Below are 72,089 nucleotides of genomic sequence, written 5' to 3' on the forward strand. Positions count from 1 at the left end.
GAAGAGAATAATGAGGCGTCAGGAAGAATAATCATTCTTCAGTACTGCAAACTTCAGCAAGTGCGGTGCCTTGTTGTGTTGTACTCAGAGCTTTTGGATTGTGTGGCCCTTTTCCTGGACATAGAAAATTCCCAAAAGGGCATAATTGAAGTACAGCCTGTACAATACTGAATTGTGTATGAGGTGTGGGTTCCCACATAGTATGTGATTAGCATCCCTATGGGTAGAGTCCTGATTTCTGAAACCAAACTTTCGCTATTTTAAATATATATGTCATTAAAGTTGCTTTTTTGAAACAGTAACATTTGCCTTTGCTTGGGAGTCACTTTAGGTGCCTGTGCAAGATAACAGATGAACTTCTGCAACAGGACAGTGAGAGGACTGTGCAGCAGGCAAAGGCCCCCCTGTGGTGACATCATGGGATGAGGGTCAGCATAGGTGTAATCTGTCATGCTCTCACTGCCTATCGCTGGAAGGGAAGCACTTCAAGGCAGTTATAGTAGGATGGTAGCCAGGAAAGGGTTCACTTTAAAAAATATATAATTTAACTTTCCTCTGTTTCTTTGGACTTCCTTCCCTCTTTCACATTGTTTGATTAATAACCAGGTCAGTGTACATTTAATTTATCTACACTTGCCTTATTCTCACTTTTTGGGCTTCCCTTTCACTTGAGCATTTTTTCGGCTTGGTAACCAGGCCAGTGCACCTTTCTTCTATATTTGACTCTCCCTCTGTGCATTTCGTGGTAATAATCAAGTGTGCATTTATTTCTTTCATTATAACCCTGCCTTATCTTTACTCACTGGGCTTGCCTCCCCCTGTGTGTTCTGTATGGGTGGCAACCCGGAGAGTGTTATTCTCCTTTATTATAACCATTCTGTATTGTGACCCCTGGTCATTCCTCCCTCATCCCTGTGATTTATGTTTGGGTCAGAATCAGGACATCATTCATGTATTTTATTACATAGTAATCAGGCTTAGTCTGACTCCACAGGCTGTACCCTATGCTCTGCAATATCAATGCAGATAATAGGGCCGACGGCCCATGTTAAGGTCTATAGGGAGGCAGGTAAAGATGTCAAGAGTGTCCTGTTCATGGACAAGACTAGCAGAACCCTAGCACAATTCCAAAAGATGGCTTCCATTAGGAAAGGACGCCTTTCAAGCCAGCCCACCCCACCCCACAGCATCTGTCCAAAATATTGTCTGGGTCACCGTCTCCAAGGAGGGGACAAGACCCATGATTTATATTGAGGGGATATTTGATGCAGTCTTCCTTAAAGGACACACTATAATGCAGGGACTGTTGCCATGTGCAGTGTGCCATTAACTAACACCCCCAAATTACGCATTATGCAGGATAATAAATCCCCAAACTCCTTTACAATCACCTTTAAAGGTGAAGAGAGGTTCACTAGTGTTCAAACTGTCCAGTATCTTCTGACCTAAGTCTTATCAATGGATCTCGGGCACAATGTACGAGGTACCACAAGTATGCACACAAGTTACGAGGTACCACAAGTATGCGCACAAGTCCCCTAATGAAGCAGAACTCTTGTGGGGCACATGAACGGTTTAGTGGCAGGTCCTCACATGAGATATCTGTACAAAGATGATAAACCACACTGAGAAGGTGCTTCCCATGATCCAGCAGCACGGTAGGTCTGTGACCAACATGTTAATGGGGCATATGCTCCACCCTCTCATTGCTCCTACCATTATGTTATGGTACATTATGTTACACAGCTTTTATACTTAAATGTGTTCCCCCTTTACCTCCTTCACCCCGGCCATCTTGGAATGGATAACTGATTGTATTTCTGCTATTCCTGACTGGATGACTGTCCACTGCCTCATGCTGAACCTTTCAAAAACAGAAGACATTTTTCAGGCAGCTTCCAATGCCACCTTCTAGCTCCTTCCTACCTCACCTTCTTGCTCCCTTGCCGAAGACTGGCAATCGCAGGGTCCTCATTGATAGCAAGAATCCATCACTACCATCCCTCTGCTGGTCATAATACCCTCCTCAAAATTCAGAAAAAATGTGTCCTTTCTTGCTAAACATTCTACAAAAACAGTAATCTCCACTCACATGCTCTTCAAACTTGACTACTGCTCAAGCCTACTCCCTGGCATTCCTCTCTACCCCTTTTTCCCTCTAGACAAAGTCTTCAAATTTGCTACCCGCACTCCCTACAAGTTACCCAGATCCTCCCAACTTCTACCTACCGACAACATGCTGGTGTGGTCGCCATGCACAACAGCCCCCTTTCCATGTTCCTTCTCCTAATCTAGATACATGGTCATGCTTCTTAGTACCTGTCAGGTTGAGGTTTAGTTTGCTCACTATCTTGTTCCCTCTGATCCTCCTCTGCACTCACCCTCACTGTCCCATACCCTCTGTGTGCCTCCTCTAGCTTCTGCTCTGTCGCTCTTGTCGTCCCACTCCACTGGAACCCACTGCCCATAACAATCAAAGCCAGCCCAACATTGGATATTTTCAATGCTTGGCTTAAATTCCACGTACTAAAATGGGAGCTACCCCTACCCTCTACCCATCCTCTCTGCATGGCCCTGCCACTCCCTCCAGTGACGTTTAACAATGTAATTTTGTATATTTGTATAGTTTATATCTGGTGCAAGACTTGTACTCATCTTTGTGCTAGAATACAGACACCCTTCTTGGGAACGCTTCCGCCACTGATAAATGTGTTATTGTAAGTCATTTCTGATCGAAATTGACATCCCAATTGTTCAAATAAATAGGAATGCAATACAAATATTGTGCCATTCAGCAAATAAATACAATTAATCAGTACATAGTATAACGTTTGTCAAAAGGTTTATTGTGAGAGCAAGAACACAAGTGTGGCTCATTATAGTAAAGGTAGTGAGAGCAAGAGAGAGAATGAGAGTACAGAGGGTGATGAAGTGCCACAAGACCAAACACATTGCAGTGTTGACCAATGCATGCATCAGAACACATTTAGAAAGACAGAGAAAGTCAGACAGATGGTGGTGATAAAAATCACACTGTGAGAGTGAGACAGTGGGTTCATAGTACAGTATAAATACCAATACCATGCCATAACATAACATGACATGGAATGAAATGGCATAACATGACATGACAAAATGAACACAGAATATATGCTGAACACATTGACTGGCCAGTGCTGTACTTTCCAGATCCAATGTTAAATGCTGGGCACCCTGTTCTTCTATGCCACCTTCTTCTGCTGAGGGAACAGCTTTTCAGGGAGCTTGGGCATCAGGTCCCATTTTTGCTTTGTGGGTTATAGAGACTGTTCAAACTGTGAGTGATTAAAGGAAGGTTTCTTTGGAAAGGTGAGGGTAATGTTGAAACTTGCTTTTCCCATGCTTGTGCAATTGTACGCACCGTTCCACCATGGTAGAGTAGAGTATTAGCTGGGCTTTTAAATGCTACACGGTCCATTGTCCTGAACGCAGACACATTCATATGCTAAGTACAGCCATCTTATAACAATGGGGTGAAGTCACCTGTGAGGACATGGGGAATAGGGCTTGGATCTAAGAGAGTAATGCCTGTGTGTGTCATAATTTTATTCCGCTGATCTGTGTTCTGAATCAATGTAGGGTCAACAGTTGTATGCTTTCATTACAGAGAAGCTTCAAATGCCTTTCATATTTTGTGCTAGAACAGGTTTTGTATATAGGCAGTACTTTTGTGATGGGTCCCAAACTGTGTCATTTTACCATGCTATGGGCATGCAGTGTAACTTTCCCTTGGCCTCTAAACTCATACAGTAAACTAAAATCATAAAATCATATCGTATGCTTGTTGTATGTATGCAGTCTTTGAAATTGAGGGGAGCTGGGAGCTATATAGCTCCTGCTTGTAGCCTAGAAGAGCCTGATTAGCTGGACATCAACAGCTACCAGGAGCTAGATTTGGTGGCCCAGCCCAACTGATGCCAAACAAACACACCTATTTTAATTTAAATCTGTGTGTTTGGGACAATTTATAAATGTACATTTGCACATACTTATACAACATTTGAAGCATAAAGGGTCATAAATAATCAACAAAATGTTACGTTTGCATCACATGTGAAAGTTAGATTTGCAGAATGCTATGCACTAGCTTCTGGTCACTGGTGAAATCTGGATAATCAGGAGCTGCTTTTAGCTCTCGCCTATGCAATCTTAATTTCGAGCCCTGTGTATATGCCCAGGGATGTTTAAGATAGATTCAGTTCTATATTTGCTGTTTCCCGAATCCCTGGACAGAAGGGATGAGTGCACACAGTAGCTTCCTGTTTTGATCTGTTGCTATAGATGGGAGGCATTTGTGGGGGGCATTTAAAAGCCCTAGACAGAAACCCCTCTGACCTGAACAGCAGCATTTAAACACTGCCACCAAAACGGCCTTGTTTTGCTCTTATTTCACATGAGTGGCAAGAATGTCTACACTGCAACCAAAAACGGCCGTGCTTTGCTCTTATTTCACATGAGTGGCAAGAAGTTCTGCACTGCCACCAAAAACAGCCTTGTTTTACTTTCATTTCACCTGAATTACAAGAAGTTATACACTGCAACCAAAAACGGCCTTGCCTCACTTTTATGTCACATGAGGAGCAAGAATTTCAACACTACAATCAAAAACGGCTTTTGCCCTCCATTGCTCATGAATAGCAGCCCTTTAAACACTGCAAACATATAATGGCTTGGCTTTTTCTGTGTGTGTATGTCAAATTAAAGAACAATGTGAAAGGGGGCCTACCCATCATTGTCAATGGACCAACAGCAAATGTAAATTCACCCAAGAAGGAGAAATCAAAGAATCCTGTGACCTGCAAGAAAGGTTTTAAACATTAAAAGCAAGACATGGCCTGTACATGAGTGAAAAGAAAAACGGCTTTAAAAAGCCACAGTGGGAAAAGATAGCACTGCTCACACAGCAAATGTCAGGGAAATATGATGTGGGGGGTTGACCAATTCAAATGCATATTATGTTCTAACCCACAAAACTCCAGTCACCTTTGAAAAGACACTTACTGCAGGAAAAAAACAGTTCTGGCGTGAAGGCAGGAACTCATGATGACAAAGCCCCACTTCCTGCTGAATATCACACATATCCTATAACCATACTGCAATAAAATGTAATGCTGCTGAGGGCATCATAATTCCCTACTCTGCCAGACATGAAGGCAGGAGCCCAGAGATTTCAAAGAAGACATAGTGTGGCTAGAGTTTGACCAGGAGGTGTGAGCCCTTCCTGCACCCACTTGAAAGAGAAAACTGCCAATTTCAAAGGGAGTCATGAAAATCTCTGGTCACTGGCTGAGACCAGAGGAATAGATGGCTGTTCGGAATGAAGCAGCTCTCCCACAGGTGGAACAAGAAACTCCCAATTTACATTAAAAGACTGATTTCATTTTAGGCATTTTTTGCAGCAATCAGGATGAGGATTAATTCAGTTGTATGCCATTGTTTCATGTAATTTCCAGGTGGTTTTAAAGATAGGATTGTATTTTCCTAGGAGTTTGGGGACTGAAATGGCCAGGTAACAAATATGACAGTTGGTGAAAAGATGGAAAATGAAATTAGGAACATGCTTCATCATTTGCAGATTCATAACATTTTACATTTTATGAAACAGACAAATATGTGTCAAATGGCCATGTTACATTGTCCGGAGTTGGCGATTGGCTCACCTAATTCCTTATGACCAGCTAAAACCAAATATATGATTCACATTAATTAATTAATTAATTAATTACATTTATAAAGCGCTCACACAGCCCGCAGGCATCGAGGCGCTGTTACAGGAATAGTTTTTTTGTCTTAGTTACGTATTTATAACGCGCTTAAACACCCAGAGGTTTCTCAGCGCGGACCCGGGGATCGAACCTGTGTTGCTTCATGTCGTTTTGCTTCCAAGACGTGCACGCTGCCGCTGAGCTATCCTCCCGGGACATGGCAGGGGCTAGTATAATTATGAAGTTATGAGCCATTATTCATGTTTGCCAAAAAGTGGTAATGAGAACAAAGAATTGTAATAAATGCAAACAGACAGATGGTGCTCTCTTCCCTTGAACAAATCATGCCAGAGGGCAGAGAGAGGAATGGTAAACTGTGCTATCCGAGCAGCAGGGATAAGTACAGGGTACTCCCTGTAGATTGAAAGTTAGTGATGTCATTTTTGCTATATAAGGGGGGCTGTAGTAGGTCAGGGAAAGGCAGGCACAAACCCAGAGACAGGAGAAGGAGGACAGAGAGAAGGGTGCTGAACCTTACCATCTTTAAGAGTGCAGTAACCAAACCCCTTGCCCTAGCTGTCCAGATTGTCCTGAGATCCAGCTGGCTTTCCTGAATCCTAAACTAAGGCTTGCTTTATAAGTAGTATATAACCTCAGCCCTAAATTGTATAAACCCCTTCATTTTGAAGTACTACATATAATCCAATACCCCATTGAAAACCTCAAATTGCCAGTGTAACCCAGTCATCTTCCCCTAGAAGAATCTCTTATTTGCTTGTGTATGTTAGCATATCTCCTTTTTAAAACCTATCAGTGTCTGTGTAAATCCATAGTATATTTTTGAGCAAATCAATTAATTCCCCCATTGACACTCACGGTACAAGATTGTTGAAATTCGAAATCAACCACCTTGTATCTGGATTTTGTATTTAATTGTTATAGTCATTAAAGTGTTGCCTCTAAATAATTTGTCTCTTTGTAACCAAAAAAACGAATTTGTCCATGTACCATGTGCATTACCAAACGAATTCCTATTGGCATCTGTCCTATTAAACCCAAACCGTTCTTCCATTGTGAGCAATCCCTTTTGCCTAGAAGTCTACCTGTTATGTGCCTCTGTCCTTGTCATTGAAAACTGATTTTCCTATTGTAAGCGAAACCCCTTCGCTGAGCTGCCTGTCATTGTAAACCTCAGTATAAACTAATTTCCATTTGCCACTGTATTTTCCCTTTGCATTTGCTTTTCTCCCAAAACCGATTTTCCCACTTCATTTCTGTTGTTGCCCTGGTGTGCTGATTAGTATTCTCTAAACTTTCCCTATATCCTAAAGTGTAAGCAATTCAAATTTCCTTTCATTCTGTTCCCTTCCCTTCTTGGAGTGGTGGGCTTTACCCCAAATTCTTCTCTCTATTCCACTCCTTGCCACTGCCTTCCAGTCAAAGGAATCAAGTCTAATTGATGTAAGGGGCTGAGTGTCTCAGGGGGGAGTGCTAAACCGTTGGTAAAATCAATTGGTGGAAAACTGTTCTTTTTCTGTGTTGCCATTAAAGACCTGTGCGAACTGTAATAGGATATCTTAACCTAATTATTCTGTGGGGGTTATTGCATTTGTGTTGCCACAACTTTGGTAGCTGTTGTGAAATTGTTTGATTTTCCTTTTTCCCAAATAATAAATTAATAAATATCTTATTGATGCACACCGGCCTGGTTCCTAGTCTATTGTGACACGGGGTGGCTGTTGGAGGTTGGGTGCGAGACAGGTTGGAGGCCTACTCAAAAAGAATCCGTAGTATATTAAACATAAAAAAGCGTGTTATTGTACGCCCCATTCATTGGAGTCCCTGGCTGGAGTGTGCCATGTAATAAAACCATGAAACATTGCGTTGTGGCCTTATGAACTGATGAAGGACAGACTCTCCTTCCGGTACATCTCCTGTAGCTTTGAAGATACAGAGTTACATCTGGCATGGTGAATGTGGTGGGGGATTGCACCAAACCTCTATTACAGACATGAATGTTATTTTGTTTACTATTATACTCTTTACTTGCTGAGGGGACCAGTAATCACTGTTTTGGAGCTGTTTGGAGTCCTTCCTTTGTTCTTCTCACACACAGATGCATCAAAGGTGATTAGCTAAGTGTACAGGACATTTTTGACATGTGTGGGATAGAATGTGTTGTTACAACCCTTTCACATGGTCATTGTATTCAAAGTAATAAAGGGTATCTGGAAATAATCTATGGTCCTCCAGGTTAAGATACAGTGCACAATAGAGATATGGACCAATAGATCGAGGATGACCAGAAGGTTTGTTATTTTTGTTTTTTATTCTTCAAAAAACTGATTTTATTTAATTACACCGTTTAAAATACACAATGATGTTAGTACAAATATAGACAATCTAACATCCATATGCATTCATACATTCATTCCTACGATCTCTCTGTCTAAGTTAATACATGGTATTTACATTGATATACCTGTCTAACGAAAACTACTAACACAAAGTTCTTACACCCTTTCTTAGATACAAGTGTGTCTATCTATATATGCCATAGATGGTATACAAAAAGTGAACACGTGTTTCGGTCAGTAATATCGGGGTTTACAACTGTAACCCTTGTGTTGATCCAACCTTAATCAGCACAAAAGCTCTTCGCCAGATATGCCTTACTTCAAAACTGGATGGAGTGAGAGACATCATCTATAAAAACACATAATAGTAAAACCTATTACCTTCATGTTGCATACTAGTCATCCCTGCTTATTTTACAAAACACAGTTTATGTGTGTAAGTAACTTGCAATGTTTGTTGCATTGTTGTGCTTACCCCCAGTATATCATTATTGGAGGAAGTATAGACTTTCTGGGCATAGTCCCTTGCAAACTCTGCCAATTCACGGATTGTTAAGCCAGAGCCTGAAACCAAAAGGAAACCATTGGGTTAAAAACATACCAACTGGTTCCAAATTCATGCACCCTAGCCTTGATCTCAATTTTTTATTAAGGGAAGCCGAGGTGGAATACTTATAATTTGTCCACCAACAGCTGCCAATGGCTCAGATGCCTTCTTTAGTTGCTCCACAGTACCAAGTTGATGTGCATGAGAAGACAAATTGATGATGGGTATAGTCTCATTGTTTACTGATTCGAGTGCGACTGACTGGTAGTCTTCACATGTGCTGACCACTACTGAAATAGAGCTTTTGCAAAAGGAATTTCTATGTCCCGGTGACAAAGGTAGACCCCTTCACCACTGAAATGGAATTGCACCACTTTTTTAGAAATATTCACATGAACATTTTTTTTTAAATCTACCCGCCTGGCTAACGCACAGATAAAGCTTCATAACAGTGATGGGATCACTAAAATCACAGGGATAAAAGTGAATCTACCTTTAACCCCACACCTCATACCTGCCCGTCAGAAATCATAACATTTGAAAATATAGTCACTAGACAAGTTCTCAGTGTATGAAAAAGAAAAACTATCGACCAGACAATTTGAGTACAGCAGAGAGGTTTTGCCTCAAGGAACTATGTGAGATACGTGAGGTCATGATCAAACCGACTAATAAGGGGGATGGCACTGTCATCATGGAACCATCTAAATATGACAATGAATACATACGTCTGCTAGCAGATGTGATGTTGTATAAAAAACTAGACCAAGACCCCACCAGCACCTTACAGGATGTGATTAAGAGCCTGAGTACTCATGCAGTAAATTAAGAATGGATTAGCTTGAAAGAAGGATGCTTTTGTTAAATCCTAAAAAAGCAGCCTTCTGTATCATTCCCAAGATCCATAAAAACAAGGAACCCCCCCCCCCCGGCATGCCCCGGGAGACCCATTGTTTCCGCCATAGATTCACTACTGGAACCACTCTCAGTATATACTGAATTTTTTCTCAAACCATTTCTTCTCCAAATGTCATTGAATGTCATAGATACTTCAGACATGATTAGGATAACACAAAACGTCACCATAGACTCTGACGATATCCTGGTGACTACTGATGTTGTATCCTTATATACTTCCATACCTCAAATGGTTGTTTTAGCCGTATTGGGTGACTTTCTTGATCAACGCAGTAATCCACATATACCTCCAACAGGATCTTTTCTCGAGAGTGCATGCTTAGCGATGACAGAAAATGTCTTTCTGTTTAAACAACAACTGTACAAGCAACAAAAAGGAGTAAGCATGGGGCGACATTCGCCCCAGATGTCGCCAATTTATACATGGCTAAATTTGAAGAAATGTTTATTGCAGGGACCCATAACACTATGGAACAACATCTTGAATATAGCAATCATTTGAGAATATGGGGAAGATACATCATTATCTGAAGGGGGTCAACTGAGTTCCTGTTGAACTTTCATCAATGTTCGAACACCTATAATGGCAACATTAAGTTCACTATGGAATGGAGTCAAACCAAAGTGGGTTTCTTGGACCTCATGATCAAGAAATCTGAGGACAGATTGAACACCATGTTATATAGGAAACCCACAGATAGAAACTATCTTTTACATTACTCTAGTTTTCAACTGGCAGGACTTAGACAAAATCTGCCACACGGCCAATTTTGAAGAATTTGCCGTAACTGCTCAGAAAAACAGGAATTTGATGTACATGCAGCTAAACTCAAGGCCAGGCTGACTTAACAAGGATATCCGAAAATAACTGATCAAGGACAATCTAAAAAGGGTGGCCAACACCCAAAGGCATATATGTATATGTCTTGTCCCCCGATGACAGATTAATATGTGTGACCACATTCAACCCAATTAGTAACAAAATAAAACAAATCATGAACACAAATTGGAGTCTAGTGAAAAATTTAGGAAGTCTGTCGAAAAAGCCCATGTTTGCCTTCAAGAGAAGTGGTAACTTAAGACAGAAACTAGTACACACATATCAAGACACAATGAGAGAACAAACGGTTCTTAACCAATGGGGCCTGCCCCCAGTGACAGGACATGATAAGTGCGGCAATTTTGCCGTTTGCCCCCTAACAGAGACAAGGCATGAATTCAACTATGGAAGTACAAAATGGAAGCTCATAAACCACACTAATTGTCTTACTAAAACATGATTTATATCATCACGTGCCCGTGTGATCTAGTCTATGTAGGTAAACCATCAGACAAGTAAGACAAAGGATATCTGAACACAAATCCTGTATCCGCAATAAAGTAGCTGACAAACCCCTAGTGGAGTATTTTGGATGGTCGAACCATAAAGATACTGATTTAAAATGGTTTATGCTACAGGCCATCAGACCACAGGCACGTGGGGGGATATGTCCACGACCCTTCACAGGATTGAGCAGCATTGGATCTACAAACTCGATACAGTACGACACAGATTAAATGTTTCAGTAGAATGGATTCAAAAAATGGGCTCCTGGTTATGGACCTATTCTACCCAGGAGGGTTACTTTAAGACAAAAATTACAATTGAATAGGTACAAAGAAGAGTGCTCTAATGAAAACACACTGTTTCATCCCTTATTACCCTCTGCATTAAAGGAGAAAAAGAAACAAACTCACTTTTTTTGTTGTTTGGAGAAAATAATAGTTTGTTTATCTATGCAATTGAAAAAATCAACATAGAGTGAACAGTTCTCCAAACAACATAACATCACAAGGCATGGCCGTACATATGCTGGGACATAATTGGTCCACCTAAACGGCCGAAACACCTTGGTGTAGACGCACCCCGAACAACAGTGCATTGTCACTGTCCACTACCAATTGTCAATTCACGAACCCCTTTTTTTTCTGTTGTTGCTTACTTTGTCTAATTGTGTTGTTTTATACTGAAGTATATGAATCACCATAACAAACTATGTATTTTGATTGAGTTTGTGTTACTTACACAACTGTTGTGTCAAACTATGTGACCCCATGTGTTTGTAAATATATCCTATAAGCCTGTACGGTTGGTTTCATTAAACCGTGTGATGTTATGTTGTTTGGAGAACTGTTCACTCTATGTTGATTTTTTCAATTGCATAGATAAACAAACTATTATTTTCTCCAAACAACAAAAAAAGTGAGTTTCTTTCTTTTTCTCCTTTAATGCAGAGGGTAATAAGGGATGAAACAGTGTGTTTTCATTAGAGCACTCTTCTCAGTAGAATGGAGCAATTTGATTAGCAAATGAGAACAGAGGTATGCTACAAGGTGAGTCGACAGTTTTATAACCAACAACTATGATAAAAGGGAAACAACAAGATACATCATCCAAGATACTAGCAAAATCCACCAGAGAACCATATAGGGCATTAGAGAGAGGACCCTGTCCATGTTCTTCTATTTAACCAAAGTGGGCTAGAGCTTAATAATTATGCCTGAAGTCAATAGAATCACAAGATATGCATGTAGTATACTGGGTATTATAAGAGCACTTCCTGTTTGATAAAAGAAACAAATAGAAGAAAAACGGGATTTAATCAATTGTTCAACTGTTACAAAAAATGGATGGACCATGTTTACCATTACATAACGATCTCAGAGATATGAAATGGACAATAAAATAAAAGACATAAAAGGATGTCGATTGGTAATTACCTAACACATCTAGGATAGCTGTTCGCTATAATTGTACCTTTATTTTAGAAAAAGAAAATTGAAATAAACAAATTGTGCAGCTATGAAACAACCGCGCTGTAAGTGAAAAAAACGATGGACTACATTTCCCACCACACAATGGCTCTATGGATACGATACGAAATTTAAACATAGAAGATACTAAAATATGGGCGTGAGCAATTACCCAAACACTAGACCAATATGCAATTCAATTCTGCACCTGTCCGTATTTTTAAACAGGGGACATTTGAATATTAGAAACAAAGGAGACGACAAATACTGAGTCCTCTTTCTATCTCTATCACTAATACTTTTGAAAAACATCAGGTGGACGGTCCACAGGCTCAGACAGAGATGCCAGCGGTGCAGCAAAACATGGATGCAAACCACTGAAAGTGAGTGATTCGAGCATCTGCAATATAACAATATGAGACACAGCATGGCTGCTTTATCACAATATAGTAGGCTTCATTCCCAGTTTAAATAACTTACTTATTTGAACAATTGAATGTAAGCGAGTCGGGTCTTAACAGATGTACCGGCAAGCAGGCATTATTCAAAACAAGTCCACGTGCATTTACGTAATGAGGCGAACAAATATTTGAAATTTGTACTAGTGCCACACTTGCAAGATGACAAATGTGAAACGTAGTTTTCCGTTGAAATCATTCATCGCTCGCAGGCAAGCAACATTTGGTGTTTTACGCGGAATGTTTGCTTTTGTTTTGTTTTTTCAGTCAGGAATCTAGATTAGTAAAGAAAATAATGGGCAACATTGTGGGAACTCCCACGAGGGATAGATTTAAAAGACATGCGAAAATATCAATAGGAACCTGCAGTGTTGGGTCAGGGTTTCCAAACCAACCCGTTTAGCTCTTTCCTGCTATTTTGAATAAATGTATATCAAGCCTGATAACGCGCTAATTAGAAACTTTGTTTCCAGGGGCCAGCGTTGATAGCACCGCGCATGCAATTGAGTTTGAATTTTACAGACTCAAAGATGGACTCTGAGCGCCGCAGAATATATATCTTTGTCTCGCTAATTAACAACATTGAAGAAAGGTGGGAGCCCAGATAGCATTGACTATAAGTCTGTAAAAGGAGTCTAGCATATGCAGGAGAAATGGATGACATTGTTGGCTGGAAAGGGACAGAATTAATATTTTAATACTTAACTCTTTATAATATCAACTTGTTGTTAAATCTACAGTGAGCGGGAATGAAGAAATCGATAAAGAGGACATTTTGATTACCTCGCACAGTCGAAATACCATCACATCAACTTGGTACTGTGGAGCAACTAAAGAAGACATCTGAGCCATTACCAGCTGTGGGTGGATGAAATAGTCACTATTCCACCTTGGCTTCCCTTAATAAAAAATTGAGATCAAGGCTAGGGTGCATGAATTTGTAACCAGTGGGTATGTTTTTAACCCAATGGTTTCCTTTTGGTTTCAGGCTCTGGCTTAACAATCCGTGAATTGGCAGAGTTTGCAAGGGACTATGCCCAGAAAGTCTAAACTTCCTCCAATAATGATATACTGGGGGTAAGCACAACAATGCAACAAACATTGAAAGTTACTTACACACATAAACTGTGTTTTGTAAAATAAGCGGGGATGACTAGTATGCAACATGAAGGTAATAGGTGTCACTATTATGTGTTTTTATAGATGATGTCTCTCACTCCATCCAGTTTTGAAGCAAGGCATATCTGGCAAAGAGCTTCTGTCCTGATGAAGGTTTGATCAACACAAGGGCTACAGTTGTAAAGCCTGATATTACTGACCGAAACACGTGTTGACTTTTTGTATACCATCTATGGCACATACAGACAGACACACTTGTATCTAAGAAAAGGTGTAAGAACTTTGTGTTAGTAGTTTTCGTTAGACAGGTATATCAATGAAAATACCATGTATTGACTTAGACAGAGAGCTTGTGGGGATGACTGTATGAATGCGTGTGAGCTGTGTAATAAATGAGTGTGAGATTGTCTATACTTGTTCTAAAATCATTGTGTATTTTAAACTGTGTAATAAAATAAAATCATTTTTGTTAAGAAAAAAGTTTTCTGGTCATCCTCGCTATATTGGTCCATATCTCTATTCTGCACATGGTCATTTTAGTCATGATGTGCCAATAACTTCATATCTTGTAGAGACTGTGCCATACATAGCTGAGGAATCCCAACATGGAAGCCCCAGGTCGTAGACAAGGAATACATGCACCCGGTGCACCTACAGTAGTGACTGAAAAGGGGATTGCAACCAGTGACTCACTTATTGTTTTGAACTACAACCCCCATGATCCAATATCATTGACTATTCTGTAGTTGAAAACATCTGGAAAGCCACATTTTGCAGATCCTTGATTTAATGTAACAATGTTTGATGAAGTTCCTAATTTCGTCTGTGTTTTGATGGTCCAGGTATGCTCTTCCAGTATGCAAGTGCAGCAGCTTGATCATCTCAAGACTATTCAGCGGCAATAAATCTTCCAACCAGAGAGACTTTGCTCATCTTGTCTTTCGGAGCAAAGCCCACTATGCACCCATGAGCACAACAGGAGATAATAACTATTTCAGAGGTCATCAACTTTTAATGTTGTGTTATATGTACATGAAAATAGAGACCCTCAAGAGCAACGGATCCAAGAAAAACACTGTTCGTTTTAAATGCATTACATTTTTTAATATTAAATTGTATGAACATGGAAATAAGTGCCAGATTGGAAACAAATGCAGTAATCTAAAATTGATGAACCGGGCCTACTCACTGTTTTTCTGACTGAAGCCGCCAACTGCTTTGGTTCACCTCCACCCATAACTTTAATGCCTGATCATCTGTGACCACAGCCGCTGGCTGAGAGAAGCAGCCAAATGTCCATTAGAGAGTTGAGTGCAAACTATTGGTTATGATGGGCAAATGCACAGCTGCAAAATCATTGTATTCATGTAACATCAAAGTGAAGGCATAGTAGCTGGTGCCAAAGAGGAAGGGCAAAGTCTATAGTGCCTTGTCCATAATTGTTCCACTAACTAAGGGGCTGCTAAAAGGGCATTACTAAAGTTGATACGGGGGTGGGTGGGGGGGAACAGTTTAAATTCAGTTGTGAATGTGCCGCTTTGCTGGACGTGAAGTCAGTATCAGAAGGGTGAGAGGGCTTAAGTGTGGGGTACATACGGAGCTGAAAGGCGGGTGCGACATGGAATAACAAGCTAAAAGGGACATAACTTGCTTTCTGCTGCCTCAGCCATGCTTCAATTAAGTAATAACGCACAACAACAGTGCTGAATGTGTTACCAGTGGAAGATTTAGAGGATGCTTACTGTAACATGAAACAATGGAAAAAATGTGCTATTATTATTCCCAGATTCCAAGTACAGTACAAGTGCGGTCTACAATACTGGTTATTGTTCTTTGAAAGATCAGCCAACACTCAATGAACATTTTCCCCAGTATGAGACTCCTTTTCTTGACATGTGTGTGTTATACCAATAGTAGAAACAGGACTGTATCTGTGGGAGTCTGTACACTATCTCAAAACAACTTGAAAAATAATCACAATAATGGCAATACGGACCATAAACATAAAGTGATACAAACAATAAAGAGAATAAAGTAATCAAATTGTAAATCAATTATAAATGAACACACATGTGAAAAATAGTGTTTACTGAATGCAATAGCAGTAACAACGGTGGGCAGTTTGAATCCTGGGACCCACTTGATTTAGGGTATCACCAAGTTGCTGATGTGTTTTCCAGTTGTTGATTTATGACTGATCTCTGAGTATTTTCAATGATTTCTAAACTTTAAACAAATTGAAAAGAGACCCAGAGCTCGTTATCAAAACGGGAGATAATGGAAGTAACTTAGTCATCATGAACAGGACTCACATCGGAGAAGGTAAAACACATTCATCCAAAAAAGAATGTCACCAGCTTCTCCGCAAACACCTAAGTCAACAACAAAATCAACCTATGAACAGTGAGATGGGCAACTAGTACAACAAGAGTCTAAAACCAAAAAGAAGAATGAGAATATCTTTGTTTTAAACACCCACGAATACCCTGTATATTTTTTCTCCTAAAGGTACACAACACATATGATACCTTTCCACCTCAAAGGGCAGAAATTAGTGGGTGGGAGAATCACAGAACCTCTATCAGAATGTGATAATATAATTCTGAATCAGATGCTATCAAAACTTTAGTAAGAATCTAGATTTAAAAAAGAAACATGGCCATTACACAGAAATAAATGTACTATGTATTCCATGTTGATATACTAACATTGTACATTTCAAGAAAAGATGAGCTTGGATTTAGAGCATTTAATTACTATGTAGACAAACAATTGGTTACATTATTTGCCAGAATGAAGTTCATAATATGATTGTTTTAAATCACATTTTCAAGCAATATCTTTACTTGTGATGCAAATTAATTCCCACAAATAAAGGAGCATCAATAGGAGCAGAATGCCCCCCAAATATTGCCAACATGTTGTTGTGGCAAAGCAACCACATGCTCTCCAGGTGCATTGGTGAACGTCTTTAATACCAGTCAGCAAAGCCAGCATACACAGGACGGAAGGCAAACCAACAACAGTATGAAACTCGGCCCTCCGGGCACAGAGCTTTCATACATGAGAGAGTGCATGTATTACAATGGAAAGGGAGGTTCAGACGTGGCATGAGATCATCACTCCACAACGTTTCGGGTGGTGGCTCACATTCTCAGCCTGCAAGTTATAGGCATAATCTACAAAGGCACAATCAGCACAATACATTTTAAGATACATTACAATTCTTTCTGTGCAAGCTTGTACTGCAATTTGCACATCGTTTGGGCTATTATAGTTCACTTCTATCTGCTAAAGCTGCCTCATCGAGAAAGCTGTCTCGCTAAAACATGCTTAGGTATGCCAGAAGGGAAACACATCAGAGGTGAGAAGGTTGGAAGCAAGCATTGTTATGTAATAGACAGAAAAACCTTTGTGGTTGAGGCATCCACATTAGAACATAGGGCAAAGCACTGCAATGGCAATACAGCACGGTTACACATGACACTTAGTATAGACCCATCCTAACTATAAGGCAACTGGGTATCATAGGAGTTCATCAACATTTCAATTCTCAGATTCCCCCACCGTTCATGTCTTACCTTTACTGGAAAGCAAATGCAAAAGTTAAGTTATACAGTGGCATTGGTACATTGATAATATGTTGGTTATCAGTAAAGGAACGTCAATGGATAGTAATCAATTCAACACTGACTTAAATAATATGTCCAAATTCAGTTTAACTTTTGCATTTCACCATAGCAGGATCCCTTATTTATGTATGTTCATAATAACCAAGTACACAGTGACATTCTCATGAATCCATGGACATACACGTGATACTACAAGGAATACATGCACAAAACAAGTCAGTACTAAAGATCATCACAAAAGGAAGATTTCTACATGCACAGCGGATGTGTAGATTTGTAGTCTAGCTTGACATTATAAAAAAGCAGCATATACGAGCATAGACACCTGAAATATCTTCTCACACCACTTTTGTAGTTTTATATGTTTAAGTATAGGATAAATAACCCACCGGTCACATCATAAACAGCTTCATAACTGATGCTTTCCTGTGTATCATTCCTACAACCAATACATTCTAGCATTCTAGTATCCTGGCTTCCCAGCACATTCTACATTTCATACCTATTGCCCATCTGTACATATGAATAACAATGTAAAAGAGAACACCGTTGAATTACTAATGACTTACACAATAAAATACTACAACACAATGTTAGACCTGTGCACCCCAATGACACAAGTGACCAAAGCAAATAATCTAGTAGGTCATTAATCAGGAAAGAGATTACTAAGGACAGAAAGAGAATCTAAGACAACTTTAGATAAAATAACAAATTTCTCATTTAAAAAAGTCTGCCAATAAAAACATGTTTTAAATGTTCTAATTACATTCCGATGGTGGCACCGGCTCATCCTTAAATTGGATTCCAAAATCTGTAATCACTCCTAAAAGTGTACCCCAAAATGAAATACACAGTGGTTTTATGAAGCCACTCCCAGCTTTCGTAAGCAAATGGAACATAAACCAAGGAATTGGCTAGATACACCACAAGGTTTACTTGCATGTGGGAATTGTAAGACCTGCTAGTATGCCACAGAGACAGGTAAGGAAATAGAGTTGGCAAGTAAATAATTATTACACATTGCCACATTCTTAATCTATGACAGTGACAGTAACATTGCAACATATGCTATATGTCGCATATGTACAAATATGATATATTTGTTTATTTAGGATTTATATAGCGCAGATCCACTGACCCTAAGGCTTAAGGGCACTGACAAATACACAAAACAAATAAAAACAGCCATAAAAAAAAAGGCCACAGGAGCTGAAAGAGGTGCAAGAAGAAGTGCGAGAAAACAGACGCTCAGACCGAGATGTATTAGTTCATATAGGCAGTACATGGATGAAGGAAAAAGAACACAAATAAGAGACACCTCTGGAGGATAAATAATAGGGACTCAATAGATCCCTTGAGTGAATATTGTCATATGGAAGACACAGGTGGACATACACCCAAATTGCTCGGAATAGAATCTACCAACCTTTAATTTGGTCTTGAAACAGAACCTTAACACTGAGGCAAAGAGAATCCACATGGGCAAAAATATGAGAAGTTCACAAATAGGATTAATTGCATTTACTAAATAAACAAATGAGTCCTTGACATTGTACATGGTAATTATAAGATAAAACATGAATGTAGAACGAACAATGGTAGTTATGTGATTGAATGCGTAGACATTAATGATACATGTCCGAAGATGATTTATAAATACATCTTTTTCCTGTAAAGTTATAATCAAATTGTGGAGCAAGTGGCTGGATAATATAAGAATTTGGGGGGATAATTGTTCTAGCTTATCTTCCAGCTTCCGCCCATGTGTCATACTGTTCACCCTTGAATTTACAGAAGTTAAAGAAGCGCCATGTTAATGCTCATGAACGTGATGATGTCATGTTTTTCCGGTGAGGTCCTCATATTCCATGGCAGCCACGGTAACGCCATTGCCTACGCGGAGTGCTTTCATCTCATAATGCGTTCTCATGTATATAAAGCAGCTTCAATTTGCATTTATAATTGCTACTGTGACAAGTCCACACAGACCAAGAAGAATCCTAACCCACGACTACATACTCAACCTGAGAAGATATTTACTCAACCCGAGAAGATGCATACTCAACCCGAGAAGATACACACTCAACCCGAGAAGATACATACTCAACCCAAGAAGATGCATACTCAACCCGAGAAGATACATACTCAACCCGAGAAGATACACACTCAACCCGAGAAGATACATACTCAACCCGAGAAGATACACACTCAACCCGAGAAGATATACACTCAACCCGAGAAGATACATACTCAACCCGAGAAGGTACACACTCAAACCGAGTGGCTGCATTCTCAACCCGAGAAGATGCATACTCAACACGAGAAGATGCATACTCAACCCGAGAATATACATACTCAACTGGAGAAGAAACATACTCAACTCGAGAAGATGAAGTAATTGGGGCTCAAGCTTCGGTATCCAAAAATCACAGCTGATGGATACAATCTATCAGCAAGAAAAAGACAGACAGCATTTATAATTCGAGGCACCATTATTTGAGCAAAGGTGAAAGGTTTCAGATCTATTTGCAAGAACAAGTGACATGTTGCTTGATTGATGGCATAGAATAATATCCTTTGAGGAATAATCGAGGAGTATTACAAGTTCTTCAGTTATCATTGATCACGTGAAGTCAAGTTCCATAGGAAGGTCACTTTTAGCAGTGCAAGTTCCCTCTGGAATACAGGGAGGCCTGTGACTTCTCCATAGAGCAAGGCTTGGAGCCTCCCGTGTCCTACAGAGACAGAAGGTGGAAGGAGGCCACTAGGTGACTGCTTCCCCACACGAGCGGCTGATCGATGATCCTGGTCACTTACGGACAAGGCATTCTGCCACAATTTCTTTTCAACCACCAGCACAGTGGTTGCTGGCTGTGTGCCTCTGGTGGTGCTCAAAAACGTTAGTGACACACTGCACAAAGTTAATAAGGCAATTAGTTGAGTCCCTGCTAAGACAGGCTGAGATAAGTGTGAAACCTGCAAGCTAGAGGTTGTTTTGCTGCCAGGGCGAGCTGTTTCATGGTTCTAGGGTTTGTAGCGCACTATCAGGCTCATTTTTATTATCCAAGTACGATGGCGACCGATCTGCAAATGTGCACACCTTTCAGTGATTCAGGTCAGTGCACAGGTAGAGATGAATGATGGAGAGGTTGAGGGCATCGGAACCCAAGATCAGAAAAAAACCTGGGGATCTCCGCTGCACGTTCATGGCAGACAGGCAATGTCGGTTGACTGTGGCAAACATGGCGGCCGCCATTTCTCTGTTGATGTCAGTGGACTGCGTGCTATCAGCAGGCGAAGGCATTCTGCAGTGACGCCAGGATAAGAGATGCATATACCCCAGCTGCATGAGGGGTCCCTTCAGGCTGTGGGAATGTCACACGGGAGCCCCAGTGCAAGTTTCCTGGCCCGCTGGATCCAGTATTATGCAGGCGCTCCTCAGAAAGCCGCCACCTCTTCAAATGGGCGAGCATGGAGGAAAAATGGGATCGACTCTGGACTCTTTTGTTCGCTGAAATTTATAGGCAGGTTAATAACTATTTATTTACATTTTTAAAGCACTCACACAGCCCGGGGGCATTGTGGCACTGTGTTACGGAGGGAAATTGGACACGGGGCCCTTTAAGTGAAAATGAAAGCAGGAGGGAAGAGGGGAGGGGCTGGAGGACAGGAGGCGGGAAGGGAAGGGAATTCAGTTACTGTAGAATAAAGGTTGTGAGCAGACGTATAGAGTGTCTGTGGTTTATTCAGGGCCCACCCCGGCCCATAACAACTGGCGACGAGCACAGATGGACCCTGCGCCTGAGCGAGCGGCTGGAGTCACGGAGGGACCCAGCGCCGACAGGAGCGCAGTGGAAGAATGCCGGTGAGGAGGATCCGGCAATACGAGCAGACAGCAGTGAAAGGGAGAGTGGACGTGCACAGAGCTGCAGAGTCGCGGAGGGACCCAGCAGCGCCACGCTAAAGCTGAAGGGGAGATCCAGTAGACGAAGGCGAACAGCAGAGCAAGAGGGAAACCCAGCGCCGCCCGCGACATGCCAGCACCGGAGTGAAGGCCAGTACGCCGGCCCCGGAGGAAAGGACAGAGTACACGCGCCAACGCCGGAGGAAAGGAGGAGCCCCCAGTGAGTCGCCGAGCAACGCCGCCCAGGAGAAGCGGAAGTGCCACGTGCACACACAGGTACAGAATGAAGGAAAGGGAAAAGAATCGCCCACACATCATACGCCCCAAGGGAGAGGGATAAAGGCACGCCAAAGACTAATATAAGCCACTTGAAAGCGAGGAATCATAGGCACAAACCAGTGCCAGGCCACTTGAAAGCGAGGAGTCAGAGGCACAAACCAGTGCCAGGCCACTTGAAAGTGTGGGGTCATATGCACACACCAGTGCCAATCCACTTGAAAGCGAGGAACCACACGCACACACTACAACAAAACACAAAATACTTGGAAGTGAACAGTCATAAGCACACACCAGTGCCAAACCACTTGAAAGTGAGGAATCACACGCGCACACCAGTGACATCCCAAACGCAAGCGAAGCATCATAAGAACAAGTTGAAACCACCTAAAAGCAACATGAAAACGAGCATCAGTGATCATGTCACAGTCTGGAGCGCAGCAGTAGACACCACAGCACCCGCCATTCCGGGTGTGACGCCCACCAACCCAGTCTCCTTCCTACGCTGCTCGAACTCGTTCTCACTAGAACCTCAAGAGAACCAGGGACAAAGATGGCAAGAATGGATGGGCGAGTTCAAAGAATTCATGAGGGCAGTAGGCAACCAAGACACCCTGAACAAGCTAGATATATTAACAAATCTAGTCGGGAAAGACATAAAGAGCGTCATCAAGACCATTCCAGCAGCCGAAAGGACAACATACCAAAAACTCATCGAAGCCATCAACAGTTGCCTAGTTGTCATCCCAAATAGAGACTATGGGCGCAACATTTTCAATCAGTGCACCCAACTACCACAGGAGACAATCGGCCAATTCATATTGTGCCTACAAAGGAAAATCACATATTGCGACTTTGCCAACTTTAATGACGACGAAGCTATCCACTTGAGAGTCATCGAAGGATGCCTGTCGTCGATATTCTGCAAACACCTGTTGAAGAAACCATTACTATTGAAAGAGATAGCTGAACTGGCCAGGGTGTACGAAAGGGTGGACATTCAAGCTGCCCACATTGAGAACCCGAAGAAGATAGACTCGATCACAGCCGTTACCACCAGCCAAGCAAGCCGCCAACATAGCAATACGTACAGATAAGACCAGTGGAATAATGCGAGATGCACACCACCAGAAAGACAATGCTACCGGTGCGGTTTTGAGTTTCCACACAAGGGCCAATGCCCTGCAATAGGCCAAATGTGTATGAGGTGTGGCCAAGAGAACCACTTTCAGAGCATGTGCCGGGAAAAGACACCCCAGCTACCCGCATGCCGCCACCCAGCCAACAAACAACCGCAAGGAGATTCGAGGCGCCCAGACCCTTCAACCCACGACCATAACCCGAACGGGAATGCACCAAACCTGCCACCAACCCCAGACCCGCAATCAACCCCGGATTCATCAGAGCAGTAGAAAACCTGCAAGTAGACCACGGGGAAGAAACTTACACCAACCAAGAACGTATATACCACATGCAATCCAATCCCAAAGAAGAACGCCAGTGGGAAAGTGTCACTAGAGACCCATACGAGAACTCGCCTGTTGAAGAACACCCAACTGAACAAGCACAATACGCTGAATATGATCGATAAAGCAGAGAGTACGTTCACCTCATCTCGGAAGCCTCAGGCGACAGCACGGCACCCCGGATGACAGTACACCTAGGGGGAATTGACACGCCATTCCTGGTAGACACCGGCGCAACCGTTAATGTCATGAGCCACCTGACGTACGAACAACTAGCAGACAAGTTCCCACTGCAGCCATTACATGCCCACATATTCCAGTGGGGCGCGACACAACCGCTGACCTCCAAAGGACAATTTGCATGTAACCTCACCCACAGGGGCAAGAAAACCCTGACGATGATACATGGCATCCACAGTCCAGCAACTGGAAGATGCCTGCTTAGCCACAAAACTGCAGTCGCACTGCGCCTCATCGACCTTCACTACGATGAATCAGAAGCAATTTAAGGTACACCGCCCACACCCCAACTCGTACAGGCCATCCACCACAAGGCTCTGGACATTGCAAGTCTAAAATCCATTTACCCAGCCTTGTTTGAAGGGGTGGGCATGCTAAAGAACATCGTCATCAAGCTACACATTGACCCAACTGTACGGCCAGTACTGCAACACCACAGGCGGGTTGGATTCCATCTGCAAGCGAAAGTCACCCATGAGCTGCAGACACTATTAAACAATGATATCATCGAGAGAGCGACAGGGCCCACACCATGGGTGTCCCCACTTGTAGTCGTCCCCAAAGCAGACGGGAGCCTTGAAATGAGGATTCCCAATAGAGCCATCCTACGGGAGAGGCATCCAGGCCCAAACATCGAAGATATGCTAATCAGACTCAATCAAGCCACAACATTCTCAAAGCTGGATCTCAATCAAGGATACCACCAGCTTGTCATCAATCTCGCATCAAGACCCATCACTACATTCACTACCCACGAGGGCCTATTTCGCTACAAACAGCTAAACTTCGGCATCTCATCTGCCACCAAAATATTCAAAAAAACAATCCACAGACTAATCAGCCCGGTCACCAACGCATTCAATTATAGTGACGACATTCTCATATTTGGAGTCACCCAGGACCAGCACGACACGGCCCTACATCAAGTCTGCCATATCCTCCAAGATGCCGGACTCACACTCAACAGCCAAAAATGCGAGATCAATACCCACACCTTATGCTTCTTCGGCCACATTTTCTCATACCAGGGCATCAAGACGGACCCAGACAAAATCCACGCAATCACAAACCTACCCAACCCAAAGGACACGTCTGAACTATGATCATTCCTGGGCATGGCAGGGCACTGCGCCCGCTACCTCCCACAATACACCTCACTCACGTGTCCTCTCCGACAACTGCTAAAACAGGACCAACCCTTCCAGTGGACAGACCAATGCCAACAGGCCTGCTCTACCATCAAACGAGAACTGGCTGCCAATCGCCAACTGGCATACCTCAACCCGTAATGGAGTACCAAAATCACCGTAGACGCCAGTCCGGTAGGGTTAGGTGCAATTCTGGCTCAAACCGATCCACAAAACGATGCCAAAACCACCATTGTAGCGTACGCAAGCCGTGCACTCAACTCTACGGAACAAGCATACTTGCAGGCGGAGCGCGAGAGCCTGGCAGCCATGTGGGCGTGCGAGAAGTTTCACCACTTTGTCATCGGACACACCTTCACACTCATTACGGACCACCAGGCCCTGCTAGCCCTTTTTGGCAACCTGAGGATTAAAATGCCCCCACGCATTGAACGTTGGGGCATCTGACTCCAAGAGTACGATTATACAATCATCCACAAACCCGGAGGTGATGCAAATCCCGCAGACTACCTGTCACGTCACCCGGAAGGGACATCCGACACCACACTACAAGGAGAAGCGGACGGATACGTTGCCTACCTGTCACTCAACGCCCTTCCCCCAGCCATTACAGCACAGTTGTTCACAGAAAAAAGCAGAGCAGACCCCACCATCAGAGCTTCAATACACCTCACCAACATGGACAAGTGGCGACGGGCAGCCACCAAACTCTTCGAGCCAGGAGAGGGGGGGGAGTAGACAGAAGAGACCTAGCCAGAATGAACAAAATACACACTGAGCTAGCCACAACAAGCCAAGGCACGCTGCTCCGAGGGAACCGCCTAGTAGCACCTAAAAGCCTAAGGAAGCCACTAGTCATGATCGCACACGAAGGCCATCGCGGCGTGGCCAACACGAAAAAGATACTGCGGAACCAGGTGTGGTTCCCCCACATGGACACAATCGTGGATGACACATTAAGGCACTGCATCCTGTGCCAAGTAAATGCAGCCGGATCACCACTTTGCCCATTGCAGATAGTCCCACTCCCAGATGGACCATGGCAATGCGTAGCACTCGACTTTTACAGACCACTGGAAGAGGGAGGCCACCTCCTAGTGGACATCGATGAGTACTCCCGATTCCCACTGGTGAAACACGTGCAGTTCACAGCCTTCCACCAAGTGGTAGGCACAGTAGATGAACTGTTCAGTGAATGGGGCATCCCCAACACAGTGAAGACAGAAAATGGGTCCCCATTTCAGGGACATGAATTCAAGAAGTTCGCAGCACACCTAGGGTTCCACCACCAAAAGATCACGCTGCTATGGCCCCAGGCCAATGGCATGGTGGAACGCTTCATGGCAAACATCAAGTGCACACGCCAGAAAGCGGCAACTGACGAAGCTTTGATGTCACACGCCATATCACAGATGCTACGAAGCTACCGGCACACCCCACATGAGGCAACCGGCCACACCCCGGCCGAACTCATGATCAGGTACAAGCCACGGTCCCGACTCCCGCAACTCGAAGATTACACCCCAGAGGAAGAGGAACATATCCGATGGCCAGAAGTTGCCAGAAGACAGAAGACTAAGGAATGGACTGACCAGAAACGGAAAGCCCAGGAACCATTGATCCCAGTAGGAGAGACTGTACTAGTCCGGCAAGCTCAGCGCCGGAAAACAGACTCAAGACACCAGCAGGAGCCTATGGTAGTAACGGAAGTAAAAAGGACCCATGGTCACTGCAGTAGGAGACCGAGGAGAGATAACACGAAACGCGTCATACTTCAGAAGAATGTTTCAAGAACATAAGACTGAAGAGATGCTGATAGGGGAAGAAGACCCCGGAGACCCAGACATTCCCCCAGACCCACCCGAGGCACCCTCGCCAGCCGGCCGACCGGTGAATCGAGTGACCAAGCTGAACGACCCCACAGATCGACTCGAAGGCCCACCCAGCTCATTGAAGAAATGTAGACCACGGACTCAGCTGATAAGTAAGGGGGGGTGTTACGGAGGGAAAAAGGACACGGGCCCTTTAAGTGAAAATTAAAGCAAGAGGGAAGAGGGGCAGGAATGGAAGAGAATTCAGTTACTGTAGAATAAAGGTTGTGAGCAGACGAATAGAGTGTCTGTGGTTTATTCAGGGCCCACCCCTGCCCGTAACACACTTTTACGAACACGTCTTAGTTGCGTATTTATAATGTGCTTGATACCCAGAGGTTTCTAAGTGCGGACCCGGGGATCGAACCTGTGTTGCCTCGTGTCGAGCACGCTGCTGCAGAGCTATCCTCCCGGAACAAATGTACTTAATTTTAAGTACCAAGAGGAAATGTGATTGCGGCGTGGCATGTACAGTCTGTATCACTCACACTATTTTAAAAGTGGTATTTTCAGTGCAATGAAAAACTAGACTCGTGTGATACTTCTAGTGTACGTGTGGCGGTGGGGGCAATTGTTAACTAACATAATCTCACCAGGTAATGACTTCTCAAGGTTTCTGATTGGCAAGAGGCACTAAACATACCAGCCCCACGGTATGGGAGCTGTCTGGGATCTCTGTTAATGCCTGAGACTGGAACGCTCTGTAATTTAGGCAGATGCTGTTTCCATGCTTGGAGAGAAGCAAAGCTCTGTTTTGGTTGAGACACCAAAGGCTGGATGCAGGAATATGTGTGTACCCCGTTGAAATCCAAGCATTTGTTCATCCTTCCAGGGTCGAGACTGACTGTCGCCGAGATGGTGAGAAATGAATGCCCATTGGTGCCTTCCTTTTGTGTGGAGCCAAGCAGAATGCCAGCTTTATGCACGGAAGAAAGGCTCGGTCCTATGCCCCCCCATGCCAGCACAGCAGCAGGGCAATCTGCCAGTACCCTCTCGAGTGTCTTGGGTGCCTCTGCTCCACCCTGCCCCCGGCCACTGTCCTTTCTTCTGCCCGCCCGGTTTACCACATACTTAAGCCGCAATGTTATCATTTTATTTTTATATTTTATCGGTTTAGCTGAGTTGATCAACTTTACAATATTTATCAAAAAATAGCAATAATTACAATATTCATAAAATGCATAGAGCATACAGAATTTGCAAGTAAAAGGTTATTTAGGATCTACGTAATTATTGCGACCCAGTTTACTGCACTGGCCGAAAATGCCGATTTTTTTTCTTTTTTTTCGACCCCCATTTCACAGACTATATATGCAGGGGGATACGCCCCGCAACACCTCATACTTCCCCCAACATTAATTATTTACTTTACCCCATCCCCCACATATATATTCTGAGAAATGGGGTAAAAATGTTTTTATAAAGTCGGCTTTTTCGCCCGGCGCAATAAACCCGGAGTAGTAATTGTATGATTCCGTTATTTACATACTTTGACAATCCAATGGAAATAGTAAGTGAAAAAGAAAAAACAGGGATAGCTATCATGATTTCACCCAGTTGCAGGTGATTGCATTCTGGGTTAATCTGCAACTAGTAGCCAAGCACTAATTATCATCTCATCTAATTTCAACGCATGCAGCATTCTTAAAGTGCCTATTCTGAGAGAAACTAGATGGCCGCTAAATATAAAGTGCCAGAGTGCATCGGAAGTTCAAATGTGATATCGATCCAATGACGGTTTTTAGATATTGATTTCTGATTGGTAAAAGAGCATCACACTCTGTTAAATGATGTTGTACATTTTCTTTTATATTCAGGTTCCTGCAGAAATCGGAATATTATTTTCATGTGGCTGGAACAAGCTCCGTCTAGTTTGAATGTCTTTTGTGTTCCATAGTTTTAGTCTCACTCGCATAAAATCTACCCGATGCTGCGGGGAAGGAGATATTGCTCGGGCGCGCTTGCTTTCTTATGGTTTAACAGGTAGACTTGTTATAATCCATTCATTCTGGAACAGTTGTGTTTTTGCTCTTGTTGGATCTTGAATTAATATTTCTAAAGTAATATCTGCGTCCGCAAGAGCCTGCAATGCTGTCAATCTCCATGCACGCGCAGAGCGATCCTGAGATTTGAGCATATGGCTTGACAAAGCACTTATAAGCAATGTTGGAGAAGAGGCTAATAAGCATTTTCTAAACAGCGAAATAATCTGGCACATATTGCGTAAAGGGCAATGAGGCCCAATTCTCTTCGGATTAGTACACCCGGAACACAGTTAGGAAGTTTCAAAGTTGTTTCCAGTATTTCGACTCCAAAATATCCCACTTTTGTACGTGAATCAGTGTTTTACATTCTGACCCGTACAAAAGGATTGGAGTCACTTTTTGCATGTAGAATTTGAGTGCTGGTAATAAAGTAAATTTTCCATATTTGTTTTGGATTATTATTGATTGGGCCATCAGTCTTTTTAGCTTAATGTTAAGTGCCACATAGTGAGCTTGATAGTCCGCATGGTCAGACAACAACACCCCCAAGTATGTGTAATGTCTGACTTGTTCTAGCTCGTTTCCCTGGAGGAGCCATCTATTCTTCTTTTTCATGTGTTTACTTTGACCATCACAAATCATGACCTTTGTCTTCTCTAAATTCACAGATAATAAATTATTCTCAGTCTATGTAATGAAAGCATTTAACAGTCGCTGCAGGCCCTGAGGAGACTTGGATAATAATACCAATCATCGGCTTATAGGATGGCCGACATCAATCTAGAGGCCAACCTGGGAGCATCTCCAATTATTCCCGCAAATGCCCTCTGTATATCCACAATGAAAAAATTGAAGAGGGCCGAGGCAAGTATGCAACCTTGCCTCAGTCCTCTTCTAGTCTCAACGTGGGGTGTCAGTGAGCCCTGAAGGATCAGTCTAATCTGTATCGAGGTGTTGGTGTGTAAAGCTCTAATTAAGTCTACCAAATATACTGGGCACCCTGAAGCAACCCAATTTTCAAATAGCCTTTCTCTCGATACAGAATCGAATGCCACTCTCAGATCGACAAAAAAACCATGTACACTGGTTATTTCATAGCGTTGTGATGAGATAAGATCACCCTCAAGGTCAGGAGATTAATGGCTGTTCCCATCCTGGCAATAAATCCAGTTTGAAATGGATCTTGTTGTGCATGCTTAATTTCCCATTGGTTGAAGTCTAAATCTAGCAAAGATTTTTCCAGGGGCATCAAGTAGGGCGATCAGCCTATAGTTGGTCGGACAAGACCAATCGCCCTTCTTGAAAATGGGAACAACGACTGAGCGTCTCCAAGAATCTAGAAGACAGTTAGATTGCAAACACTTTTGAAAAATGTTATAGAGGATTTGGGTCCACATTTGAGGATTGGATTTTAGCATCTGATTGCTCAACCCATAAGGGCCACGGGCTCTGGAATTGCTAGACCTCATTATGTATGACAAAATGTCCTCTTCTAACGTTTCTAGCTTACTATAACTATCAGATAATTGGATTCTATACCATTCTTTGGTACCTTATACAAATTGGAAAAATGGTAAATCCATTGGAGTTGTGCAACACCATTGATTTGCACTGCAAGCTCTCCAGTTTGTGATTCTCTATTTAACAAAATCCAAGTTTCCTCAGTATTTTTTTAAAAAATCGCTTCTAACATAGCCTCTCCATCCCTCTGACATTTTATGACATCATAGCCAATTTAGGTATCTGCAGCGCAAGGAGCTCATGGCAGTAGTTCACAATGACAACGGTAAACCTAGAATTTGTTTTTTATTTCTACGATATTCACTTTTTCTAGACTGAACCTCAGGATCAAAAACATGTCTCAGTCGGAAATTGTATCTAACCGTCCCATTGTATTGCTGCTGAAATGATTGCAACGTGGTTGTATATTGTTCACCATTCTATATTGAGTTGTTTAATGAATGTGACGTACGTTCATTTCAGTGAAAACGTGTTCACCCATTGTTGGTACTTAGTTGCGGACAGTACTTCTCTAAGTTAGCATTTAAAACAAAATTATTCGATGTCCACTTCACCCCCTACAATTCATGATCACTGTAATTTTGGGGAACGATTTTAAACTCCACTATAAGGTTAAATGTAGTTCTATCAGTGAAGATGTAATCAATCACTGATTCACTATTACAGCGCTTCCATGTGCTTCTTGTGGGGATATCACTTGGAAAGGCTCTATTAAGCATAATAAATTGATGATCTGACATTAGTCCCATCCACCTTGCCACAGCAGGATTATTCTTTGCAAGGTTGGAGCAAAGGCACTGCAAATTCAGATCGCCAACTATAAATGTATTAGTTATCTCTGGAGTTGTGAGACTGTATAAATTAGATTTTCTAAATCATTGAAGAAAGTATTAACTGCAATCGCAACCAGATTGCGATATACATTTATCAAAGCAATTGTTTCTTGGTGAAATTTTATTTTTACCATTTGAAGGAAATGGTTAGGTGCTGCCCAGGGGATAATCTGCAGGCTTTGATTGCTAGCTAGAGCAGTCATGAGGCCAGAGGACATACGTCCTCTACTGTTGGATTTAGCAGAATTCAATATGATGTCATATCCATCCCAAACCGTCTGTTCAACCAGCCAGGTTTCCTGGGAAGCTAAAATTTGGAAGGTATGTAAATAATTCACGTTGGGACCAAACAAATGGATTCACCCATTGGTGTTCCAACTGACGAGCAAAATGTCATTGCTATTCTGGCATTCAGCTAGTTATGATGAGGAGTACTGCTCTTCACTAGATCTGTACGTATGACTTGAATCTGATCTCTGGTCATGAGTTTGTGATGTTCTATGTTGTTGTTCCTCATGGGGCCATGTTGTACCTTCCCCTGTGTTGAGAGGGTGTCTTGTGCTAATAGGAACCCCAAGGCAAACAATTCCATTTTGGCCTGCCATATGATATGTCTAACTACATTGGAGCCAAGCTAAATTCTCACTATTGAAAGGTCATTGTCGACCAAAAATTCTACCTGAAAAATGTCGACCGAAGTTATATCCTGCAAACTGCTGATTTCTTCAAAGATTGATAAGACTGAATAACGATTCAAATCATATGCAGGAAATGGGGCCGGATGACATTTCAAGATAAACAAATGATTATACTTATTTAAATTAAGTGTCACTGAAAGTCGCGGGCTGTTAAGATGCAATATAGTTTTAGCTTGTCTGAGAGGGATGAGGATTTTTACATTCTTGCTGATAGTAGCAACCGGCCAGACAGCAGGTGGAGACGCTGCTTGATTATGTAACTCATGGGAATTCACTCGCTGATATTTTTACTGTTTAAAAAAATCTTCAAGAGATGCCTGAATCAGTGCTTTAAATTGTACAGAACTATTCTTATCGGACATCTTGTCAAAGGCTTCGGGAAATACTATTGAGCATGAAACGTTAGCAGCTGTTGCCGCACCTACCTCTAATTGAGGAGTCACACTGGGTCGACTGGACACGGGATTCACAATTAGAGAGTTGGCTTTGTCACTATTTGATATAGGCACAGCAAGAGATTTTGTTGCTGCTTGTCGGTGGTGGTCTTTCCGATTATTGATCTCAGCTAATGCCACAATCAATTCATTTAAAGGCGCGTGCTCTGTTGGAGCAGTTTCTTTCTGCTCAGCAGTTGTAGCTTTGATTTTATTGCATTACATTTGTTTATTGCTGGCGTTAGGGTTTGGTCTTAATCGTGTTGAGGACAACACTATTACACGTTTCACAAAATGTTTTACACTTGTTCTTGTTTGTGATGTTATGTTTTTCTGATTCTTTGTTTTTTTAACTGCGTCAGCAGTCGCGTTGTTTTTCCTTAGTGCTGATGCTTGAAATAAATAAAATGTGGACAAGCTTTTAGGATCACCATTCTTTTTTCAACTATGATCAAACGTTCGAGGACAGGAGATGACACCAATCTTCCCGCTAGTAGCCATCACTGGTTTATCGGCAGGGAGAGTGGATACTTGCCAATCCTTATGATGTACATTCGCACCATGGACACTAAGTCCATTCCCTAATTTATCACCTCCTTGTTGCCTGGATTCGTCTGACAAGGGTCAAAGTATGTGAAATATACTAGGTAGGACAGACCAAGATGCTGAAGTTACACAATCAGCAATTTTGATAACCCAACATTTTTCGGACCATTCGGCGACCAAGCTCCACATTCATACTTTCTGTCAAAATTAGCCACCCAAAGACTAATATCATCAATCTGTTTTGACTGACTAGAAAGCTTGAGATCTAGAGTCTCAAACAATCGATACAGTGCAGTAACGGATGTATTCATAGCTTGTAAAGCAATTTGTATTAAAGGCGACCAGTTCAAATCCTCCACCTTTGTTTTAGGAATAGAAGCTGACGCCTCGACAGGAGGTAGTGATCTTCGTGGCTTCGTGGCATGGGCTTTGAGAAAGACATGGATGAGTTCATGTCGTTGTGAATTGATTGGTCAAACATACTCTGAGAGTGAGCCGAGCTTTCATTCACTAGTAAGGCCATCACGGGTGAAAACCAATCAGGCGTGCAAATGGAGAGGTTTATTTTACATCTCTCTTTCAATAAATTCATGGACTGATTTATTTCATCGGGTAAATCAATGCCAGTAGATTTTTTTACCTGAGCGGAAGAAAAAAACGCCTAGCATATCAGCCGCAGATTGCGGAATTTTATGTTGGACAGTAGAGGCCTTTGCTTCACCCTGATTGGTTGACTTATTCAAGCAACCACTCATTCCTAAAATCAATTCTGTATCAGTGAAATAAATATTAATAATTTCCTTGTTATGGGGCTCATTGGGCACTGACAAATTCAATTCAACCAGTTGTAAAGCCTCCACGAAGGGCACAGCTACTGTTCTGGGATGACAAATGTCTCTAATTTTCTCCTCAGGGCTCTCATCTGCTGCCACAGCATGCTGGTCCGGAAGCACTTCTCCACTGGCCAGTGCATGCGCCATTACAGTGACGAGGGGGTTACCCTTTAACTTTAGGAAAATATTTGTCTTTACCATTGTTCGCTTGCCATGGGTGGTTTTGCCAATAATACCTTGCATGGCAGGTTTTACTGGCAGTTAATGGCCCATCCTTAGTAAAGGCTGTTAGCGACCAGCAGATTCCTCCACCATGTCAAACAATCTTGCCTAATTATGAGAGCAGGACATGAAAGATAAAATATAATCTGGGGGTGTCTTAAACTGTGCCACTGTTATTTATTTATATATTCTGCAATTTATGTAGTGCACCCAACCCGGAGGCATAAACTGAACATCCTCACCTCAACAAATGTTATTTTAGTGCAGACACTGCTGTAACGTACACCTTTGGTACTGTCAGACACAGGAGTCTGACTATCACACACTGGTTCCACTTTCTCAGCTACACTAACCTCCTCCGACTCCTCACCTGTACTGCTGGAATCTGATCGGTAGATGTCTTATCTGGTTCTGTACCCGTATCTCTCTCGGTCCTTCTGCTGAGGTGATCTGCCTCGGCGGGAAGCCACAGTGGCCACTGGAAGACAGTGGCCCCTACGGCCCCGTCACCGAGACCGACCACAATGGGGAAAACGCCAAAGGCAGAAAAAACCCACGAAGAGTAGATGTCACAGTTGGGGCCAGTTGTTCCTGAAGAGGCTGGATCAGAAGACCAATAATGAAGACAGTTCTGGTGGATGCTGGGAGTTGAAGTTTCCAAGCAGTCTGGTATCAGGATAGACACAAACAGACTCAGTTTGGCAGGAAGTGTGGAAAGAACACGATGAGTTCCACAATGGGAACTAAGCAGCAGAATAAGCACAAGAATGTAATGACGGGAGCAGGAGATCCGTTTGGCGGAATGGAGCAGGGATAAGGACCGGAGGCAGGGCGACAGGAAACGGGAAGGGTAAAAAAAGGAAGGTAAGCAGAGACACAAGGAGTGTAAGCAAACCGAAAGCAACAGCGCGAAAGCCGTGAAGTTGGTTGCAATGCAGGGAATGCTGGGAGGAAGCCGAATAAGGACCTCCCAGCCACCACAGTGCAGAAAGGAAAGAGTAGACCGTTACCAGCACAGTAAGAGAAATGTGATGGAACCATTAATGGTGGCCCCATCGAAACCTATTCCAGAGCCTCCAGGGAACCGGGCCTATGACAGTATGCCCCCTTCTAGGTCTGGGGCAACTAGGTTTCCCCAGGTGTGCCCGATGGAATTTGGATACCAAATCAGGAGCGTGTATATTAGAGGCTGGTTCCCAAGAATCCTCGTATCGGGGGTAGCCCTTCCATCCCAGTAGGTATTCTAAACGACCCCTTTTGTACCTGGAGTCAAAGACATGGGATACCTCGTACTCTGAGTCTGTGGTACCCTGGAGGTGACTGAAATTGGAAGCAGGTTGAAAGAAAGAGCCTGGAAGAAATGTTTTCAGTAAAGAGGAATGAAAGACAGGATGAATGCGTTTAAAGTTGGAAGGTAGTTGGAGTTTGCACGTGACAGAATTGATTCTAGTTAGAATGGGGAAAGGACCCAGAAACCAAGGAGACAACTTAGAAGGGTGAGCCCACCGTGGTAGAAATTTTGTGGAAAGCCATACTTTGGAACCAACTGACCAGTCAGGACACTTTTGTCTACGATGGTCCGCCTGTTGTTTGTATGAGTGAGCGGCCGCTTCGAGACTGCTTTTGGCTGATAAGTGTGCTTCTTTAATCTTGTCCAAAACTCTCAAATCTCAATAGTCGGAATATTAGATTGTTTATTGGTGATTGGAGTGATGCTCCGTGGATGAAATCCATAATTACAGTAGAACGGTGACATGTTGATGGCAGAGTGTTTGGCATTGTTATAGGAAAATTCTGCCGTGGGGAGTAAAGTGACCCAGTCATCCTGCTGATGGTTACAATAACAGCGTAGGTACTGTTCCAACATAGCATTGGCTCTTTCTGTCTGACCATTTGTCTGGGGGTGATAACCAGATGACAGTGGTCTTTCCATTCCCAAAATCCGACAGATTTCTTTCCAGAATCCTGATGTGTATTGGGTACCTCTATCGGATATGATCTTTTTCGGCAACCCATGAAGACGAAATATATCCTTAACAAACACCCTGGCCATCTCTTCTGCTGAGGGAACCTTTGGTAGAGCAGAGAAATGCCCCATCTTGGTATAGGAATCTATGGTGACCATGATGCATGTGCATCCCTGGGAATTTGGGAGATCCACAATAAAATCCGTGGAGATAACTTCCTGGGGGTGCATAGGTAAGGAGGGCTGTTCCAATAACCCAATGGGTTTGCCTGGTTGATGTTTGCTTCTGGCACAGACAGGACACATCTTGATGTACTCTGTGACATCTTGTTTGAGGTTTGGCTCATAATAATAGCATCTAACTAGGTCCAGTGTTCCTCTTTGCCCTCTATGTCCAGCTGTTTGGTTGACGTGACACCAATTAAGGATCCTACGTCTTAATGGTTCGGTTGGTATATAAAGACTGTCTTCTTTGAACCAGAAGTCTGCTTTCCTTATCCCCGTCGGATGGCTTTGCCTGAGTACTGTTCTGTTACTATGGCTTGTTTGACTTGTTGTAGGAAGGAATTGACAAGAGCTACCAAACGGTTCCTAGTGAACATTCTTTCGGGGATTATGGCCGGTTTGCGTTCTGACTGTCTCTTTCTACAAAGAGCTTCAGCTAAGGTGTTGAGGAGCCAGGTAAGTATGTTATACGAAAGTCATTTTGGGCAAAATAATGAGCCCACCTTGCTTGCCGTGAGTTGATGCATTCCATGGTTTCTAGTACCTTTAGGTTACGGTGATGCGTGCGGATGGTGAAAGGTTGAGCACTACCTTGTAGTAAATGCCTCCATTCCTCGCATGCTTGCTTCATGGCGAGCAGCTCCTTTTCTAGGACAGAATAGTTCCGTTGACTGGGACTGAGGGTTCGTGACAGGTACGCGATGGGATGTTCAACACCTTCCTCTTCCTGTAATAGCACTGCCCTGATGGCTGCTGCTGATGCGTCTGTTTCCACAACGAATGGTTTATTCTGATCTGGTTGTTTAAGTATTGGAGCCGAGCAAACCAGTTCTTTGAGATGTTGAAAACTCCTCTCTGCCACCTCATTCCATTTGAATGGTTTTGAACTCTTTTTCAGAAGCACGGTGATAGCCAATACTACCTCCGAAAAGTTGGGTATGAACCTGCGACAAAAGTTCGCCAGGCCTAAGAACCTTTGTATTTCTTTGACCGAGGTGGGAGTTGGCCAATCCAGAATTCCAGAGACCTTTCCTTGGTCCATGGCTACTCCTCTTTATGAAAGGATATACCCCAGATATGGGATCGAAGTAACCCCCAAAACACACTTTTTGAATTTAGCCAGGAGATTGTTTTGGTAAAGGCGTTTGAGGACTTCCAAAACATGCAGTTGGTGTTGGGTAGAATCAGATGAAAAAATCAAGATGTCATCTAGGTAGATGATTACAGAGAGAAACATGAGATCTGAAAATAATCTATCCATAAAACGTTGGAAGATGGCTGGGGCATTTACAAGGCCAAATGGCATGACCTTGTATTCATACAAGCCAAAAGGTGTTCGAAAAGCTGTCTTCCATTCATCTCCCTCGCGAATCCTTAGCAGATGGTAGGCACTGCAGAGGTCAAGTTTAGTGAAGATTTTTGCACCTTGAACTGCCTCTAAGATGTCTGAGATAAGAGACATAGGGTACCCTACTGAGTCCTCTTAATTCTATGCAAGGCCGTAATTCGTAAGAGTCTTGTTTAGGGATAAAGAGTAAGGGTGCCCCGGCTGGTGATCTTGAGGGTTGGATGAGACCGTTTTGTACGTTCTTGTCCAGATATTCTTTGAGTGCTTTCTTTTCGGTAAGAGACAGCGAAAACATGCAACCAAATGGAACCAAAGCATTGGCGTGTAAGTCGATCGCACAGTCCTCTGGTCTATGTGGGGGAAGTTCTATGCATGTTTGTTCTGTGAGTACCTTCTGGTACGTAGCGTACTCCGGAGGTAAGGCGTGTACCCCAAGAACCTTTTCTTGTTCTGGGGCGAGTGCCTGGACCTGACTGTATGTAGGCTGAGACAGGCAGGATTGTTTGCAATAATCCGAAGTGAAGCTCAATTGGTTCTTTGTCCAGTTGATTTCTGGATTGTGTCTCCTCAGCCAGGTAATCCCCAGAATGATGGGGAAATGGGCAGCTCGTATTATGTCACATTGGATAGATTCAGTGTGTTGAAAGATCTGAACCACCAGTTTGTCTGTTTTATGCGTTATGGGACTGGAGGAAAAAGGGGTACCATCGACCCATTGACCTTCTGATCCTCCTTTCTTTCGAGTCTGTTGATTTCCATTCTTTCTGCCCATAGTGTATCTACGAAATTTCCAGCTGCTCCGCAGTCTAAAAGTGCCAAAGCTTCTATCCATCTGATACCGGATTTGACTTTAACAGTAAGCACCATTAGCCGTGAATCTTCACTCTGAGTAGTAGGGGATACGGAGAGAGTAACATAGGGACCAGAACCAGAACAAAAGTCTCAAACACTCGTCCCTGCTATGTTTGAGGGCAGTCGTTTCCCGGTTTTCTGGAGGGTATTTCAGTACACTCCCGTATAGAGTGCTTTCCTGATCCACAATAGGCACACAGCACATTTTCCCATCGACGCCTTCGTTCCTCGGTAGTAAGGGGTCCACGGGCTAGGCCAATTTGCATGGGGTCTTCGTGAGGGATGGGCAGTGGAGGTGTGGCAGTGAATGATGAGGATCCCCCTGATGAGAACTGGCCACGATGTTTCCTTCGCTCATTTTACCTTTCCTGAATCCGGTGTTCAATCTGAAGAACAGAAGAGAGCAAATCAGGAAAAGTAGAAGGCCTGGAGGTCCGGGCTAACTCATCCTTTATTTCCTCCTTTAGCCTGCGCCAGAAGATGGCATATTGGGCTTGCTCCGGCCAACCTGCCTGCACGGCAACATTCTTGAAAACCGAGATGTAAGAAAGAACATCCATAGAACCTTGATGAGCGTCAAGAAGTTCCTTACAAGCAGTTAACGTTATTTCCGGCTGTTCGAACGTTTGCTTTAAGAGGGTTTTGAACCCTTCATAATTTGTACTATTGGATTATTGCCAGTAACCAAAGGAGTGGCCCAAGCCAGGGCATTGCCCGTCAGATTGGAGATAAGATACCCCACTTTAGCCTGACTAGACGCAAACATGGTTGGTCTGAAGGTGAAGTGAACAGTGCAGGCATCCAGGAATTCTTTGACCTTCTTTGAGGATCCATCAAATTTCCCTGAAGAGAGAGGCATGGAGGGCAATTCAGGAGTGGGGAGAGGTTCCCGTGTAGCCACCATCTGTTTAAGCATTTGGTTCTCATTCTTTAAGGTTTGTACCTCTTGGGTAAGACTGTGGACTGCCCCTAACAGTTCCTGTATTTGTTCAAGCGTAGCCATTATGTCTGGGCGTTGCAATCTGTAACGTATACCTTCGGTACTGTTACACACAGGAGTCTGACTATCACACACTGGTTCCACTTCCTCAGCTCCACTACCCTCCTCCGACTGCTCACCTGTACTGCTGGAATCTGATCGGTAGATGTCTTGTCTGCTTCTGTACCCGTACCTCTCTCCGTCCTTCTGCTGAGGTGGTCACCGACACTAACTGCAATGGGGAAAAAGCCGAAGGCAGATAAAACCCCACGAAGAGTAGATGTCAAAGTTGGGGCCAGTTGTTCCTGAAGAAGCTGGATCAGAAGACCAATAGTGAAGACGGTTCTGGTGGATGCTGGGAGTTGAAGTTTCCAAGCAGTCTGGTAGCAGGATAGACACAAACAGACTCAGTTTGGCAGGAAGTGTGGAAAGAACAGGATGATTTCCACAATGGGAAGTAAGCAGCAGAATAAGCACAAGAATGTAATGACAGGAGCGGGAGATCCGTTTGGCGGAATGGAGCAGGGATAAGGAGCGGAGGCAGGGCGACAGAAAACAGGAAGGGTAAGAAAAGGAAGGTAAGCAGAGACACAAGAGTAAGCAAACCGAAAGCAACAGCGCGACAGCCGTGGAGTTGGTTGCAACACAGGGAATGCTGGGAGGAAGCAGAATAAGAACCTCTCAGCCACCAGAGTGCAGAAAGAAAAGAATAGACCGTTACCACCATGTTAAGAGAAACGTGATGGAACCATTAATGGCGGCCCCATCGAAACCTATTCCAGAGCCTCTAGGGAACCGGGCGTATGACAACTGCGGAAATCAGTTAATGTTTTCCCATTGCATGGGGGAATTAATTAACGTCTGGGTCCAGAAGGTCGTCGAACAACACAATTATCAAATTCAATAAACAAGAGTGTGGCCATTCATCTATGAACTACCATCCTCACCTGCACATTGAAAGTCTGGCAGAGGTTCAGACCTGGTGCTAAGTAAACCCATCCTGAAGTCCCATTGCACCAAGTTCTTCCCTCATCTACCTCAAAATATCCTCCATCGAAGACATCCACAGACTCAAGGCCTGCCTCCCATGGATCCAATGTCCATTGCTTACCTGAAGCTCAACCCCTCCAAGACTGAATTCCTACTGCTGACCAACAACACTGAACACCCTGAAATCCAGACCTGACTGCTATGAACCTTGAGGGATTCACACCCCTGCTGACCTGGTGTATGAAGTCCCTTGGGTTCAAAATCGACACACATATCACGTTCAAACACCACATAGCAAGGAAGACACACATGGCTTGGTGTCAACTTTCTCTCCTGCAGAAAATCAAGCCCTTCATCCCTGAAAACAACTTCAGATCCACTGTCCAAGCCTTGGTCCTCTCGCACCGGGATGGTGGCAATGCACTTTTGGAAGGCCTTCCAGGGACTACCCTGACACCGTTGAAATGTGTCCTGCATGCTGCAGCAAGACACATCAGCAAATGACTGCAAATTTGATCACATCACCCTGACGCTCATTGAACTGCACTGGCTCCCACTGCAAGCCTGTATCATCTTGAATTCCTGTTTTATCATTTACAAGACTGCCATCTTGAATTTCCCAAGCTACCTCATGGCGTCTCCAGTGGCCTGCGATCCACCAGAAGTAAAGGAATGTGCAGACTTGAATTACAGCTGTAAAAGAAGGAAAAAACAGTAGACAGGCCTTCTCTGTCTACGCTCCAAGACTCTGGAACTTCCTCCCCATCAATATTGCACTTGCCCCATCACTTCTAAAGTTTAGAAAAGAGCTCGCTCAAGACCTTCCTCTTCAAGGAATGGCTCCTCCATAACACCTAGGCTCACGCACCCGGCACTCCCCACCCTGCCTGACACTCAGTGATCTGCTCCCCACTGCCACCTTTCTTTGTTAGCTCCCTGCTCCCTTTTTTCTCTGCTTCGCTCACTGTGTTCTTCTTCCTATGATTGTAAAGTGCTTGGTTGCTTCCCAAAGCCAGGTCCACGCTTAATAAATACCCTAATAATAATAATAATAATAATAATAATAATAATAATAATAATAATAATAATAATACATAATGATACATTTGCAGATTCCCACATCCCTTTGACATGTAGACATGGGGAAGCGAAATCATTATTTGGTGGAGCCAAGCACAAAGAATGCCAGCCACCAAAATATGAATACCTTGCCACCTGTATCTATGCAAAACACATACCTGTCCTCCTTCCTTCTCAGCCCTAACATCAAAAATGTAATACCAGACAGCATTATTTACCGTACGGCCCTCAACACAATCCCTTTGTGAGGAATTCAGCCATCCACACGGTGGGTGAGCGCTCCCATGTTTTTTTAATGTTTTAAAAGAAATTGATGAACCGCCGGAAAATGTGTGGGGCTAATCTGCACACATTTTTCTATGTTCACCGCACAACATAGACATAGACCCATGTACTCTGATTGGGCAGAGCCCACAGGTGCAGTCCCCCCTGTCATAATTAGTTGGTATATGACAGCCAAGGTGGAGTGCAAAACCTTCCTCCTGCCATGGCCACCCTAATTTACTAACAGATGCTTTATGGAACCGCCCTGTACTTTTTTTTTAGCTGCTGGTGGCAACTTTACATACTAATCAGAGTTAATTCAAACAGGCACATGGGGGGCGGGGGGCATAGTCGCAGGACTAAGAACAGGAAACCCCACCAACCGTTGATATACATCTGTGTCAACCTGAAGCCAGCTCCCACCTCTTATTAACAAGGGCAGTGAACTGTCATGTCTGGAACATCTGTTTACAGTAGTCATCCCTGCAGGGAGACCACAGTCAGAAGGCACGAGAATGTGGTTTACAGAAGTCAGAAAGTCTTGTCTCATCACAGCTTCAAGATAGACAAGCTGCTTTAATAAGGAACCGCAGAGAGCTTAATTAACCAGAGAGACCCTTTGATCCATAACAGACTGGAAGGTCTATGGGACTTAGTATTACATGTTTTCACCCCTTTATCTTTTCTGTTGCAAAGCACTCTGGTTATGACCTCATGCATACAGGAGATTGTGGGTGGTGAACCATGATTGGTTCATTAAGGCAGGGTTAGCCTACACCAATCACTTTTGCTTTAAAAGAGGGTCAAGCCCCTCTTTTGGGCAGATCATCTGAAGACTTTGCAAGGAGTAGCAAGGGGAACTCATCATTGGATCCTCAATGAAGGAACAGTCTGCCTTACATCTTCCGCCGGTGAAGGAAGGCCAGGACCTCCAAGATGGAAGCAAGATCCCTCTCAGGAAACACCTTGCAGGGAACAGAGGGAGATACTGAATCCAGAGGACTCCTCAGCAGCTCCAGAACCGGTAACCAGCCAGCACACAGCATGCCCTGCTAGGCTCTGCAGCAAGCTTCTGAGGTGGGAAGTGGCCAGAGGTTGCAGAACTAAACTAAGGACAAGGCAGCTGCCTGCAATACTCTCCTCAGCTTTTGGCCACAGCCTTAAAGGACCAGACAATCCCATTGAAGAAGCTAGGAGGAGTGCATCGATAAGCATCTACCGATGTCTGCCTTAAAGACATTTTTGAGCCAGTCGAGGCCTTCGAGCTGCAACCGACTGCACCGCTGACTGTTGTTACTCCACAGTCACTCACACCGACATGAGAGGCCTCAGCCACAACTTCAGACCCACCGACCAGCACTGAGACAATGATTCCTGAGCCGCTGTGTAGGCCAGCCTGGATCCGTCGGTCCAGCCTCGGCTCACCGAACTGCCTGCTGCATTATACCCACAGCTGTCTCCCATTTTGAACTCTCTCGCAGAATCTGCAAAGCGCCCTGAACTTCTACAAGCACAAGTTACATTGTGTTTCTGTCCCCCTGGTCCTTCTGCAAAGGCCCTTAGTGACATTGTAAGACCCATTGCTCCCTTTGTGTTGAAACCAAGTATCCTTGAACTATTGCGATTAATGAATTTACTGACTACCCTCCTGTGAGTTTCCAGAGTGCATCCCTGTTCCTTCTTTGAAACTGTCCTCTGCATTCCTTTACAGGGTGGGTTGTATTTCATACTGTGTTAGAACTATCTGTTGTGATAATAATACAGTAGATGTGTATTCATTTTATTTATTTATTTAATGTATGTATCTTAGTTCACTAGGAACTTTTACAAAGAAATTGATCATATCACCTTTAAAATTAAGAAGACGTAAAAACCTAATAAATCAATTAGTAGAACAGTATTACATACCAACATATATCACAACCCACACTGCATGTTATATGTTCTCCATGATAAATATCTAAAAGCTGCTTAAATTTGCTAAAATTCATCTATAAACCTTATAACACCCACTATGTAAAATGGGATTAAAAGCATCAAACAGACAATTCATCAACAATCCTGTTCCTTTCTTCATTTAAATACCTATTGATAGTGCACCAAATTCTGTACAAAGCAATGTGAGCCAAGTCGGATTCAGTATTTAGTCAATAATTCCCAAAATGCACTGTCTTAAGACGTCATTTGGGGGTCGCCAGAGGTCGCAATTGCAACCTCTGAGGTCTCCCCTGCGACCTCTGAGGTCTCCCTTGCAACCTGTGTGGTCTACCTTGCGACCTGTAAAAAACAAAAGGTGGCGGGGGGTTTGTAATTCAAGCTCCTGGGCTGTGGCCAGTACCATGTGGCTCTTTACTTCTGGAGTGGCTGGCTTTCTTGTTAAAAAAAAGAAGAAAAATAAGAACAGGGGTTCCACAAGTCTAACACTTTCAGCACTGACCCTAAATAAGAAAGAATAGGAATACCAAATAATGTGTCTTTCTGGAATACTATACAATAATTGCTAGACTCATTAAAGGTTTATTTCAGTTCCACTTCAGGGGGTGAGTAACTGATTTAGTCTGTTCTTAAACGCCTCAACTCAGTCTTTCACCCTTCTGAGGTCGATAAATGAGTACCAACACAGGTTGGGTGATATTGGGTGTATATTTTTTCTATATAAAGCGCTTAAGCGTAAGTGCTATATAATAACACATCATTATTATTTGGTTATGGACGTCTGCTTGCATTCACAGTAATTTGGTAATATGGGCCTATACACACTGATCTTAATGATACATATGGCGATCCATTCTTGTATGAAATGTACATTACATTATAGTGATATCATAACCATATTTTTCGTAGTGTACAATGCTATGTGATGCCACTTCCTGTTTTGTCAACGGGTGAAAGGATGTGTTCCATCGCTTCCCGCGATGTTACTTTGGGGTGGGGTCAAATGACATCACTTCCTGTGATGTAATCAGGGGGCCAAGGGTCATGTGATGTCACTTCCGCTAACCCCGGCATTTTGGTGAAATGACATCCCTGGTCTTAATGGACTCATAACAGCTGACAAATTGGTCCAAAATACTTATATACGTGGAACCCAATTTTCTACACTTGGTAAAGATATGATGCACAAAATCTTTGTTCAAAAGGGATCCCAGTGTAAGAGCCACATATCGTCAGCAACGGTAATTGGTTTATGTGCAGATGCAGCATTACGTTTCAGACCCCTGGGCAAGGGCTTCCTAGTAAATATAATTGCGTCTTTAAATACGTATGTGTGACGTTTGCCACATATTTACAGTTTTGCAACATATTCAAGTGATCATAATTCTTGATCCAATCCCATTGTTCAACTTTACTCTTGTAGATTTTCTTCATAGTCTCAAAACCAGTGCCCCTCACGAAATCAGGGTGCCAATTGATACCGTCAAAACATTCTTCATTCAAGTGCATATAATTGCCCTTCCTACACTTACCCCTTAACTTGTGTTAGTAGTCATTATTCAAAAGACACAGCATCGGGCAATGGGGTCAGATCTATATTTATTGTAAAGAATCCCTCTCGGTATTAACGGTTGACTACGAAGCAAAACTTGGCCTAACTCCAGGTGGATGTATTCCATGGGGGTTTCGGGGCCGAGGTTCAACATGTGTCTCCAAAAGGCCCCTTCCAATGTATTAAGCCAATGTAATTCCCTCATGGCTAGAGCCTCCAGCCCATATAGCATTGCTCGACAGAAGCTTCGTCTCTAGAGCTGTAGGATTCCACCAATGGAGTAGCCTGCAGTTCTCTTTGGAACCTTCTGTATTAATGATGTGACTGATCGTGCCTTATTGTTTTTTCCTTCTATGATCAGAGTATAATTTCCACTAGCCATCAGGTCTAGTCCTAAGTAAGGATAATGGTCTACAAATTCAATGTCTCCAAGCGGTGACCCGAGGGCCAACCCGATTAACTTTGTGGCCGGTCACAACCATGGCCCTACTTTTACTCATATTAATACAAAGATTATTTTCAGAGGCGTGCTCCATCAAAACATCAAATTTAGCTCTAATCCCTGTCACAGTATGGTCCATTAAACTCAGATTGTTTGCGTAAAGCGTGAAAGATGTACTTCTAGCACCATCTCTGATCGGGCAGCCCACTATATTCAGTTGTGCCGGGAGATCTGCCAGATAAAGGTTAAATAGCAGGTGAGCCAGCACACACCCTTGCTTGACTCCCCGGTCTGTCCATACCAGAATGGATAAAGCATCAATGTTATCAAGCCGCACCCGTACCCTGTATTACTGTGTAGTCCCCTGAGAATCCCCACTAAGCACCCAGGACAACCCAGTCCTCCCAACTTTTGCCATAATGTAGTACGATTAACAGTGTCAAACGCTGCACTGAAATCAAGGTATATCAAATACAATGTCTATTTACGCCTGGCAACAGCCGCCTGGATCCAGCTATCCAAAAACCTGATGTTGTGGGATGTAGCAGACCCAGGACGAAAGCCAGTCTTCATGGGGTCTAAGATTGTATTCACCATTACCCAGTCTTTCAGAAGAGACAGAACCAAAGAAACAAACAATGTACCCGTCGCGTCCAGGAGCGAGAGTAATCCAAAATTAGTTGGTATATCTCTGTCTCCTTTTTTAAAGACTGGAAGTAGTACTGCTTGTTGCCAAGACATAGGTATTTCAGATTCTCTGCAGACTTTATCAAATAATATCTTTATAACCATCGACCATGGCCCGGGATTAGCCTTCAACACTGCATCGAAAGGCCATTTGTACCAGATGCCGTTCAGCTCATAAGAGGAGTTATATCAAAGTATATCTCATCCACATTAATGCATAGAGGCCATGAGTCTCCTGTCCAGTGTCCTGTTTGTACCTTTTTTGGCGCTCCAGTTTGGCTTTTAAGGTATTCTATCCAACGCTGTTCACAAATGGGATTAGCTATTTGCCTCTTCTTGTCCGCCTTAACTGTGCTAAGTATCTGCCAAATAGAACACAACTTTTGGCTGCATGTTGCTTCACTTTTCCTGCCACTGGACATTTCTCACAGAGTACCTCCAACTTTTCAACCAATTGATATTGATATTAATATTTAATTTCTATCGCGCTCATACACAAATGTTTCAGAGCGCGACAAGACGAACGGAGGGGAACAGGGGAGAAAAAAACGATCTTACTAGGCCCAGTGACATTGAGAACGCGCAAGTGCAGGGTTTAGGGGGAGGGGGAGAAGTGCATGGAAGGGGGAACAAAAGGAGAGAGCGGAGCGAGGAGGAAAAAACATAAATAATAATAAATTAATAAATAAAAAGGCAAGAAACAATGGGAGTGCAGCCAGCAAGTGGCAAGTGTTGGGTTTAATAATGAACAGAGATCAAGTCAGCGGGAAATATATAAGTTCACCTTAAAGACCTAGTCCTACCATTGTGGAAATGGACACAGTACTGACGGTCATAGAGCAGATCACCATACAGCAATTAATATATACTAAAAAATGACATATTTATTGAATTTCATTTGAATTTATTTCAATGTGTTAAAACACAGAATTAAATAGCTTACAAAAACCTGTGCCATGCATAAGGTTATATCATATAATTTAAGAAAATAAAGTGCATACTGTGGTAAAGTGCTAATGCCAATTATAAACCTCAGAAAAATATACATATATATCAACAGGAAATACACCAATCTGAATAAAATCCCACAAATGAAAAGAACAGGAGTGACTGGGGGGTATCCATGGGTGAATGAAGGGGATCACTCAACCAGGGAAGCCTGCAGAGACTCAGGGATGATTCAAATGTGCAAACTGCAAATGGATGTTAAAGGCACATTCTTAAACAATACAAATAAATCAAAATAAACTCAATTATAATGATAATCAAACAAGAGGACCAACTGAACAAAAACTCAAAACCAGAGTAAAAACACATCTAAAAGACATATACATAAAAATACAAGAACATTTATATACAAATTATGGATGCTGTGTGTCAACTACTGCGATGTCATGCAAAAAAAACAACAATATTCAAACGAGCATGGCATCATGAAAGATAAAGTAGTTTTGATGGAAGAAGTACATCTTGCAGGAGGGTGCAGATGGAATCCATCTTCATCAGGACAAAGCATTCCCATAAATTCAATCTTTTCTGAGTCGTTAATCATAATGAACGTACTCAGGTTAAGAAGAACATTTGCATCTGTAATAAAACATATTAGGTTAATACTACCTACAGTGAGAATGTTGCAAAATACAGCAGCAAAGGAAACAAAATAACATCATAGGTGACAAAGTTAAAAATAGTTAAAAAGTATGGTGATCCACAGAAATGAACGGACAGGGCTATGTCCAAATACCCAGGTTAAGGCACGTCATATGAACTGGTCGGGAGAATTGGTAATTACCATGATCTCTACCCTATCTGGGGATGGTCTCAGGATCCTGTCGAAGAGTCCAGGAAATAACAGCTCAGCCACGCCACAATAAGATCTCATAGAAATCAGATCTGTAAAACAAACTGTCACAACACAACTCAAATTAAGGATTGCCTAGAGTCTTCGACGGCCGAAACATAATTCCGGAAAAGGGAAGAGAAAGACAATGAAAACAAACAGAGCCACTGGTCCGGAGAAAGTCAATCTGGCCAAAAGTTCAACAGATTATTGGTTCACATGGAACCAGTATATAATCAAAACGAAGCTGTAACACTAGACAACCCAATATCTAAAGGGAAGCACAAAACTCACCTCCATATTTAGTCAATTATACTGATGTTCAACAGCTCGCAATGCCAGCAGCTCTCTCAAACATGGTGCTGAAGTGTGGCCTGAGATTTAATTAATCCGTGTATAGACGTTAAGCGGCATCCCTAAGGTTCAAAACGCCTACAATGTAGCCTAATAGAAATGAATAATCAAACAAAAAAGAGAGGGGACACAGAGAAAAAGCTCTGTTAAGTATATAAATACTCAAAGGCTAATAGCCAGGATCGAGCAATCAGCTCTGGCATATGCAAAATATGCAAAATAGCAAAATGACATATCAGAAGGTGTACAAAAGTGGATCAAACCCGCTGCCTCACCAAAACGTGAAATTAGCCAATACAAGGACTAAATGCAACATAGAAAATACAAACTCGACAAGTACATGTTAGCCAGGCTAACGGTAGCCCGAGCGCGTGGCCGTGAAAGCAACCTGCCGGCCCGATGTAAAGACACTAATGCCGCAATTACAGCAGCACTGAGCTCAATTCACTCCACGCTCCGCACTAAACAAAATGTCATGTCTAACTTAAAACCACGACCGGCTTACCTCGTCATACAGATGCTGGCGCAGACCTTGCTCTCACACGGGAGAAACCGGAAATCCCGGAACCGCGACTGCGCAGTAGATCTTGGTCTAGATATACGTTGTCAACGTGTAATGCGTAATGCGCCTCAGATAGAACGACGTGCATAGGAGGAGCAACAGGGCGCTGCGTCACGCAACTCGATGGTTGTCTTAATCAAGAGTGTAGTCCCAATAGCGCTGAAGCGAATGCGGATGCCGGGATGGCTCAGAATAAAGTAAAATGCACTACCATGTTGGATCGTGCTGACAACCAAAATAAAAAAAGGGGAAGAAAGGTGAGGGAAAAAAGGGAAAAGAACAGAAAGAATCTGCAGAAAGAAAATGAATAATAATACTACAAAAAAACTCTTGAACAGTCCCCAAAATGGTAAAAAGAGGGTTTTTGAATAGGCTTACTGGCCAAATTAATAAATGATTAAGAAAACTCTAGGAGGTCAATAAAAAGGAAACTATTAATTAAATTAATTAAATGCGGATTGCCATTCTTCCTGGGCATTCAAACCTAAGGTGTGACTTTGGGTGCTGTAAATCCACCATTGTTCACGTGCAGCAAGTCTGTTGGCTGTAGCATATTGATCTGGAGCCACGACACGTTCCAAACACCACCATCGTAGATCCTCACAATTATGGAGATGCTCTATGAAGTGGCCAACCAATGGAGAGGAAAGATTACGAGTCCTAATTCTAGAGTTGTGCTCTGTGATTCTGAGTTTGATGGGCCTAGAAGTGTTGCCTATGTAAGTTTTTTCACATGGGCAAGTGGCACCATAGATGACGTTTTTTGAATTACATGTCGTGTGGTTTTTAAGTTTCCATGAGCTATAGTTTATAGTGACCGTGTTGGTGGCAGAAGTGGAACTGCAGTTGCAACATTGCCCACACGGATATTGGCCCGTGACCTTTTCCATCCCCCATATCTCTGTAATAGTTTTCGCAGGTTGCAGGGCCTGGGATCTATCAGCTCGTGAGAGCCAACTCTTAAGATTCCTACCCTTTTTAAAGGCATACATAGGGTGTTCCAAATCTGGCATATTCATTTGCAATAGATGCCAGTGTTTTCCAATTGCTTTCTTAATTTTAGCATGGTGTGTGCTATAGGTCATAGCGCACATCATGCGCGATTTGTTGGAATCATTACGAGTATTCTTAGCTAGCAATACTTCTCGATGTTGATGTCTCGCCCTTTTACGTGATTGCCTTAATATATGGGAAGGATAAACTCTCCGGGATAGTCGTTCTTCTATAATGCTGGCCTGCAGCATGAAATCTTTCTTTTCAGTACAATTCCGTCTGGCTCGTAGAAACTGTCCATATGGAATGCTTTCTCTTAGAGACTGGGGATGGAAACTGTTGAAATGCAGAATGGTATTGCGGTCCATGGTTTTTCTATACAGGTCAACCAAGATGGCTCCATCTTTAGTTTTTAACCGGAGATCCAAAAATGGAATAGATGTATTACTGGAAGACATAGTAAACCGGAGATGGTCGTTCTGGGAATTAATCCATGTTAAAAATTCATTGTGGTCCCACTCTCCCTTGGTTTTGTCCCAGATGATAATAATATCATCTATGTATCTCTTATAGAAAGTAATCGATTGCAAAAATGGATTAGAGTCATCAAAAATGGAGACCTTTTGTGTTGGGTTTAAGGCATCAGCCCGGGTAGGTCTGAAATTGCAGGAAGAAAAGGGGAGGGCTGTATGGGTACAGATAAAGACCACAGTGCAACGGGTGGCCCGGAGGCAGTGCGTGAGGGTGGCAAGATGAGCAGGTACCTGGGCCCGGAGGACAGAGGGTGGCCAGGTGCATGGTGCCGACGGAAGAGTAGAATCAGCAGGGGAGAGGAGGGGAGAAGGCAGAAGCAAAGAGGAAGGTCTTGAGGTGCTTCAGGAACCGGAGATAGTTCTCCTCAAGTTTTAGAGTGGCAGGGAGGCTGTTCCAGAGGGAGACCGCAGCCGAAGACCGAGATCTACCCCCAGCTCGTTTCTTTGAGAAACGACTGATCCTGAGGGAGTTAGAGGTAGAGGAGCGGAGTGCTCGAGATGGGAGGTATTTGCAGAGGGATAGCTGAAGAAATGTTGGACCCAGGCCCCAGAAAGCCTTGTGGACAATGCAGAGGGTTTTGAATTTAATCCTTGCATCCACTGGGATCCAATGGAGAGATTTCAGAGCTGGAGAGATGCAATCCCAGGGCTTGAGGCCAAGGACAAGTCTCACAGTCCTGTTCTGGATAAGTTACAAAGGGCGGAGAGTAGAGGCAGGTAGATTAAGAAAGAGGCTGTTGCAATAGTCCAACTTAGAGAGATCCAGAGCTTGGGAGACAGTGAGCTTCTGGGGGAATGAGGGAAGGAAGAGTACCTCCGAGGAGGTGCAGTAGGAGGTTTGACTTTTTTGACACATCAGCGATGTGGGCGGAGAAGGAGAGTGTGGAATCAAAGGTGACGCCAAGGTTCTTAGCCTCGCAGGTGGGGATAGGAGGAGGGCCAAGGGAGGCCGTCCAGAGTGTGAGGGGAAAGGATGGTGAAGGTGTGCCGATGAGGAGGATCTCTGTCTTGCTGGCATTCAGACAAAGATTGTTGGCGGCACACCAATCTTAAATGGCAGTTAGGCAATCAGTGATGAGAGAGGTGGAGGAGGTGGCTGAGGGCAGCTTGAAAATGAGTTGAGTATCATCCGCGTAGCACTGGAAGTTTGAGCAGAAAATGACAATATAGCGGGCGAGAGTTGCCAGGTATTGGTTGAAAAGCCAGGGCGAGAGGTTAGACCCCTGGGGAACACCACAGGTGGAGAGGAAGATAGATGATAAGAAGGACCCAAGATGGACCTGGGAGGGTTGATCAGAGAGGAAAGAGGTCAGCCAGGCAAGAGCCTGATCGGTGATGCCCAGGTTATCACGTAGACGGTTGAGCAGGATGGTATGGTTTACTGTGTCGAAGGCAGAGGAGAGATCAAGTAGGATGAGAACAGAGGGAATGCTGTTCTCATACAAGACCATTCTATTACAAGACCTGTATTCCTTCTTCCTTACCTTATACTCAACTTCCCAGCCAGGTACATCCACCCCTCTAGCACTCCCGATATTCTTTCTCATCTGCCATTTAGCATCACAAATTCCAATGTGCAATTTTTGCCTTAAAAGCAATAGAACCTCCCGGCACTGATGACCCAGCTTTACCAGCCAACTGTTTGTGACGCCCCTCCATTTCATTCACGATTAGGTGAGAACAATCCTTTAGCTAATAAGCAGAGTACTGAAAAACCAACTTAGAGGCCTTAGTAATATTTCCCTGGAGCCACCGCAGGCAATTGCCTCCATGATTTACTTCCACACATGCCCCCTTCCTCCCGGGTCCGTAACTCTGGTAAACGCAACGTGAGTACTAATAAGGAGTGGTCACTGGAATTAGTATCACGGGTCAGAACGGATTCCACCAACTCTGCACAACTGTTGCTTCTAAAGAAATAACCTAAAGTAGCAACCCTGTTCCCTAAACACCATACGTGCTGTCCTGGGCAGTCCCCTGTTGTTCGTCCATTAAACATAATCAGATCCCACTCCTGAAAGTACTTGACCCACTGCACACCTTTTTTGATCCCATTCTTTTTAACCATTGAACTCACAGCCTTCACGTCTCTAAAGTTAGCACAGGGGTCATGGTCCCTACAACCAGCATTCAAATCCCCACCATGGACCACCATACAACACAAATAGCATCAATACTTTCATGAATAGCATGCAGATTTGTTATATCGGAAGGAGCGTAGATATATCAATAACATGGACACTAGCACATCTTCACCATTGACAAACACTTCCACAGCCAACACGTTTCTACAACTTGTAGGCAAATAAGTACTCTTGAGTGCAGCATTGTTTTATGCTAATAATCAAGCCATCAAAGGCATGTCCTATTGGCCTCTTCTCGGCAAGTACTTGATGAAGCACAAACTCATCTGAAGGTTACATTGTGGTGAGCCAGGTCTCCTGCAAGAACAGAATATCATGTTCGAGCAAAAGTGAACAGGAACCTTTATTAGTTTAAAAGTACTTTTGGCCCTTTGTGTTCCAACTCACCATTTTCAAAGTTAATTGATTTTCAGCCATTTGCCTCATTAGAACCCCCTTAAACAACACCCACCCCATCATTATGTGTAGACTCTATCAATGTAGGGCCACATTTTGACAGCACTAGACCATCACCCCTAGTAGATTTCTGGTGTTTCAAAGAAGCAACATCTTGCTTTGGTTGATGGATGTGGGTAGGGCAATCAATCACAGAACCCATAGCAAGAATCGCAGCCTGCTGGGCATGTATAAGTGGTGGAACTTCAGGTGCAGAGCAATGTATTCTTGTTACATTGCCCCCACTAGCTCCCAGAGGCTCCACAATGGCAAAATCACAAGATGATAGCACTAGAGGTAAGTGGGAGGTGGGAAGGGAAGTGAGTGGAGGAAGACGCGGGGATGCCTGGGAGAGGTAGGGAAGATGGTGGACAGGTATGACCAGCACGGAATGTGCTTGAAACGCAGGTTTGGATCATAAGATTCTCTTTGCAATTTGAGCAATCAGATTGGCTGCTGGGCCCCACCGGAGTGCTAATTAAGCAAAAATAACTGGCTTCTTTTGCTCTTTGCGGTGGTAACTTCCCAGGGACCCTCATTAAAGACCTGTGCTATGCTCTTGGCTATTAGCTTGTGCCCCAGGCTGTTACCATCCAGTAGAGCCCAAGAAGCTGGTGGTTATTGCTTAAATAACTTCTGCAAAACATAGAGGTTATGGCTGTAAGGCTTAGAATTAATATCAAACCCTCAAGATCATCGTTCTCCGCCAGCCATGCAATTACAGAAACTGGAAAGCCCATATGCAAATCAGGCTTGGCCCCACCCCAAAGGGGCAGTCCAGCCTAAACTGCTAGGTCATATCCCTTCTGCACCAGAACACAAGCATCCCCAGACATGTTCCAGCCTCAGAGGTCTCATCTGTGAGGTGTAGCTTGGGTATCTAGGCCCAGCAGGCAAAGGACCCACATCTCGGGTACTGCAGCCTACTAACTCACAGGCCCAACATCATAGACCCAAATATTAGAACATCAAATACGTTCCCGGAACATAACCTTCTGTATGTCTTGGAAGCCCTGGAGTTGCTGGAAGCAAACAGTGCAGTTTTACCATAAACCTCTTGACACACTGTGTTATTGTGACTCCGTCTTGTTAAGACCCTGGGCTCCACTCGCTTAACAATTGTTGAGGAGGGTCCTACCACCCATACTCTCTGGGCCTTCACATTTCTGGGGTAATGAAGAGACTCTGGAGCACATCAATAAGCTGAGGTAGGATTTTCAAGTCAGCAAATTTGATTTCTTCTACCAGGCAAGACACAGGATACACGGGATACATCATCAGAAATATCTCTGGGACTCTGCTGCAATTCTGAATAAAACCCTACCTTTTATACACTTCATAGTTGGCTGAGTTCACTATTTGTGGTGCAGTACACTCTCATTGGTTCAGGCACTCCAAAACAAGCCCCTTCCTCCTCTAGGGTTGGCTGACTGAGCTGCTAATTCACAAAAGCTCCCATGTCATACCTACATCTGTAACTGATTAAGATTGTGTGTGCTATACCTGACCTTTAAAATGGGAACACCAATGACATCAATCCAGAGACAATTTTAGCAACAGCATCATGGGTTCCTGTCCCAGAGGTCCAGATATGGGCATCAGCTGTATCCTCTCTACTAATTAAACCAGCTGAATGCATCACCCACTATGTTCCCTTGACTGCTACCTTGCTCCCATGGCTTGTCACTGTCAAGATTAGAGATAGGAAGCCCAGACACCATGTCCTTGGCTACTGAACTCTCACTGAACTATTGTGAGGTAATTATTTTATCCTTTCAGCATAGTTTCACAGAAATTCATTTATATTTATGCCCAGCATCCATTTTACAGTGCCTGACTCTGTCCCAAACCCCAAAATGGCAGATCACTTATGAAATGGCAGACCAACCCAATTTTTACCCATAATTTGGTACCTGGTCCGATTTGGATCTAGATTCTTTGATACTATATCATAACATTTAATGCCTGACATATTCTCTATTGTTCATGAGAATCTGACTCCTTAAACTAAATCATCCCTTAAAGGGCTTTCCTGCGAAGCACTATAATTCTAATTGCTGCAACATTTGAAATCATTGATCAACCTAATAAGTTATTGACATTCGGTTTGAGGTAGAGGGGCTCTAGCTCCACTGCATTCAGTTTGAGGGGAAGGGGGTACTCATCCCTTTACACTACCCCCTCTGTATAGTATTTAGACATCAACTCAATACTTTCAACTACACCCATGTACACCCTCCTCAATTTTCAACGTACCTACACATTTCTGACCTAATCACCTTTTTCTATAAATCATTTTCTTCAATGTGAGAGGTATCATAACACATTTCTACAATTTCAGTACTAACACATTATACTCTCCTGGTCTAAACATGTATGTATCCCTAAAATCTACTTTCATTTACTTTTATCTGAGCACTACCTCCATTCCCTAATTTATTTTAAAGTAACTATATGCTTCAGATAATTTTACAGCCACTATGACTTGACAGTTTGGTCAATCTTTGAGGTTACCCATTTGCCCATTGTCTTCATACATTTTGTCCGTATCATGGTTCATAGTCCACATTCTTTCTGCTACTCCCACCCCACGATATTCTTCCTTGTTCCCATTCTCTTGCCCATGCATATTTCCAGTGTTCACAAAATGTATTTTTCTTCTCATCAATACATTTTCCCCTCGCATATCTTCCACCCGACTCATCTCGGTTTAGCAACCGAGGACCGTCTGTGTCCTGACGATTTTGTCCTCCTTTTTGAGCTGCTTTGCAGCAAGTCCTTATGTCCTTTTCTTCACAGGCCAGTCCTTTTGCATTTGAGTGTCTCTTTTTCCATAGAGCACTCATATTCATTGTTCAAATAAGTCCAACAGAGGGGGCATTTTAGCAAGGGAACACAAGGATTGTGGAGTCTTTTGCAGAAACATTCAGACAAATGATTACTTTAACAGGGCTTTAGTTGGGTTCCTCTGTGACTTCTCTCTCCTCGTGTGGCTATAGTCTGTAATTTCTCTGAGTCATGTAGATCCCTCGTTGTCCATCTGTAATATAAAACTGAATGAGTTTTCTTTGCAAAATAAGTATGTCTCTATTATCAATACATTTCCTGTCAACCCATCTCCTTAAATCCCTTTTTTGTGTTCTATCAAAATGTACCTGTCTTCAAAACAAACAATATTATCCTATTTTCTGAACACCCCTACCTCCTAGACAAAGTTATAATTAAACATCTTCTGGACATCCCTGCCTCCTAGACAAATCTATCAAACAATTTAGTTCTGTGTATACAAAAGCTACTAATTTTCTCCCCTTTTTTGTACACATCGTCTTGTATCTTACTGTATATGGCCTGCTAGAACCTTATTTGTTTACAATAAACATATATTTTTTGGAAATAAATACATTTGCCTATCTCATTTTTCTCTGTCCTTATGTCACCTGGTGTTCTCTTTATACACATTATATCTGTCCCTTCATATAGAGACACTTGAAGTGATACATAATCAATACAAACAACATGTCAAGGATGGCACTCTGTCAAGAGTGGCAAAGGGCACCCAGGTAGGTTTTGGGTGTCTGTGCTGATGGAAGGTGACAGATAAGCACACACAGCAGGAAGCTCAACAAGAAAGAAGAATAGGTAACAGTAGCTGTGAACAAAAAAGGGGCAGGGAATACAAAGGTACAAACAAACTGGATTCCCTCTTGGGGTGTATGCAGAAATGGGAAAGAGTGTTCCACGGACCTTTGGAAACTCCATCCTTCTGCACAGATTGCTATTACAGGAGCCCACTCTGTCTGCTCATGGCTGGGAACAACAGCTGTGGGTGTCTGTACAGAAACAGTATAACTGAAATGGATAACCTAAGGGAGGACAAAAGACTCAAGGAAGAGAAGGACAGGGATCAAGAACAGGGGGTTGCAAACACGGAATAGAGTAAGGGAGCAGTAGCCAGGAAACAGGGGGGCTGCAAACAAGGAAGCAGGGCTGGAGTAACGGATGGCACAAGATGCAGGCAAACTGTTGAGGACTGCAGAGGACTGTAGTAGGCTGCAAGGCAGGGAGTCCAGAGGAGCAGGACAGAGAGCTGTAGTAGGCTGCGGACAGAGAGTCCAGAGGAGCAGGGCAGCAAAGGAGAGAGCCCAGAGGAGCAGGGCAGCGAGGCAGGGAGCTGTAGTAGGCTGCAGACAGAGAGCCCAGAGGAGCAGGGCAGCGAGGCAGGGAGCCCAGAGGAGCAGGACCGAGGGCTGTAGTAGGCTGCATACAGAGAGCCCAGAGGACCAGGGCAGCAAGGAGCGAGCCCAGAGGAGCAGGGCAGTGAGGCAGGGAGCCCAGAGCACCAGGGCTGCAGGCAGAGGAGTGTAGCAGGCGGCAAGGCAGGGAGCCCAGAGGAGCAGGGCAGCGAGACAGGGAGCCCAGAGGACCAGGGCTGCAGGCAGAGGAGTGTAGCAGGCTGCAAGGCAGGGAGCCCAGAGGAGCAGTGCAACAAGGCAGGGATCTCAGAGGACCAGGGCTGCAGGCAGAGGAGTGTAGCAGGCTGCAAGGCAGGGAGACCAGAGGAGCAGGGCAGTGGGCACTGGATCAGAAGCAGGATAATACGGCAACAGGAACAGCAAACAATTTGTGGCTCAAGGCAAAAGGTGCTGGGAGAACTCTTAATGCAAGAGACTGAGCTCCTGCAGGCAGCTGCTTAAATACAGCCCTGCCCTGTACTGAGGCAGGCTAATTGGCAGCACCTGGAGCAGCCCACGTGAAGGTAATCTGCCTCCTCCTTCTCTGGTCCTCAGAAGGTGGAAGCAGCACTGATCGCTAGGGCTTCTGGGGATTGTGGTTCCAAAACGGATGAATGGGAATAGCCAGGAATTGATAACTGTAGCAAGGTGCATTATGGTACATGTAGTTAGCTGAATTAAATAAGAAATTACCAAAGTCGTGCAAATGGAAATTAAGGACCAAAGTGTGAATAGGGGTTGATCAAAGAGTATTATGAAGGTAAATGAGTTCCAAATAGTCCATGATGGTTGCCAATGTGTGCGCCAGTGGCACAGGCATGACACAACATCTCAAGAAATTATGTTCATTGTCTTCTCCATCTCCTAAGTGCACCCGTAGCAGATGAGGACGTCATTTACAGGGATCCCTGTTCTCTGTTGAGAATCGAAATAGAGACAAAATACATTTGGGTACTGGCAAGGAGGTCAAGTTACTTCCTAACCTAGACTCCGTCTCCTTGCTGCTAAAAATAACAATGGCCCTCATTACGACCCTTGCGGAAATTGACTGACCGGACCGCAACAGCGTAAATAGCGTTTCCGCCATTGCACGAAGGAGCAAAGTGCGGCTAATTACGACCCATCGGGCACGAGCATTACGCCATGGCGGAATCCGAAAGGCTGCGATGGCGGAAATGACCCCAAAACGGCCCTTACCGCCGCCGTACGCTGCACCAGGTGCAATACCGCCACCCATCTTAGCGGTCACCGTAATGAGCGGGCACCGTAATGAGCGGGCACCGCAAATTACGGGCACCGTAAATATACGGAAACGGAAGTAAAAGCATGTGGCCGGAACGGGAAACAGCACGCCGCACAACTATAAAATCCGAATCCCAACACAACCATTAAAAATCCGACCCTGACACACATCCCAACCCGTTAGCAACCCCAGTTAAAAAAATAAATATGGGAAAGGTAGCCAAGAAAGCGTGTGATCGCAAGCGGCAGGTCCACTTCTCCCGAGAGGAACTGACCGTGCTGACCGAGACCCTGCAGGAAAATGCCGCCGTCGTCTTCTCCAGTCAAATGACCAGGACGGCCCTTGCCAACAAGAAGGCCATATGGGCCCTTGTGGCACAGCGCGTAAGTGCGGTGGGGACAACACCCCGCACGCCACAGCAATGTCGCAAGCGGTGGGACGACCTGCGGATCCGCGTACGCAGCATACTTTCTGCGAACAGGAACATCGCCACAGCTACCGGGGGGGGATCAGAGTCGCCCATCAAGTTGACCCCCTGGGAGGAGATCTGCGCCTCCACCATAGGAATGGAGAGCATAGAGGGAGTCGGAGGGATGGAGAAAGGAGTGCCGACATCCGGAGAATCAGGTAGGTTTGCCAAGAGAAACAATGCGAAATCCACAAACCACGAACATGTGCAGTACCATGTGACCCCATAGTGCAATACATACTTTGCCCTGACAGCGCCCTCTAAAAGTCAGAATGAATAAACAAATGAATCAAGATGCCATAAACAACCCCTACATGTGCAGCATGCACCCCCTAACTGCAGGCAGCCAAATGAATGCATCCTCAATCCACACGAAAATGAGACCACCTCCAAGGCCCAGTCCCATATCAGCCTCATGTACCACCCCAATGCATTTGATACGTTGCCATTCCAAATCCGACAGACCCATAACTAACGCTCGCCCCTCTTTACTCCACCACAGGGTCCGATACCAACGACGAGCTGCAGGACACCCCTACCAGCACGCCTGCAAAGAGGGCCAGGACCAACGTCCCAAGAGCCTCCACCTCAGGTGCAAGGATCAAGACACGGCAGCAGCAGGAATCAAGTGCCAGCACACTGGAGGGGACTGCAACAGGCACCCCAGCAGCCAGCAAGTCCACAACCCCAGCACCACAGGTCCCCCCAAAGAACGTATCTGATGGCACTGCCTCTGGTGGTAGCAGCACCATAGGTGACACAGCTGTCATGCCAGCATGCTCCGACACGGAAAACAGTGCTGGCGACGTAGGTACCATCCATGACCTTTCCCAATCCCCCTGCATGTTCCATCCCCTACACCATGACGAAACCACGCAGGGGCACCCTGAAGACGACGACTGGCCAACCCCCACAAGTCCTGTGCCAAGGCAACATGTGTTGAGCAGCCCCCCTGTCACACCACCGCAAATGTCCATGGCCCAGCAGAGGCAACAGTCCCTCGACCTGCTGATCGAGCAACAGCAGGAAGCGTCCACGCTACTCAAGGACCATGCAAATGAATGCGGGGGTTCAAGGGCAGCCATGGAAACATCCACCGAGACACTCAGGGCACAAATAGAGAAAAGTAGTGAGAGCCTCAGGGGAGAAATGGAGAGAAGCACCGAGAGCCTGAGAGCACAAATGGAGAAAAGCACCGAGAGCCTGAGGGGGGAACTGCATGCGACGTCCAAAGACGTTTGTGCTGAACTTGCTGCTGTGCGCCGTGTGCTCTCGGAGCTCTCACAAACCCTCAGAGACATGCATGGACGCGAGCAGGCAGAGACGTCATCCGTGGCAAGTTCCGTCCAGGGCAGCCCCCAACGCAGATCTGGCAGGAACCTGCGCTCCACGGGCAGGGGTGCCCCTGATACCCGTAGAGGGGGCTTGCAATAGCGTCTACCCACGGGCAGCATGCATATCTGGACACTGGTGTTGGGGGGGGAGGAAGTAGGGTGGAGGGGGTGTGTTGGGCTTCACTGGGTGGCGGGTCCATAGGGTGTATGAATCAAATCACATTAACAATACAGCACTTCATTATCATCCAATGACATGTGTGGACATTGATATTTGCGTACGAGGCCTTCATAGGCGTACAGTCCACTATGTGCCTGTACTACACACACACAGTGCCACAGGTCCCCTTTCCGTGTAATAGGCACCATGCGTGGTTGCTAGAAGCATGCATCTATGATGCTCTGTCGGATTGCACGTGCATCCTGTGCCTCATGGACTCCCTGGGGTGCCTCCACATCCCCACCCTCATCATCATCATCTTCAGGTGCATGCAGTACAGCGTCAGGGGGCATGGGCACATTCCTACGTATGCACATGTTGTGCAGCATGACACATGCCATGACCATCTTAGAAACCCTCTCATGGCTGTACATGAGTGCCCCGCCAGACCTGCTGAGGCTGCGGAAACGAGCCTTCAGTAGGCCGAATGCCTGTTCAATGACCACACGGCTACGTGAGTGGGCATGGTTGTAGTCCTCCTCATGCTGGTTCTGTGGGTTCCGGATTGGTGTAAGGAGCCATCTCTTCAGTGGATACCCGGCATCACCTGTATGGGACGAATAAAGGGTGTCAGTGGAATGATAGTGCTAAGTAGCCCCCCCCCCCTCCTGCAAGGTCATTGACGCATCAAATGGGCCACGATGTCATGCATGGAATGAGACTCACCGAGTAGCCAGGATCTGTGCCCTGCGTGTCGCTCCATGTAGCGTGGTATTCTTGTGTTCCTCAGGACCATAGAATCATGGGTAGATCCTGGAAATCTGGCACAACAATGCGTAAAGATCTTGTTGGAGTCACACACCATTTGCACATTGATTGAATGAAATTGTTTCCGGTTGCGGTACTGGACCTCCATGGCATGTGGGACAACCAATTCAACATGGGTGCAGTCGATGGCACCAATGCAACCCGGGATGCCGCCAAGTGCATGGAATCCCACCTTTGCGTTGGTAATCTCCTGGTACGTGCGTGGTAGTGTGATGTGGTCGTCGGCGTGCTTCAGGAGGGCATCGTGCACTTGGGAGAGTGTCCGTGAGAACAGTGGCTGTGAAATGCCATGCAACTGTCCCACTGTGTGCTGGTAGGTGCCTGTGGCCAGGAAGTGGAGTACAGACACCACCTTCAGTAGGGGTGGGATGGCGGTTGGGCTATCTATCATGCTCACGAGGTCAGCATGTGTCATGTCCACAATGGCGATTATGGTGTCCCGGTCCAAACGGTAGAGGGTGTGGATCTGCTCAGCAGTGAGGTTGAACGGATCAGCTCGGAGGCGTGGGATTGCGGGCCGCCTGCGTGGTGGTAGTGGCAGTGCTTGTGGGCCTTGCTGACCCTGCCTTGCCCTCCTCCTCCTCCTTCTCCTCCGTCTCCCCTGTGCGCCCGGTTGTTGTACCTGTTGTTGTTCGTCGTCTTCTTGTAGTTGTAGCACTTGCAGTGCTATCTGGTGCCCCAGGCCCAACATCGCTAGTCCTGCCGGTAGCATTTTGGAGTGGGAGTGGTTGTGGGAGGGGTTTGGGTCTGCTATATATGTGCTGTCGGCCTGTATGGCCTCCACCTGTGCTGATTGAATGAATCTGTGGCAGATGCAATCCCTTCTGGCCGAGCACGTCCCGCACGTAAGGCTGCATTTGGCCGCATGGCATCTTGGGATTGGAATCATGTATCAAATCCCGATGGCAGTGTGATGTACTTTGACTGATTTTCATGCTATGCTCCCATTGTTACACATGCTATGATTGCAGCCGCTTACATACCTGTGAAGAGTCAGTGGTATGTAGGGCTCGATCGATGGCCGACCCTCATGCAGCACAGTATCGTACTTCACCGACGGGCGTGGCGTCCCATTTGTGATTGCAGCCAGTTAGCATTATGACACACAGCCGCACTACATTGATGTAATTGTGAATGCAAGCGTTCACAGAAGCCTTTTCGACGTAATGTTGCAAGTGAGGAATTCGAAGGCCAGGATTTTTGGTTGCGAAGTAGCGGTGAGGAGACGCCCACAGGTCTGCCTGGAAATGTAACGTTCTATTGTTGAATGTCCTTGGGACAGGGCCCATAACGAGCAAGCAATGAATGACATGAATTGAATGGGATGCGCAATAGCGTAGTGGACGATAAGGCAGGACGTTCCCAAGTCCATCTAGCTTCACGACACTACAGATCCGGCCAGGAGCACAGTGGTTTTTGCAGACTGCATTACGCACAGACGCGATGGAAGTTTCACATATTATGTGAGTGAATGTTCATGCGTTTTCATTGCGGGATGAGGGAATGATGAATGGATGCATGGACAGATGATTCCATTTAGGGTCTGCCATGTACATGTGTTTTTTGATTCAATCCCCTTCCCCTGCGCTATGTGATGCAAGGCTGCCATAGTGGGACTTACGTCTATCTGCCCTTGTCGGATCCTCCCTGTCTCGACGCGCCTTCATACACTTGTGTCTAGGCACGTTACTAATCCCATGTCATGGGTTCTATCTTGACGGACGCATGCACAGTAACCGACGTTGCCAATGGTGTATTAACCTCGATTGGTTTCGTTATGTATCGATACTGATTTAGGGGTGTGTATATTCATTTGGAGTGGGCTAGCATGCATATGGGTGTGGATTTGGTGTGTTGAATGAAGATAGTGATGCATCATGTGTCATGTAGTGCAATCGGTTAATTTGTGTTTCATTTTGGTGACAGGTATCTCCTGCCCTATTGCAGATGCCATCTGTACGCCACTCCTCCAGATGGTTTTTACTCTCGACACCTGCTGCTTCGGGTGAATCAGTGGAGCAGCATTACGATCTTATGGGACGATCGCCAATGGGCCACATGCCCTTACGCTGTTCTGGTGGCTAGGTGCAACATTTCGGCCTTTCAGCTGGACTAGTGCCTGCCTCATGGGACGGACCTGCGGTTCTTGCCGCTTCCATGTTGCCTTTTGGAACGTTGATGTTGGCCCTGTGTGCCATGATGGTACAGGGCGTCACACAAGTGGAAGCTGGTCAATTATTGCAGATGCAGCCCTCGGTGATGATGGATGTTTTGGTGTTATTTTACAAATTGCTGTGAGGCCTTTGTCATTTGGATGTGCATTTAAATTGTATTCCGATATTTGGCGTGTTGCGTTATTCTTTGCAGGTGATGTGGCGATTTTCGCTTTGTGGCGGTATGTATTGCGAGATGATCTGCATTGTGTTCCGCCTTCTGAGTTGAGTTGTGTGGTACAGTACTGGCCGCTTTTGCCTACGTAGCACAGTGTGGTCACGGATAGGGGCTGCCATTGTGACTGTTTACATGATGTGCTGTTCAGGGGCGGGGGATTGGCTTTTGGCCGACTGGTGCCTGTCAGCCAGGTCGATTGATGGTATGATGGGATGTTCAGAATGTGGCTGGTCACAGGTGCCTGTGTTTGCGTGCGTTTGTTGGAGGGGGACTGGGGTCATGTCCATTGGAATAGCTTCTGTATTCATGCCATCTGTGCCCTGCAGCTCCCATCGGCCCCTCTTGGGATGTGCCTGGCTGCTCAGTCACTCTGCCAACTTGTGTGGTACATGCTTCTGCTGATGGTTGGTTTGTTTACTGGCAAGAGTACAGGTCTGGTGCAATCCCCCTCAGGATGCTGTTTTGGATGTTGCCTTGCGCTGGTGGCAAGCGATGGGGGACTACTGTTGTTTTGTGTCATGTGTTCTTGATTTCCATTTTGATGTCTTGTACCTTCACATGCCTGTGCTGCATCAGTACGGCTATGGTGAAATGCCGTACATGGATGCCCACTCACGGGGCGCTTCGAACACCTGCATGCATTTCTACGTTGGCATGCATGGGTGAATTGTAGATTTCACTGGTTGCATGGTGTGAGTACATTGCGCCTGCCAGGAGTTGTGCAATGTGGCCAGGGAGTGGAGTACAGGCACTCAGTGGGCCATTTACGGTTGGTTCACGATGCCGTATTTCTCGCCATGGCGGAATGGTCCATTCCGCCATGCCTGATGGCGTTAGGTACATGTCCGCTAGGGTCGGAATTGGCGTACCGTTGCACCATGGTGGTGTTTGCGGTTTGGCATGGTGCGCGCGCGCGTGCTTAGTGCAGTTAGCGTTGGCGTTCACTACGGTGTCGCTAATGGCTTCGTACTTTGCGGTGACGGGTCATAGTCGCACCGAGCGCTTTTCGATGGCGGTATTGCATTTCCGCCATCGTTTTCCCCTTTCCGCCAGGGTCGTAATGAGGGCCAATGTGTTCTTACAATAATGTCTCACTATTTTCAGCCCATTTAACTCACAGGCTATCCCTAATTTGTTGGTGCACAAAACAATAACACTTTTCACCAGCCCTATTCAATGTTAGGGCTAATACTCAGTCTGTTTCTCTGCTTTGCTGTAAATACTTCAGCTCAGCTGTAAATGCTTGCCGCTCAGCTATAAATGCTTCCTGCTCAGCTGTAACTGCTAGCCACTATAATGTAAATGCTTGCCGCTATGCTGTAAATGCTTTGTTCTGCTATGCTGTAAATGCTTCATGCCTTTGCGTCTCCATCTTTCTCCCGATTGTGTTGGACCATGATATTGTTCATCTGTGCTTTGCTTTCATTCTGTTTAAGACAAACAGAAGTGTTTTGCTGCACAATATCTCCTCTTTATCCCACTATACTTAATTTAGTCTATACCTTTTTTCTAGACAATGCACCAATTCTTACTATGTGCCTTCATATTATATCATAAAACAACATTGTTTGCCTATTTGGAACATTTTTATACAATCGCCAAATCAAATCCCATAAATACAAAAATGGTTACCCACCTTCAATTTGACTCCCGATTTCTGTGTTTGTCTGAAGTGGCCATGCTTTCATCTATTTGCTACTCTCTTCACACCTGATTGCACCTACCTTGGGGAAAATGGCTACACACTTGAAGACAAAGTCTCTTTCTACCTCTTTTGCTGTTACTCACCTGGGTCCTCTTACTCTTAATAATGATCAATCGTGTGTCCACACCCTTGTAGTATGAACCAGTACTTACCTCTTTTTTCTTTTCTCCCTATTTAAGGGCATGCAGACATTCCTCCTAGTCCAGGCAAGGTACGTTATTTTCAGCTGTAACAGAAACCAACATCGTTACAGACAATCAAAAAATTGGTATTTTACTTACCTTTGTATTTTCTTCTTGAATTGGCTTTGTACACAATATTCCTTGGCTGGTTGACCCAATTTTGGTCAACCATACCACTTTCGTAGTTCTCCGTTACTCTCTAATGATTTTTTATTGCTCTGAGATATTTTTTAAATGTTGCCTTTTAACCCTCATTGATGCCATTAATTTTCTATTTTTTTATTTTTGTCCATTTTATGCTACCTGTTTAATTCGCTATCCATTCATTCATTCATCCAATCATTTCTTCATTAATTTTTCTCTTTCATTCATTTTTCATTTATTTATTTATGTTTATTTACATCATTTTCTTTTTTAGTCCAAATGCCATCATTTTTTTTTTAACTGAGCTCTTTTACTCCTACGGGTCTAAGGCAAAACAATTATTTCCATGTTCTCCTAATTCATTTTTCTGGACCTATGCCAAAAAAGGTCCAAAGTCTACCTTACCGTCTTGACACTTTTTTCCAATCTTCTTTTTATTTGTACTGTGTGCTGTTACATTATTGTCATATCTATTAAAAAAACAGGTCCTTCCCTTTTAATGTGTGATATTCCTAAAGAAAGCACCACTTCATACTCCATTAAGCCCTATCTAGGAATATCATCATCTGTGACGTTACTTAACCTAAATGTTTTTTTGAGAACCATTACTATCCTCCTTAATCCATTTGTATAATTCACTCCTTGATTATTTGCCATGTTTCCTGACTGTATGGCTGTCTCTAATTTCATGGAGGTTGTCTATTCCCCCCTCTTTGTTCATAAATATCTGTGGTCTGAAACTAAATTCATCATATACTCTCACTACTTTTCCACTAAGTCACACAACTATCTATAATACTGCTCTTTTACTACAATAATAAAAACCATTTGGATCCTGTCAGGACCATCTCATTAGCCCTCTACCTTATACATGCCCCTATGGATATACCCATATTCAAATGATGCACTTCTCAGAACAAAACAAAACACGATTTTATTTGATTACCTAAACAAAATCACCATGCTTTAGGCTTGCATTGTCCACTTCTTTCCTCAAAATGTTGGCAAATGCCTGTTCTTCATATACAAAAAAAGTATCATAACATACTCCCCTTCAGAGACTGCTAATTTCTCACTAAACAAAAAACTGCATTTACAGTCTTCAAAAACACATTCAATCTTCTAATATTCATTCACCACTTTTCTGTCTTTGCTCCATGGACATACAGTCTCAATGTCTACCACAAGACCAAAAATTGTTCTCCCTTTGCCATATTAATTCTTGGCACCTTTAAACCCTAGTGTCACTAACAATTCTGAACGCATCAGTTCACTCTATGAGGCTGTCCTACTGTGGATGCATGCATACCCTTGTCTTTGTGAAATCATGTCCCCCTTTTTTAAAACCAACACTTTCATTCCTACGTGTCATTAATTATTCTGTGTTTGCACATTGCTGAGCCTACACATGGGCCCACTATACTTGCCCTCTGTAGTACATCCGTTTTGAACCTTTCCTAAGCTGCCGTACCTTCTGCACTCCCAGCTCTTGTGTCTGATACAATGTTTATTCCTCGGCAAAATCCCTTCCTTGACTTGTGAGCTTATACATTGGGGGCGTGCTGTCTCCCCTCTTGAGAATTCTCCATTCTGCATAAATCCTTGACTTCTACATATGTGTTCAAAATGTTCTAACATAACTCATATCCAATTGGCAGGAAGTCTCCTAATTTTTCCCCTCCTGTATGCTTTAACTATTTTCCTGCGTGCTTTGAAACCCACCTTGGTTACTCTGAAAAATGTCCCCAATTGTTCTGGATGCCTCTCTCTTGGAAGCTTTCCCTACCTCATGGTATGAATCCATCATTACTTTGATCAATCTGCCTTTAGTTCTTCTTCTGCTGCATGCATGTGGCCTACTGTGAATCTGATCTGTATCCACTATTCACATTGTCCTTTCAATGGTGTATTTCAACAATTTTTCTGCACTCATTTCATTTTTTCACTTTTCCAAGCATTATATTTCTTGCAATTCTTTTCTTACAAGAGTGTGCACTAATGTACGATGGTCAGCTGCATCTCTGACCATGGCCTTGCTTCCAGGCCCTCTAATTTCTTAGGCTGCGCCGGCACAAGCTCTGACAGCCTTTGGGATTTTGATAGCTCTCCCATCTGGCATGTCTGGATACAGCACTGTAAGTGCTTTCCAGATTGCCACCCTACAATTGTTTAAACAACGCTCCATCATGAGTAGTAATACTCAAATATCTTACCTTTGACCAACTGTCATCAGCTTGGTCCCCAAGAATAACGGCTAGAAGACCTTTACTGTCTTCTGTACTAATGTGCCTCTTTCTGACTATTTTTCTAGTACATGTGTCCACTTCTCAGCGTAAAAAATTGGACTTAGGATTTTACACCTTAACTTATCCTTACCTATCTGTGGTCAAGGTATATTCCATAGTCGTGCTCCTCCCTTCTTTAACAAAGGAAAAAATTGTGAAATCCCAAACTCATTTATCCCTCATTGTTTTTCTCATTTATTAGCAGAGACAATGGTTTCTGCACTGCCTTCTTTCTGGCAGCGACTTTAGCCTGCTCATATATGGTGGCAAGTTCCCCCTCTGTCCATGAGGTTGCCGTTCATGTAGGTCTGACTGTGTCAATGATTGTGGATGCATCTAAATCTGACCATCAACTTCTTTATTCACTGCAAAAACACCCTTCAAGGCCATTTTGTCACCTTACTTTTCTCCACGGAAGGTTGCTCTGTCCTGGCCCGACATATCCTGTCCCCACTAATGTCACGCTTATCATTTTAGTCTTTATTTTTAAAATCCAACTGTCCACAGACAAGACCCTATGCCTGTATACACTGGGTACTTTGAATCCACAGTTGTGTCCACCATGCACTCCTATCTTGAGAAATTCAAAACATTCTTATTGTATTTAAATAGCAAAGAAATTGCTTAAAACAAACTTAAGGTGCAGGGGAGATAACAGTCAACCCTGGCATATGGGTTGTGAGATAAATGCAAAACGAAACAAGTTCCTAAATAAAGGAACTCCCGTATAATGGTAATAGTGGTTTCATTTCCACAATAAATAAACAATATAACCTAGACCCATAACCAATAGAAACGCGTTGGGCCCATTACAAAATAAAAACTACACTTGAAGAAAAATTCCTTTCTAAAGAAGAATCATTTTCTAAAAATTATAAATTGATGTTTACCATTTTTTATCATAATTTGTTTGCTTGGACATTAAAAACTACATACCTTGAGTATGTTCATTAGTTTACCTTAACTGTTTGGCTCATCTATTGAGCTTGTGAAAGTGTGCAGGGGACGGGAGTTCCTTTATTTAGAAAAATATTTCGTTTTACACTGGGTACTTTGTCATCTCTGAATGGGAGCAAGCTGTAGATTCCAAAGCCTGCCAGCGATGCACCCACTTGTTTGCAATTTGGAACCTTTCCCATTACTCCTAAATATTTTCTCTGCTTTAATCAGCTTTGACCTTCGCGAGCTGTTGTGTTCAAAAGCATGCTTAATTATTTTGCCTGCAATGCACGGGTACCACATACCTGACTCTCTTTCTCATGAGCCAATTTTAACTTTGGCAGAATTTTCCTCAAGGCTGCTCCATTGTGAGGTATTGCTGCATTCCTGTCCTGTAATCTCAATACCACTACATTGGGTTTTGAAACAGTCTTTACCTATGACCACAGTAAAATATAAATGTGTTCTTCCTAGGTTTTTCAAACAGGGACAACTATTGTCTATGGCAGCTACCAATTTAACTGTAAAATAAATATATTCTGTGTACTCATTAATATGTGCTTGCAAATGTGCGTGGGTGTATTTTTTCTCATGTCAGTGCATCTACATAGATGCTTCCCATTACATGCATCCACATAAATGTCCTTTCATGTATATGAATCTGTATGCAGACCTTCTCATGTGCATGCTTTCTTTTCAATAGTCACTTTTTCCCTTGTATAAAAATATAAACATTGCATTTCCACCTACATTTATCATATTTTGTCAACTAACAGAATTGCCTATTCCTTATCCTCTTCAATAGATATTTGCTGTGCCTACCCCAATGACCTTCTTGCAAACATATTCAATACACTGTTCTCTGTGCATGCTCTCACACTTCATGCTGTTAAAGAACACTATTCCCAATCATGGTGCACATAAAAAAAACATGTCATTTAAAAGAATACCATGTCTCCTTCTCTGATCACTTGTAACACATAACATCAAATATTCTATGAATATTGCTCATAATGCATTTATCAAAAAGCATCCATCGTCAGTTTGCTTTTAGCATAATCAAAACACTCTTCTGAAAGTGCTCCAACAATATATAGTAAACCAAACTCTTCAGTTCTTCGATTTTAAAACATCAGTTTCTTCAACATCTCAGTGACTTTAAAAATTTAACTTGCTCCGTCTTTAAGCAAGAACCTTCTTCACATCTGTTTCTGCATCATTTATCTACTTGTCACTTCTGCCGTGCACACAGTTTTAAAACACATTCCACTCACAAGACCGCTCACTGCGAACATAGCCTATCTTATTTAACTGCGTAGGTCGTTTATTGCGGGTCTTATCTTAGTCAACTGTCAAGCTATGCAGTTCCTAAATACATCTTTTTCCTGCACAGGAGCTCCTTCTTAAGCCCTGTGCATATTTCAACACCTATTCTCTACTAAAAGGAATGCACTAGCACAATAACAGCTCCCTCTACTGTGAGTTACACAACCTAAATGAAAGCACCATTTCTTAAATTTTGTCAGTTCTTATCTTCTACTCTTTTCTATCAAGATAGATGCAGTTTTTTGCTAAAAGGGGTTTCATTAAGTAGATTGACTTCTCTAGTTTTACCAAATACAAGAATTAACTCTGTAGTTACTGGATTTTGATTTCTATGGAGGTTTAAAGCAAAACACTTTTTTAACTGCTTCTTCATTTATTTCACTAATACATTTCACTTCTTCATTTATTTTTCCTAAAGTGCATCTCCAAACAAATGGGAAAATAATTCATTATTTTTTCTTGAAGACCTCAAAATATTACTCAATTTAAATGTTTTGGAAGATTTCCGAAAAAGGACTTCAAAATAATTTTTCTTGGAAAATTGCCAAAAATAGAATAGTCCCCTTCACTGTTCTGGCGCCAAGGCCCTCTGTCAAGCTATCAGGCCTGCAAGTCCCATCTCTTCTACCGGTGGGCTGGCAACTGCAGTTTGCCTCCCCATCAGCCCCTCTCTCTCTCTCTCTCTCTCTCTCTCTCTCTCTCATTTCCCCTCTTCCAGGCCTCATAGCATGCTTTACCTTATCTTCCATGTTCAGTTCATAGTCCTGGAGACATCAGCTCAGGACTCCTGGCCTTGGCTTGCCATGTGTTGAGGAGGTTCCCACCACCCCCACTCTCTGGGCCTTGGCATTTCTGGGGTCAAGAAGAGACTCTGGAGCACATCAACAGGCTGAAGCAGAATTTTCAAGTCAGCAAGTTTTATTTCTTCCAGCAGACGAGACACAGGATACACAGGATACATCATCAGAAACATCTCTGGGACTCTGCTACAATTCTGAATAAAACCCTGCCTTTTATACACTTTTTGGTTGGCTCAATTCCCTATTTGTGATTCAGAACACTATCATTGGCTCAGGCACTCCAAGACAAGCCCCTCCCTCCTCTAGGGTTGGCTGCCTGAGCTGCCAATTCACAAAAGCTCCCATGTCATACCTACATCTGTAACTGATTAAGATTGTGTGTGCTGTACCTGACCTTTAAAATGGGAACACCAATGACAGAGGCCCAAATATGGGCATCAACTGTATCCTCTCTGCTAATTGAACCAGCTCAATGCATCACCCACTATCTTCCCTCAACTGCTACCTCGCTCCCACGGCTTGTCTCTGTCAAGATTAGAGATAGGAAACCCAGACACCATGTCCTTGGCTACTGAACTCTCACTGAACTATCATGAGGTAATTATGTTATCCTTTCAGCATGGTTTCAGAGAAATTCATTTATATATATGCCCAGCATCCATTTTAGAGTGCCTGACTCTGTACTGAACCCCAAAATGGTGGATCACTTATGAAATACCTGACCAACCCAATGTTTACCCATAACTTGGTACCTGGTCCAATTTGGATCTAGATTATTTGATAATATAATCATAACATTTACTACCTGACATATTCTCTATTGTTTGTAACATTCTAACTCCATTAACTAAATCATCCCTTAAAACGCTTTCCTTCGAAGCACTATAATTCTAATTTCTGCAACATTTGAAAGCATTGGTCAACCTAATAAGTTAGTTACATTCGGTTTAAGGTAGGGGGGGTCTACCTCGACTGCATTCACTTTGAGGGGGTGGGGGTACCCATTGTGACGTCCCGAGTTATGGATAGCGCGCATGCGCGAGCCTCGTTGTGGCCCGCGCATGCGCGGCGGCAATAAAGTGCGCCCGTGCGGCAGTTCCCGCCGGGACGCGGACGAACCAACATCGCGTCCCGCGTACTCCTTGTGTGCCTGCATGAATGCCTGCGTGTGTGGGGCCCCGGGCACATATAACAACTGGCGACGAGGCGGGATCACTGCCGCAACGTGTGCCCAACACGTGGGTGCAGAGGAACAACAAATCCGCGTTGCTACGCAGTGACACGGAGCGGACCCAGCGGTAAAACTCCACGTGGAGTGGCAG

This window comes from Ambystoma mexicanum, chromosome 10, assembly GCF_040938575.1.
Source record: "Ambystoma mexicanum isolate Mex_15411 chromosome 10, UKY_AmexF1_1, whole genome shotgun sequence".
Taxonomy (NCBI): domain Eukaryota; kingdom Metazoa; phylum Chordata; class Amphibia; order Caudata; family Ambystomatidae; genus Ambystoma; species Ambystoma mexicanum.